The sequence below is a fragment of the Pelodiscus sinensis genome, chromosome 5 (assembly GCF_052426305.1).
Source record: "Pelodiscus sinensis isolate ZL-2025 chromosome 5, ASM5242630v1, whole genome shotgun sequence".
NCBI lineage: Eukaryota > Metazoa > Chordata > Testudines > Trionychidae > Pelodiscus > Pelodiscus sinensis.
This window is the reverse complement of record NC_143056.1, coordinates 65709598-65766771: the sequence shown is the minus strand read 5'-3', so window position 1 is coordinate 65766771 and position 57174 is coordinate 65709598. Positions and strand designations below refer to the sequence as shown.

At 42.0% G+C, this 57174-nt stretch overlaps 1 protein-coding gene across 4 annotated transcripts; it reads right to left on the bottom strand.

Moving 5' to 3' along the window:
• Nucleotides 1–5187: 5187 nt before the first annotated feature.
• Nucleotides 5188–56833, bottom strand: CAPN3 (calpain 3). Of its 4 annotated transcripts, XM_006130355.5 has the most exons (24): nucleotides 56200–56833; nucleotides 46810–46879; nucleotides 43023–43141; nucleotides 41783–41916; nucleotides 41171–41339; nucleotides 39372–39512; nucleotides 37482–37565; nucleotides 37157–37242; nucleotides 35338–35415; nucleotides 30075–30235; nucleotides 28524–28693; nucleotides 27463–27474; nucleotides 24235–24443; nucleotides 23514–23550; nucleotides 22061–22078; nucleotides 20655–20768; nucleotides 17123–17200; nucleotides 15434–15491; nucleotides 14407–14471; nucleotides 13084–13152; nucleotides 10946–11024; nucleotides 7112–7228; nucleotides 5847–5905; nucleotides 5188–5236 (listed from the first exon to the last, which is right to left on the bottom strand). In XM_006130355.5, exons 1-24 carry the CDS (start codon nucleotides 56488–56490, stop codon nucleotides 5210–5212), a joined length of 2445 nt encoding a protein of 814 aa, XP_006130417.2. In that variant the 5' UTR covers nucleotides 56491–56833; the 3' UTR covers nucleotides 5188–5209. The 4 variants fall into 4 exon arrangements, with proteins under 4 accessions (XP_006130417.2, XP_006130420.2, XP_014432630.1 ...); XM_006130358.5 differs by lacking the exons at nucleotides 20655–20768; nucleotides 22061–22078; XM_014577144.4 differs by lacking the exons at nucleotides 27463–27474; nucleotides 28524–28693; nucleotides 30075–30235; ... (7 more) ...; nucleotides 46810–46879; nucleotides 56200–56833 and adding an exon at nucleotides 27306–27449.
• Between the last annotated feature and the right edge of the window lie 341 nt (nucleotides 56834–57174).

Sequence of the window (57174 nt, the reverse complement as noted above, 5' to 3'; positions counted from 1 at the left end):
AAACAATCATTTTGTCATTTTGAAGCATGAAAACTTAAGAGTTGAGCAAAAACTGCATTAAAAAGATCCAAACAAACCAGTGTTTGAATGCCATGGTAGAGGTGTATTGGCTAAATGATACGGAGAAATCATTCATTCCCAGACTGACTTAAAGAAGACACTAAATTGGAATAAAACGCATTCCCACAATGTGCACATCATTTTGCTCCTGTGTATTGTGGTACTGTTTTGAGATTCCAGCAATATCAAGTCAGCATATGGTCCAATAAAAAGAGTGACAGCATGAAATGTGCCTGGTTTAATATCTAGTTATTTAGAGCTTCTAATTTCTTAGGAGTAATTCTAAGGAATAAATTGCCTGAATGGCACATCTCAGAATTATTTTTGTAATTTAAAATATTTGTCAATGTTTAAGAATAGCCGAAATGTAGCTATTTTTTTTCTGGAACTTCTGTAATGATTGGATGCACACTACATTTTGAACATAACAATGGCCATACTGGATCAGACCAATGGCCCAGCTAGCCCAGTATCCTGTCATATGACAGTGGCCAATAGCAGGTGCCTCAGAGAGAGGCACCTGTGGGGAGGGATAGCTCAGTGGCTTAAGCATTGGCCTGCTAAACCCAGGGTTTTGAGCTCAATCTTTGAGGGGGGCCAGTTAGGGATCTGAGGTAAATCTCTCAGTGATGGTACTCGGTCCTGCAGTGAGGGGCAGAGGACTGGACTGGATGACCTCTTGAGGTCCCTTCCAGTTCTGTGATATGTATACCTCATATTTATTAACAGAACACACAATCAAGTGGTTGCTCATTTCCCTTCTTCTGACAAATAGAGGTTAGGGACATCATCCCTGCCCATCCTGGCTAATAGCCATTGATGGATCTATCCTCCACAAATATATCTAGTTCTTTTTTTAACCTTGTTATAGCCGTGGTCTTCATAACATCTTCTGGCAAGGAGTTCCACAAGTTGACTATACCTTGTGTGGGGAAAAAATACTTCATTTGTTTTAAACCTGTTGCTTTATTAATTTTATTTGGTGACCCTCTAGTTCTTGTGTTATGAGAAGGACTACATGGTATTTCGTTATCTATTTTCTCTACACCAGTCATGATTTTATAGACTTCAATCATATCCCCCTGTAATCATCTCTTATCCAAACTGTTCCAGTCTTACTAATCTTTCCTCATAGAGAAGACATTCCATACCCATATAATTTTTGATACACTGGAAAAGTTTAAAAAAGGGCATCTTTTTTGAGATGGAGCAACCACATCTACACACAATATTCAAGATTCAGGCATACCATGGAGTTATATAAAGGCAGTATTATCTATGTCTTAATTATTTAGCCCTTTCCTAATGACTTGCCACAATATGGCCACATTTTTGACTGTTGCTGCACATTGAGTGATATTTTCAGAGAACTGTCCACAATGACTTCAAGATCTTTCTTAAATGGTAACAGCTAATACAAACCCTATCATTTATATATACAGTCAGGATTGTTTTCCAATGTACATTACTTTCCACTTACTGACATTCAATTTAATTTGTCATTTTGTTGCTCAGCAATCCAATGTTGAGAGATCTTTTTGTAGCTGTTTGTAGTCTGCCTGGGACTTAACTATTTTGAGTAGTTTTGTATCATCTACAAATTTTACCACCATGTTGTTTATCCTTTTTTCTAGATCATTTACAAATATGTTGAATAGGATGTTGGAACAAACCCCTGGGGAACACCACTATTTCACCTTTCTCCATTCTGAAAACTGACCATTTATACCTACCCAGTGTTTCCTGGTTTTTAAGCAGTTACTGATCCATGAGATGACTTTCCCTCTTATCCCATGACAGCTTATTTTGCTTAAGAACCTTTGATGAGGGAGCTTGTCAAAGGTTTTCTGAAAATCTAAGTACACTATAACCATTGGATCCCTCTTGTCCACATGCTTGTTGACCCCCAACAAAGAATTCTAGTAGATTGTTAAAGCCTGATTACTCTTTACAGAAATCATGCTGACTCATCCCCAAAAAATTATATTCATGCGTGTCTGACAATACTGTTCTTTATTATAGTTTCAACTGGCTTGCTCAGTACTGAAGTCAGGCTTATCGGCTGGGATCACTTCTGGAGGTTTGGGAACCTCCCTCATCTTAGCCAGGAAGATGATGCAAAGAATTCATTCTACGCAATGGCCTTAATATCTTTCAATTCTCTTTTTGTATCTCACTTATCCAGTGGCTCGACTGGCTGTTTAATAGGCTTCATGCTTCTGCTATACTTAAAGTTTGCTATTACATTTTAAGTCTTTGGCTAAGTGTTCTTCAAATGCCTTTTTGGTCTTCTCAGTTATGTTTTTAGACGTTGTCAGAGTTGATGCTCCTTTCTATTTTCCTTAATAGGATTAACTTCCACGTTTTAAGAATGTCTTTTTGGCATTCTATCTTTAATCTCATTTTTTGTTTGTCCCTTTTTAAAAATTAGGTGCTACATTTTGGGGCTAAATATTACAATTTTGTGGTAGCTTTCTTCTGCACCCAACAGATGATTTCTCCATGAATACTGGTACCATACCACATAAACAGAGGCTGTAATCATGACTAAAACTGATGTCATTAGTTTGAATTTCTTCTCTGTCCTCTAGCTACTTGTTCTGGAGACTTTATATGTTGATTCTAATTTACAAATGCCTGTAAGTTAGAGGGAAATCAATATGAAACCCCAACCTCTCTGCCATATAAATAGCCTCAAGGCATCCTATGTACAGGAGCATAATTAAATACTTTCCAATATTTTATTTTGCCTCATGTTTCCTACAAAAAGACAAAGGATCAAACCACAAGCACAAGTATTTATTTATTAGACTGAATTGCACCAAATTCCATTTTCTGGAATTAGTCACATTAAATGAAGCTAGGAACCTCTTAATTTACAAATGGACTTGGAATCACCTTGCAAGATAAATCCACTTCTACCATGTGTGTGTTGTAGGTTCCAAAGTAATAGTTTTTCTTTCTAAAACTCCATATTAAGCATGCTGTCAATCACATAAGCTTGCCACTTTGCACATAGCTAATTCTCATGTTTTGGTGTCTCATTGCTTTGCAGAATGAAGTCTGAGGCTAGTCTGGTAAATTTGCCTTTCTCTCTGGTTAACTTAAACCCACAAGCCAATGTAATTGGGAGGAAAACCTCAAGACAACAGAGTAAACTGATAAGTAATTGACACATTGCTATTTTTAAAAAGAGCTTCAAATCATGGAAGCTGCTTTCCATCTAACAACTCAGCTTTGGATCTGTACTAGTTTATAGACCAGCCTTAATCTCAGCACTAACACATTAAATCAGTAGGAGGCACAAACAGTTGATACAGTCGAGTTGTTCCAGATTAATAATAGTATGTCTGATAAAATACACTGTGAGTGACTTGTAAGAACAAAAGCTGAGATAGTAAAAGATCAGAAGTTGCTTGTATTAAAGTGCAGTTTTTGTAAGCTTAAAAACTGAAGGATACAGTTTCCATGTGAGATGGAAGCTAAGCAAACTTGCAATTAGCACTGTCAGTAGAACTGAATCCAGTAACTTTCTCAGTCCCTTTAGGACAGGTTTATAACAATATACCTGTAGTAGAATGGTGTATGTTTTCTAGATAGTCATGAGGCAGCTTAGTATCCAAATATCAAGACATTTACAGGTCAGATTATCAGAAGAGGCTAAGGGAGATAATTACCCCGTTCCTATTGAAAATGGAGAGAAGTTAAATTTCCAAGGGTTGGCAATAAGTGACCTGCAGGCCAGATGTGGTTCACCAAGGCTAGCCCCCAGCAGGCTGACAGATGCTTATTTACCTGAGCCTTTGCAGGTACGGCCGCTTCCAGCTCCAGGTGGCCAGGTTCGTTGTTCCTGGCCAATGGAAGCTGTGGGAAGTGGTGTTCCTGCCTGTGCTGCTTCTCCCAGCTCCATTGGCTGGGAATGGCACACCATGGCTAATGGTAGCTGCTAGGTGCTGTGCCTACAGATGCTCAAGTAAACAAACCACCTGGCAGCCTGCCAGAGGCTAACCCTGATGAACCGTGTCTGGCCCAAAAGCTGCTTATTGCCAACCCATGAGTTAAACTCACTTTTTTTTGTTGGTGCCTCATTTCATTGTTTTGTTTTCAATCCCACAGCACACTCTTGTAGGCACACAAGATGCAGCTAAACTTTTAAAAAAAAGTGAGGGCGAGGAGAATTAGCTACCATGGGTTAAAATAGCAGAGACAAAGCAATGCACTCCTCAAAACATGAGTACAGGCTCTGGCGAAAAAGCCCCCGCTGTCAGCAGAAATGCAGCAGAGCTGTGGCTACACTTTACTTTCACTTTCGACACTGAGCCTGATCGGCACAGCGTTGGAACATGAATATGCAAATGAAGCCCAGGATATTTAAATCCCGGGCTCATTTGCTCTTCTGAAGTGCTTGATTTGCATCCCTCTGTCGGCAGAGGGATGCAGTCCAGAGACAGCCATAGCCATAATGTCTTATCACTTATGTTATTGTACAAGATCAACACCAGCCCATGAGACCTAATATGAAAAATACTTGATGGTTCATCACATGAAAAAACACATGTCAATGTGATCTATAGTTGAGTACATTGTTGTGAAGATGCAGCACTAACAACACTGAAACCAGGATTAGAACAGAGGAACGGAAGAGTGAGAAGATGGCGGTTGTGCCTACTAGTAACAACTTAGGTACAGACCTAGCCCCACAAAGACTATCCATTGATCTAGAATTACTAGTCCTACACAGATGGGGAAAATATTTTCCAGATGCTGGCATGGTATTGGAAAGGCATGTGCTTTGTATGAGGAGTAACTGAGGGTATCTTCACCATGCTGAAAATGCTTAAATTTGGTCATCAATAAGTTAACTTTGTTGCAAAAGCAAAATATCAGGGAGGGATTAATATATTAGTTTTCAGATAGTGACCTCCAGTTAGCACTCTGCTAAATGATATTGCGCCTTCCTGGAGTTCAGTAGGAAGATGCACATTGCCTTGAGTAACAATGATTCCTCGCTCTGTGGCTCTTATCAGGGGAGGCAGCTGCGTTGAGAAGTCCTTCATATTCTGAGGTGAATGTGCCTGGTTGCTTCCAACAGAAATCCTGAGCGTAGTGGGCATTGTTCATGCACAAGGGGAGGGAGGCCAGGTGGATTTTAAGCATACATGGTGAGTTGCAGCCACTGAAGGAAGAGAGAAAGTTATGTAGCAATAGAAGTGATTTCAACATGACTGGAAAAATGGTAAACAATTGTTATTCTCATCATTCACGCAACAGAACACTGAGAATGGCTAACTGCTAACACTAGGTGTCACAGCATTTTGAGCAGTGGCAATAGTGTGAATTTTGTCCTGGGCCACTTTCTCAAATCCCTATCCTACTGCAAAGTGTCAGGGGCTCCTCCATTCCTACCCACGGCAAATGCACCTTCTGTTTGTTTATTTTTTTAATCTTACCCACAAGCCTTACATGGAGTAAAAGTATTGGAAGCTTACTTTTACAGTAGGTAAAGGGCTACGTTCAGTCTGCTGCCATCTGAGTAATTACAGGTCGTTTAGATATTTCAAGACAGAAGCTTGGACTATGAAACTATGCCTTCAGATAAGTTTTTATCAGCCCCTATAGCAATAGCATATTCTCTAGCAGACTTGATCCGTATTTTACCATTTGGACAATAATGTGTGTTTAACTCTGACAAGATTCCCTTAAGAATATGGATGATGAGGAGTTAAAACAAAATGTATCAGCCTGACCATAGACCAAAGAAAAAATACACAGATAAAATTATTTACCTCCAAGACATTGAGTTTAATTATACCATCTCCATCTTTATCAAAGGCATGGAATGCTCCTAAGGGAAGACAAATTAGTGCACAATCACTATGGATAAATTAAAGGCCATCCTATATATAACAAAGCAAACTACAGGCACGATCTGTTGTACAGAATTGTGGTAATAGTTATTCAGCTGGCCACCTTGTTGTGTCTGCCTGTTCTGTTGTTCCTCAGCTAGAGTCAGTAAGGCACTGTTACTTATTTTCTTTTGGATGTAGAAGCTGTACTTGTCATGTCACATAACCCTTGAGGCCATGTGTGAAATGATTACAACAACACATTCACCCATGGCCACCTCACATATAACTCCATAATCACATCCTTCAGATGAAAAATGGAGATAATATATCAACTTGACAACAGATTCAAAGTGTCGGAACAGTGAGGAAAACAACATTCATAGATGAGGGTCCTCTTGTCTTTAGTAGCTGGATTTATACACAGCCAGTTAGGTAGGAGCAAGGATACATGGGATTGAGAGGAAGACTGTACCCAAATAATATACACATCTGGAAAGAAAGAAAAGTGCAGGTGCTGAAAAACTCCGCTCCCTATGACTAATGATATTAAAGCAGCTGCATTTCACTCTAGTTGTAGCTACCAAATACCGGTCAGTGGCAGCCTTATTTATGGAATATCTTATATTCATTAGTGTTCTAGTAATGTAAAACCGTCCCTGCTATGAAAGAGCTTACAGAGTATGAGACTCGTAGCTTAAACTAGGGCAAAGTACTACAGAACAGATGAAGTTCATTATGGAAATGATAGCTAATTTTCATACTGATCACTACTATTAAACTTTTTGGCTGTGTCTATTCCTTATTTTAAGAGGAATAAGGGATCTTTCGGAAAAGGCTTTATTTTCCGAAAGATCCGTGTCTAGACTGGCGCTTTTTTCCGGCAAAGCTCCGAGCCGGAAAAAAGCAGCAGCCATGTTTATGCAAATGAAGCGGGGGGGATTTAAATCCCCGCTTCATTTGCAATTGCGATGTGTCTAATTTGCATCCCTTTTACAGAAAAGGGATGCAGTCTAGACACAACCTTTCAGTGGTGCTTTAGAGCAGTTTTTGCTTGGGACTGACCATGTGTAGAGCCCTGCATATTGATATCAACATCCTCAAAAATGAGTCGCTGGCAGATTTGCAGGGCTCTAACCAGGTGCTCCTGTGTGACAGAGGACTAGCACAAGAAGAAGCGCAGTAAAAATTGGACAGCCACTTACTGAACATTCCTTCCAGTCGCACAAAGCAGCAGATAAAGCTGTCAAACTCAATGTTCATGTTTTTGTCAGCATAGCGCATTGTAATGATGTCATAGAGCTGTTTGTTCAGGGAGAATCCTGGGAAGGAAGAGAAACAGAAGACAGCTGTGCAGTAGCTCTTGGCACAGTTCTGGTACCAGACTGCCCCTCAGCAAAAGTTTGGCATGTAGTCATCATTTCCTGGGCCTAACCATACACCAAAGACCCATGCTGAGTGACATGAGAAAAATAGAAGTGCAGGAAGCTTTGTCGTGTCACCTTACTCTTGAAAGGAAACATTTTGAAATTACAGTTTTACAGTGGCTAAAAGTGTGCTTATTACATCCACTTATAGCTATGAACAAAAGGTCCTTGCCCCGAAAGAGTTTTGGATCTGGGCTGGAGTAACACAAACTCAGACTTGGATCGGTGAGGAAAATAGGTGTTAGAACAAATAAAACTGTACAGTGGCAGAGTGCTGGGATGTCAGAGAGGGGCTACAGGCTCTGACAGAGCAAGCAATGAGGGGATCTGGCTGTGGGCAGGGGCTCCAGGTTTGGATAGGAGCATGGGAGGAGCATGAAGACGCTGGCTAGGAGCGTGGGCTCTGGTCCATAAATGAGGGATGCAAAAGGGGGATCTGGGATGGATCAGCAGTTTGGGGTGTAGAAGAAGGTGCAAGGTGCAGACTCTGTGGGAGCAGTTTGGGTGAAAGAGGGAGTTCAGGGCTGGGGCAGAAGGTTTGGGTTCAGGAGGGGGTGAGGGTTTTGAGATGGGGGTACATGGCCAGGGCTGAATTCAGCACAGTTTGGGGCTGCGTCTCTCCCCTGGCCCCATCTGTACCTGCACACATTCCCCCCTGGGTCTCTCCACGGCCCACCTGCTGCCCCCAAGCAGTGTTCCCTATAGGCTAAATGCTTGGGCAGGCACCCAGGCGAGATTCAAATGCCACCCAGATGATTATCAGAGCACCCACAGCCAGCAACATGTGTTTCTACTAGTGGTGCACATGTCTCAGTGCACCTAATATTTATTCTGTATGTGGATAGACAAAATTAGAGGGAACACTGCCCCGAGCAAGTTCAAATGGCTCAGGTGCCCCCTCTGCCATCACGGGCAGCAGAACAGGGCTAACGTGGCTTCCGGTGCACTCTGGCTCCACACACGGCTGCCAGCATGTCCGTGCGGATCTGGAGGTGGAGCTATCTGATCACATGCTTCCTTGCCCCGTGCACCCCTGCAGCCAATGGGAGCTACAGACGTGGTGCCAGTAGGCAGCAGTGCAGGGAGACTCCCTATCCTCCCCCCAGGTCCAAGAGACTGTGAGAGGGGGTGTCCCATGTAAGTGCCACACAAGTCACCCTCTGCATTCACTCCCAGAGCATGTACCCCTACCCTTTCCTTCCCCCAATCCCTCTCCAGCCTCCAAACTCCCTTCTAAGGCTTGCACCCCTCATCCCATCCTACACTGTCACACCACCCCAGCCCAGAGTCTGCACCCAGCATCTAGACTCCATTCTAGAGCCTGCCGCCTAGACCCTCTCCCCCACTCAGGGTCTCTCATCCCTTCCTGCACCCAAACTCCCTCCCAGAGCCTGCACCCCTCACCTCATCCAGTACCTCAATCCCCTGCCCCAGCCCAGAGCCTGCACCCAGCACCCACACTCCCTCCCAGAGCTTTAGGCGGATGCAGAGGGAAGGGAGCTTCAGTGGGTGAGTGGTGTGGGTGCTGGCATTCTGTATACCACCAAAATGTCTGCAAACCTGCCCTCCAAACATGAGCCCTCAACTGCCTGAGCTAAATGAGCCAGATTTCTTAGTTGTGCTTGCAACCAGCTCACTTTTCTGTGACCCAGACCCCACTAAGCAGGACAGAGAGCACACTGAGTGGGTGTGGGTTACAGGCAGTGTATTTTTGTTAAATAAAAAAAAAAAAGTTGCCGGTACTCCAGGGGAAAAGTTGTTGAGCTCTGGCAGAAGTGCTGGTACTGTGTGCCGGGCAGTACCATCTCAAAAAAAGCACTGGTTACAGGAGTGACCAGGCTTCACTTACTAAGGCCAGGCAGCATTGATAAGTGCAGCAAAAGGCTAATGGGCAGACAATCTCCTCACTTGATATAAAGCAGACGAGAAATGCTGAGTTCCCCACTAACATTTCCCTACCTCACAGGGGCAGGGCTACCAAATGCCACCCTGTTCCACCTAGCTCCTGTGCTCAGCTGGGCTGTGAGTGAGCTGTAGGCAGAGAGCGACTATAGTTCCTCCTTGTCACCAGGGGCCACTGTGGCTAGAAACAGCTAGGTGACCTCTCTAGTCTGTCAGTGTCTTGGCCAGCCAGGAGGGAACCCCCAGCCCAGGCCCTGAGAGAAGGGGGAAGAGACCGGCAACAATAACAGCAGGAGCAGGTAGGCATGTGAAGGGAGGAGGGGGACAGAGAGGATAAGAGGACAGAATGTGGGGATGGGGTGAAGAGGACAAAATGAGGCAGTAATGGGGAGAGACTGAATAAGGGCAGCTGCCCCATCCCACCCATGACAAACCTCCCTGGCTACTCCAGGTTCACTCGGTCAGCGGCCCAGGAACGACCCTACATTGGCTCAGAAATGCCCACTGCTACTTCTTGCCTCCTTTCCCCCCCGCTGGCAAAGTGTGCTGGGAACAGGCCCCTGCCTCCCGCACACCTCCTGCCCTAATTAGCAGGCTCCCTGGGGAAAAACAAGTAACTTCCCACTAAATGCCACACACGGAGCTGCACAAAAGTTGATAGCTGTCCTGGGAGATTGTTGAATGTCTGTAAAGCTCCTTGAGGAAGGTTCAATCTTCAAAACACAAAGTGTTTTGCTTGCAGTGTGGACATGTGAAAATTTGTCTAGAGCAACAGCCCAGTATCCAGGTTTGTCTAAAGAGTATTCCTTTAAAAGGCTGCAGTGCACTTCTGATTTTTACTGCATGGGTACAGGAAGGGTAGGAACAAGAGGAGAGTGACAGAGTGGATTTAGATCTGTGGTCACCAACCAGTAGCTTGGGATCTACTGGTAGATCTTGGAGCCTCTGACAGGTGATCCTGACTGGTTGGCCTAAAGGCTACCAAGCACAGCACTTCAGCTGTCCCTCCTCTCACTGCTATGCACCTCCTGCCCTTTGCCTTGGAGCTGCCTCCCTCCTACGCCCCAGGAGCCTTCTGCTTGCTGTTCAGAACAGGGAAGGAAGAGGAGGGGATGCTGATGCCAGGGTGCCCCCTCTCTCACCCTGTATCTTCAAAAAACAGAGTGGGGGCATAATAGGGAGTTTGCTGGCTGCTTTTGAGAGTTGGCAGGGGCAGGGGTGAGCCTGCCTTAGCCCCAGTGCACCACCACTCAGGAGACACCCGACGTAAGCAGTGTCCAGCTGGACCCAGCTCTGAACCCCTACCCCAGTCATGAACCCCCTCCTACACTCCAGGTCTCTGTCCTAGCCCTGAGACCCCTGGATCCAAACTCTCTTACAGAGCCTGTACCCTGAATCCCCCCCTGCACCCCAACTCCCTGCCCCAGGCTCAGCTCAGAGATCCTTTCACATTCCAAATCCCTTAGCCCTCCAGAGCCTGCACCCCAACCCCTGGGCCTTGCCTGGTGAAAGGGAGGGAGGATGGAGTGAGCAGGAGCAGGGCCTCGGAGAAGAGGTATGAAGGAGGCAGGGAAAGGGTATTGGGGCTTGAGGTAGTGTTTGAGTTGCATTTAAAATAAAAAAGTGATCTTGTGCTTAAAAAGGTTGGAGACCACTGATTTAGATGAACCCTCTGTCCAGAAATACAGGGCACTGAATACTATGCCATACCTGCATCTTTGACTGCATTACGCATCTCATAACTGTTAATGGTGCCAGAATGATCTGTGTCATAATGCTTGAAAATTTTCTGGAAAAGAAAAAGTAAATCTCAGGAATAAAGTTTGGTCATTTTGTATAAAAACCATGATGCTGCTAGGGGAAGCAGCTAAGATTTTCAACCTCACTCTTTAGTATCTGGATTTCAAAGACTAGACAAATTCCATACAGAGTAGCAGTGGCTAGTTGAAGAATGATGACTATCTATGAAAATTGTGTGTTTCCCTCCCACACACATTGAGGCAAGTACATGTAAAGAATGGTGATTCTGCAGTGCAGTTGCAAGGGGTGCTGCACTACTGTAGTGGCTATCCTTCAGATGAGATGTACCACAGGTTTTCTTTCCTATGTCTGTTGACTGTCCAGTGAGAAACTGAAGATCCTGGGCCATTTACTGAAAGAAGTTGGAAATAATCCCAATGTCCTGATTAAAAGACCCTTTCTCTATTTAAATCAGGCTGTCATTCCAAAGTCTCAGTGTGAGTCATTTCAAAGCCTGCCTGAAGTAGTGTTGAGCTCTGGGGTCCTTCCTGGCTGACTGCTCCAGCCCTGCAGCCCTAGGACTGAAACAGAAAATGTCATGGAATCCTCTGGAAGTCCCAGACTGACTTCCATGACATAATCACACCTTCACTGTAAGGAGGTCATGGCAATCACAGTTTCTGGCTTTCTCGAACCTCTATAGTTCTGCAGCTGTTGGTGTATTGATCCCAGGGCCCAGCTGAACAGTTGGGGGCGAGGGCGGCCTGGGGCCAGGTGCTGGAGTGGTCCTGGGGCCAGCCACGCTGACTGTTGCCTCCCTCACCCTTCAGTGGGGATGTAAAATCCTGTTTAATCAGTTAACCAGTTAAACGTAACATTTAACTGGTTAACCAGGATCCTGCGGATAGGAGGCTGCTCCAGCCCGACTGTGTGCGCTGCACCATGGCCTACTCCAGCCAGGCTGGGCAGAGCCCACTGTTGCTCCAGCCCAGTTGGGTCCGCCACACCGCAGGCTGCTCCCGCCAGGCTGGGCCGAGCCTGCTATGGTTAGGTGTGCTGCTCAGGCCAGTGCGGGCTGCCTGCACCACCAGCTGGGCTGGGCCCACTGCACTGCAACACAGGTGGGGAGGGGGCTGATCCAGCCATGCCGGGCTGCTGGTTAACCGGTCACATCCCTCCCCCATCCTGCTAGCACCTGTGCACTGGCAGGACTCTAGGCTGCCGCTCTTGGGAGCAGCGGCAGGGCGCCGGAGTCCCTCAGAGCACCTAAAATTTAATTAGGGGTATTTATAGTACAAGTCGTGAACAGCAGGACACAGGCTATGAATTTTTGTTCTTTACCTATAACATGTCCATGACTTTTACTAAAAATACCCATGACTAAATCTTAGCCTTAATTATAATTAAATATCCATCTCTTTTGCATTTTCTATCCATGATACTTTTGAGGTGTAACCACAGTCTTTTCCCTTTGTTTCTTTTCCCTACCTCTATATTTAGAAAAAAAAAAGCCCTTTAATTGGTGGGTTGGGTACTGTTTGGGACCATTTGATTTCTGTGTATTCTTGTTTTGCCAGATTGTATACAGCGTTGGGGATGATCACATTCTTTTTAATGATTGGTATTGCACTTTTGTTTATTATATCAGTGGTTCTCAACCAGGCATACACATACTAGGGATACTCAGAGGTCTTCCACAGGGTACATAAACTCATCTAGATGTTCACCTAGTTTTATAACAGGCTATATAAAAAGCACTATACTTGGAAATGTAAGTAAATTTTTTATATTCCAACCAATTTATTTTACAATTATATAATACAAATGAGAAAGGGAGCAATTTTTCAATAATAATTTGCTGTGAGTTTTATATTTTTGTGTCTAATTTCTAAGCAAGTAGTTTTTAAGTGACATGAAACTCGGTGTCTGCAAGACAAATCAGACTCCTGAAAGTGGAACTGCAGTCTGGAAAGTTGAGAACACTGTATTATAATTGAGTAGATATTTTGTGGGATTCAGAAAGAAAACTGTTTTGGTGAGATAGTTATGTGAACATCACCTGTACGGAAGAAGTATAGAGTAAGAAAAGTATAAGAAGCTCTGAATACCTGCCAGCTTTTCAGCTTATTCCAGAGATGTTGAAACTCTTGGAAATTTATCTTCCCTGAACCATCTGTCTGTGATGTGAGAGTTCAGGTAAAAAAAAAGTTTTAAGGGAAAATTATCAAGACTCAGACCATAGTCCACTTCAAGAAGATATAAAATCCTATTCAGGATTTCCCTTATTATTATAAGCGTGTAAACAATGCTGAAAAGTACTTTATGAATACTTTGGTTTATGCTGAACTGCATTTAATTCCATGCTCATTAAGCACTGTCACTAGGCACAGAGCTCCTGCAGTTGGTAGGAAAGGAGCTCCTTCTTGGAGATATTTTAAATGTAAATGTGGAAATTTACATCCGTTTTGAATTTGTCAGCTAAATTTCATCCTGAAGAATAAAGCTCCTTCTGTTTGTTCTCTCTTAAAAAAAAAAATCCACAAAAGCAACCTAAGAAATTCTATACAACACTCTATGCCAGGGGTTCCCAACCTGGGCTACGAGTACCATCAGGGGGTACGAGAAGCTTGTCAAGTGGGTATGGGGAATATTTGGTAAATAACTAGATTATCCTAATTGAAATATTCCACAAGTAGTAGTGTCAGTGAAAAAAGTTGTGGATTCTAGAATCTAGAATTTATTTCCTTTCATATTGAATAGGGGGTACGGGAAGGTTTACTAAAAGCCAAGGAGGTACGGGGACCGAAAAAGGTTGAGAACCCCTGCTCTATGCACTCAGGTTACATTGGCAAATTTCACTTTGTTCTCTTAAGTGTGTGCATTGCAACCTTCTTCAATTACTTGGTCACATCTTATATATCAGATTCATTACATTATACAATTTTTCTACCTAAAATGATTGTGTCATCTTATGGTACTGTATATTATAGTGCATGCTCTGAGACTTTAAAAAACTTTTATATAAAAAGCACACAGTAAAATGTACTTAATTTATTCCAAATTAAAAATAACAGAGAAATAGTGAAATTTTGCTCTGTAAACAATAGCTACATTAGATATGATTTTTGAAGAAAATGTCTATATGCTTCAGGACAAAAGCTAACTAACTGAAATGCTAGGAAGAGTCGGAAGAAATGCCCGTAATGATGCAGTTATTCCATAATTGTCCACTCTGGAGTTTGTTCTGCTTTTAACTGAAGCAAGTTGTACTGGCCACTGTCAGAGAGCAGGAATGTACAGAATAGTATTATTCTGACCATAAATATTATTCTGCTTCCATAATTAACAAAGCTGTATTGGAGGTGCTTCTGCAGCAAGTAGTGCAAGAAACCTAGCATATCAAATAATCATCTATGATTTGAGAAGGATACATCCATTAAGGCAATCATGCTGCGGCAGGACTCCAGTGCAAACCCTTCTGTCTTCAGGTCTTTGTCTGAAAGGAATGATCCCAAATGAAAAAATTGTACAGGTCAGCACGTACCTCCTTCTATCTGCTGTGTCTTCATTCAAGGCATAAACCACCTCCCACACTCTTGAAGAAATATGCGTGAGAGAAATTGACAGGTACTCAGGGCTATTACTGTTCCAAATTAGAGCTGAAATTTCTTGACTGTATATAGGCTTCAGAGGTCCTCACAACAAATTTTATAATGGCTGCAGAGTGTGGCCACCAGTTTTTGCTTGTGGCCACTCTGAAGATTTTTCCTTAAATACTTACATAACTTTAGCTACCTATACATGTCCCAATAATTGTAACATAGAAATATCACTTTTCACAGCAAGCTTACTCAGCCCTGGCAAACCTGGGGACAAATTAAGCCCTGGAGGGGTAGGTAGATATGGAAGCAGTAGCACTTTGGGAGGGCAGGAGGTGGTCCTGTCATTGTATGGCTGGGGAACAGAGCTTGAATCCCGCCACCCACCACTGACGGATTGAAGCCTGATCCTACTGACTCTGGGAAGGTGGGGAACTCACTGATTGTCTGCTCCTCCGGGTTTTGTGTCTCCAGAGATGGGTATGACCCAGCCACTGCTGGCAGGCCTAGGGAAGGGAGCTGCTGCTTTGCCCCTCCCCATCACAGGCCAGGAAAGAAAAGTCCTAGTGGCCACATTTGAGAAATGCTGGGCTAGCTGACCCCACACAGTGGTTTGAGTGAACTAAGTAACACAGTACCATTGTGAGAACTCAGTTCTAGACTAAATGGAAAGTTCAGTCTGCTGGAGGCCCAGCTGGAAACTTTATTACAATGATGCTAGGAAATTCTTAAGCCATAACCCTTAACTGACATTAAAATGGGAAATCAGTATGAAGATGACACTCCAGGCAATGTCAGGGTATAGAGCTCCTTGCTCAAAAATATTAAAAAACTGAGGTAGAAAAAATCTCAAACTCACGTTTTTTCAGAACATTATTCAGAACACTTCTGAGTTCATCAGCACTGATCTCCATGTCCTGGATCGAAAGGTGCAGAGAATGCCACAAATTATAATAGTCAGTACAGAGCAGAAAGGGTTGCAGGCATGGTTTTTTAAAGTTTCTAAGTTTTTTTCTTTCTTGGTGATTTTAGATGCTGCAATACCCTGGCAGCAGAGAAAGAAGTGTAGATTTACCCAAAGTACAAATACTAGCCCAAATCTTTGTCTGGATTATTGGCCACATTATTAGTAAAATGTTAATAATAATAAAGCTGGGGTAGCTGGCCATTGGAAGATTAAAAGATTAAAGGACAACTTAAAGGATCCTCCTACATCAGAGCTATTAATGAACAGGGAAACAAAGAGAAAAACAATTCATTGGGCCTGATTGTCACTTTACTTTTACAAGTCTAAAATAAAAAGTAACTTTATGGAAGTCAGTGGCACTACACTGGTGTAAATCACTGTACGAAAAAAACATCAAGGCCAATAACATTGTGTAAACTGGCCAGAGAAACAACTGACATCCTTCCAGCAAGAACTGTTTTAATGTGATTTGCTGGAAAGATGCTTTGCCAGCTAGTTTAGACTGGGGTCATGTTGTCTAAAACTGCTCTAGCCTTGAGTCATAGTGAGTTCAAACCTCGTAAAATATAGGGCAGATGCCTTAATGCTGGGATAGGCTGTGTGTACATGCACACAGATGTAGTCTGTTTTTTCCCTCCTAATTTTCTGTTTTGTCATCATTTGACTCTATTTAAAAAAACAGTACTATAGGAATGAAAATGATACATTTAGTGAAAAAACATTTACAATTACTCCTCTTCCCCTGTAAGTTCTAGAACTTCTGCCTTTTTAGGGTTATTTTTCTTTCAGGTAGAAATATATCATTTCATTTTTCTGAACGTTTAAAGTCAGTTTCATTCTGGTGAATTGCAGAGACTGATTGCTTAGCTACAGAACAGATGCAGAATCAGAAGTGGCAGTAGGGCTTATTTTTTATAACCCTGCTCTAGACAACCCATCTGTAGGGGTAAAAGACGGTGTGGTTTATTTTGTGCTCATTCAAACTGTCACCTCATTGCTGAGATTCAGAACCAAACAGAGCCAATTAAATGGTCTTGTCCTCTGGGAACTACCTTTAACCCACCATCTCATTTCATACTGGCTATTGAACAGTCATTAGAGTTAAACAGTTGTAAGTTCATCTCAAGAACAACTTGGGTCAAATCTGAACCAATCAGTTAAAGATGAAAGGTTTTCTATCCTATTATAGACTGCCAAGCACTGCAGTTGTTTGACCATTTTCTATTTTTAATTTCCACAATTAAGCACCCAGTGAAAATATTGTATTTGTTACCTGCTTATACGTGTTAAGTGAAGTGCATCAAGAAACTCCAAGAAGTAGCAATGAAGCACAAAGCCATCTTTAAATAAAGCCCCTTCTTACTTGGCAAAAAGCCTAAACACTGCCAAGATATGGTTCCCACGTTACACTTAGGCCTCAGGGCTTCAGTGCATTACTATACTGTGATTTGCTTTGAATTGGCTTGAACCTTGCTGGAGATCTGGAGTTTCAAGTGTGTTTCGAATCTGCAGGACTGTTGTTTCCACAGTTGAGGTTAGTCTATTGTGAGAGGTAGAGACTTGGACTGTTTGTGTACTCACATCTCCAGCAATCTGCTGGAATATATTCCTGAACTGCTCCTCTTCTTCACTGTCCTTGTCAGATTTTGTTGGAGTGGGCTGCAAAGACACAAATGTAAAGGATGAAGGGCAGGCGTGAGGTCCCTTGAGAAAGAGAAGGGGATCTGGGGGCTGGAGTGAGCACTTACTTGAGGAAACTCTTAATGAATTTGGAATGACATTTCAACTCCCTTTTCCCTCCACCAACAGAACAGAACTTTTTCTGTTTCAGTTTCGTTCCTTTAGGAACTGCTCTGGAGAACAGAATGCCCTACAGCAAGGAACTGCTGTGGTGCTTGTTCCATTTCCCTGGTAGCCTTTGCAGAGCTGACTGGACTATAAGGTCTTCCAAAGAAAGGTGTGCTAGTACCATATACATTACAGATAAATATCTACCAGTCATTCAATCCATTCACCTGGGCCAAGTTGATTCTTTCTACAGCGTATTTTATAGTGCTTTGCCCAGTCTGGTTTGAAGCATAGCAAGAGACAGGCCTTCCCTTCAGGAGGCCATTCCATGGCTTAAGAGGGCTATTACAATTTTTTTCTAATGACTAGTGCATTTCAAAATGTTTAAAAATGTCTCCTAATAACCATCATGCAAGTTTACTAGCTTAACTTCATCCCATTATTCTTGATTATCCCTTTAAGCAATTACTCTCACTCCTTTATGTTTACTTTCAAATATTTTATTTTGCCTCATATAAAGGAGGTGTGTAGAGCAGAGGCAACATAGATCCCTGACCCCTATCTTTGTATGGATTGTACTGAGCACGCTCAGTAACAACTGCTAAAGCTGGCTGCCTCTCTACAATCAACAGGCACAAATGGTCTCTGATTTGGAGTGTGCATGTTGAAGGAGATCTTCTCTTGGGTGGAATGCAATTTGCTCTGTTAAGTTCTGGTAATGAAAATGCCCCTTTACCTATCTACTGGCTAGAGGAATTGCAAAGATGGTTCACAGCAATGTAATGCATAGATTGTAGATTTCCTCCTGCAGCAGCCTTTTCCACAAGGCAGAATATCCCATGAGGTAGAACTCCTTTTTTTTTCTTCACATACAAACAAGTCTGAGCATTACCAAGAGCAAATTACTCAAATGTCCTTAAAAAGGAAGGCCCACATTTTAGATATAATTTTGTCTGCTCTTGAGTTATGCTAATTATATAGCAAATTAAAACAAGAGTTTCCTGTTCTACATGTGTTAAAAACAAAAGAAAGATATCAGTTGGCTACTAGTCAACCACAGGCATTCCCTGACAAACCCACAGCAAAACAGCCACCTTTTCCATGTAGAGAAACCAAAATCCTGACTTTGAACAAACCCTAACTTTGGTTCAGTACTTGAGCATCCATGCATATGTGCTTTTCTAACACTTTATGGAGACTGAAATTAGAGTAATTCTCTAGGGCTACGTCTACACTGGCACCCTTTTCCAGAAATGCTTAAAACAGAACAGTTTTCCGTTTTAAGTATTTCTGGAAAAAGCGCTTTGGAGTAGCGATTTATTTTGAAATAAGTGCTATGTGGACAGCGCCACATTTCGAAACAAGCCATTTCAAAATTGACTCAGACGAAATTGCGTAGCTTATTTCAAGCTACGAGTGCAGCGTAGACACACTCTAACAGTCCAAGAAAGGAAAAGGAAATATATGTATAACTGGTTCTATTCAATCTTTTCCCATCTATCCCCAGTACAGTCTTGGTGAAATTCACTTTTTCAGTACATAAAATCCTATCGTAAAACCCATATGCTTCATCTGTCCAGTGGAAAGTTATAAGCACAACCCAAGTCTTCTCTTGCTTCAACCTTTCTTGGATTTCTGGTTATTAGTTTGACAAGGCCTATGAGAATGCAAACAAGACTTTCTTCTAATTATGAAAGTAAATCGCAGAGGAGCCTATTGTGTTGGAAGTAATGAAACTACAAAGGAGAACAGTTGACAGAATTTTCTATTGATGCCGCTAATACATTAGAGCTGGAAAGGGAAAAAGAGGGGAAAATATAGATTTTATTTTGAAATTTCTTTGAACTTTTTAATAAATATTTATCCTCAGTTTATTCTTAGAATTAGCCCAATTTAGAACCCAATCATTCTGGAAAAACTACAGCCTTGGATGACCTGACTGCACATTGGTAATCCCTCCCAACTTTGCAATCAGATGGTGTGGTCCTGTGGGATAGCTAGAACTAAACTGCATTGTATTATATTACTGAACTGTATTGGAACCTGTAAAGTCTGTTTTGGAGTTGTAGTTTAAAACAGTGTTTTTAATTCTATAATGCAACTTCATATATCAGAAGAAAACTGTATTGTAACTGAGTTCCCACCATCACAGTCGGAGCTAGAGCCTATGGCTGGAATTCTCCTCGCAATAACTATTTAAATATGGTTATTATTAGCAACATTCTAGCCTCTTTTTGTGACCATTGTGGAAAAGATTGTAAAAGATTATAAAACCATGCCAGAGAATAGTTTGGGTAGCATACTTTTCAGGAAAATAATTCTGCAACATAGTAAGCAGGTAAATGGTACTCAGACCTTGCTAGTGGCAATTCTGTTCAGACCCTGCTAGCACACACTACATATAAATCATACTAGAGAAAATTCAGGTCTTTACAGGGCTCTACCATGATTATAACACAATCTTATCCCTTCTGTATAATATATAATGGAGTTAGAGCACTACTGTATTATAAATACAATATTGATACAATCACAGTAGAAATTGTAATGTAGAGAGGGCTTGGTAATCAACAAGAATCTCTTAAAATTTACATGAGTTGTTTTTCTATACACGGCCTGTACAATAGGTGCAGTTATAGGGTGATGGATCAGGAATTGATTGAATTACTTTCCTAATAGTAAAAATGTTACCATTTGAAGTCTAGATCGGGGCAATAAATAGGCAGACTGCAAGCCAAATCCAGACCACCAAACACTTCTAAAGGAGTATTAAATTCTTGTATTTACTTATTTATTATTATTATTTGTTATTATTATTTCAGTATGAAAAATGTTTACTTAGAGTCTGGACCTTGACTATATCTTGACCACGAAATTTGGATCTTGCCAAAAAGTAGTTGACTACCGTTGGTCTAAATCATCACAAAAGATGTTTATGATCAAGCTAATCTCCAACATAGGCATATAATAATTGAAGGGATGATGTCATCCCTCTCAAATACAGTATGTCCACATCTACTTGAGTGAGAGTTCGAATGCAGTGTAGCTGTAGTCATGCCAGTCCCAGGCTATCAGAGAGACAAGATAGATGAGGTTATATCTTTCATTGGACCAACTTTCTCTCACAACAGAAAGTCCAACAAAAGATATTACCTCATCTCTCTGAAATTTCCAAATCAGACAAAATTAACATCTTATCAAATCGTATCAGCTTTAAAAGAGCTTCTCTCATCTCATAATTCTCAGTTTTCTTGCCCCCATCCAGCCACTTTCCCATGCTAGCCAGACCAAGCCCCATTTTCTTCATGCCAACTAGTACAGAAACCTCATTGCTTTTCTTTTTCTCATCTCTGCTCGTTTTTTTCTTCTCCTTGTCAGATATGTCATCAACTTTCAACTCCTTATTGCTGTTTGCTCTGTCAGAAACAAAGATGATTGGCTAGAGAGAGGAGGAAGAAGGAAAAAGGAAAAGAGGAGTGGAAGTTACATAATAGAGGTGGGCAAAGTATTTGAGAAAATCCATTCTGTGACCATGCTCATGCAGCAACAGCTTCCCTCAGAAGGGGCCAGGCACCAAGTGTAGTAACTGCTAAGAGTGCACAAAAGGTGGCTCTGAAGCTACCATCTCATCATGCTAAAAAGTGATACTCATGCTCTTAATACTCCTTGTGAAAAAATAGGCATTTTTTGTACAGAAAAGCCATTTATACATAAACATTCCCTTGTTTTAGGAGTAAAAAGGATGCCATCCAGATTCTTATTGTACTGTAACAGCCCTCGCACAGAAAGGTGCTAACACCACAATAGCAGTGAAGGCTACCTGTCGCACAATAACTGTCTGCCATGCAGAAAATGAGCTGTGTTTTTAGTAGAGTAACTTTTTTACGTGTAAAGTGCATGTTTAGGATTCTTTCCCAATACTGATTTGTGAGGCATTCAAGCACAGAATACAACTGCTTTCTTTTCATTAATGTTTTCAAAGACAGAAAAGATTGCTCTACTGTTGCCAGACATGCCATGTATTGTTATGTGCTCACCTGACCCTGAATGTTTTATTGACTACAAGCATAAATGGTAATTTGGAAATAACAGTCCAAACAGTAGTTTACTGAATTAATCCTTATAACTTGTTTCAAGTGGGTTATGTTTGCATCCCCCAAACTGAAAAATGGCACAATCCTCATAGTACTACCTTATTTCAAGGTGGAGGCTACTAAGTGTGTTATAAGGGATGGGCAGGATGGTGGTTTACTGGAGAAGGGATTGCAGCTGGGTTAGTTGGTGGGAGGTTGGGGAGCAGGAATTTGTGGCAGGAGGAGTGGCAGCATTGGACAGTGGAAAGACATTTGTCTGGAACAGGGATGTGTTGTTTTAGGACCTGGAGCTGGAAGTGAAGGAGAGGGTCTGTGGAGTGGTGGAGTAACAGGTCAGAAACAAGACTCCATTCCATGTGCTGCTGCATATACCTTCAGCTGACACTGAAAACAATGATCAGCAAGAGGATCAGGCCTAAAGGGATGGAAGGTTTCAGAGAGTGAGCTGAGTACGCTATCCTGCAAAGCTCCCACATGCAGATAACTCACTCTGACACTGGAAAAAAGTCCAAGCCTCTGTAATACCATCAGGCATTTAAAAGGAGCACTCATTACAGCAACACTACCTCACAATAACTGCATGCTTGTTACCCTACTCAGCCCAACATTTTTCAGCTCTATTGAAGCAGAGACCCACCTTGTCTTTTTTCTTTTTCTGAACCAAAAAAAAAAGTGTTATTGGTAGATGTAGTTGTAGATTTAATACAAATTTTGTAAAGTTAGATAGGCAATGTCATTCTTGCTCTCTCTCATTTATTCTGTCCATTTAGCTACATTCATCCATCACTCACATTAGAGCTCTGTGGAGTAAAATATAGGAAGGCTGGGATTGCTATACCAGATCAGTTCAGTAGGTTTATCCACCGCGCTGCCCTGCCTGAATTGAGAAACTTCCACCTCAGCTCTGAATGTTCCACTTATTACAGCAAGCAGGTTACTGGAGATTGATACATCCATGTCCGCAAACCAACATCAAGATGTTAAGTGTATTTTAATCTTTAAAGAGTTCGTTTAATGTTACAGCAAATGAAAGGGTGACAGTGGGCAAGGGTCAATAAAATTATGTTCCGAGTTGGACAGAGTACCCATCATTCCTTCCATTTTATTCTCTCAGTCCCTTTCTGCCCCCTTCTGAATATATTGCAGATAGCCCAAATAAAAGAGTTATTAGTTCGTGGATGTAATTGATATTCATTAAAATCATTGCTACCATTTGGATACATTTGCAGAATACTGGTACTTATCATCACACACCTATTAAAAAGGTGACACAAAGAAACATCATTCTGACTTTAACAGATGAGAAATCTCTTTCACATTAAATACCCTACAGCACAATTTAGGCTTTCTACAATAAACTAGCACACTCAATTCACAGATAAGAGGTTTTCTGCAAGGACTTTACTGTATGTTCCGTTACACTGCAAAATGAAGTTGGTGAGGGCAGATGTAATGGTGAAATTTTCAGGGCTGGTTAGTGCCTAAAACACTAATCTTCCATTGCTGAAAGTAGCTTTCAGGTCTGGCATGAAGTCATAATCATATAATGTAGTCTGTATCATAAGGGCACCATACATAAAACATAAGAACGGCCATACTGTATCAGACCCATGGTCCATCTAGCCCAATATCCTATTTCTCTGACAGATGCTTCATAGGGAATTAACAAAAACAGAGCAATGATTGATTGATCCATCTCCTTTCATCCAGTCCCATCTTCTAGCAGTCAGAGGTTTAGGTGCGCCCACGCATGACGTTGTGTCCCTGAGCATCTTGGCTAAAAAGCCATTGATGGATCTGTTCTCCATTTACTTACTTAATTCTTTTTCAAACTCAGTTATACTTTTAGGCTTTGCAACAACCTGTGGCAATTAGTTCCACATGATGACTGTGGGGCTAAATAATGAGAGTTAATGGGAATGATGTTAAGGGGATCACGAGAGGTGCCTGCTCTTGTCCTCTTGTTTCTTATTTTCTTAGACATGAAACTCTTTCCTACTTTCACACATAGCAGGAACCAGGGGTAGTGACTGTATGACATCAGACAGTAAAGCAGTGCATGCAAAAAACTGAAAGCAAAATATACTTACAGAAGGACGTTCTACTTCTATCTTGTTTTCAACTTCCCTAGAAAGAGGAAAAATTGTTTGAAGCAAAGAAGAAAAGGGCAATCCTCCTACCCGGTTTGTTTCTATAGTTGGTTTAGAGACAGCCATTTGAATTTTCAAAAGAGAACATGAGTTAGGGTTCAAACTGGCTTCTCCTTCTTCAGTGACAAAGCCCAGGCACAGCCCTTTGTTAACAAACTGAGCTGTGTACCCACATATCGCCTATGAGAGTGCCACTGTTTGGCATACATCCTGCTAGCTCAGAGGTGGGCAGTGCCAAGTGAGTTTTGTCATCTGGGGAAAACAAAACAAGCTAATTAGCTCTGAGCAAAGGGAATCCAGCTACCAAGTTTACTCATCTGTGGAGGAAGATAGGATCACCCAGGGAGGGTAACTTATTGGGAGAGTGTGAGATGGATGATAGAATAATTGCTTAATTCCACAGTGTTTCTCTCATGGCCAAAGTTAGATCCAGCTCTCAAATGCAGATAGGAAAAAGCTATCCTTCTCCCAAAGCTTAAAAAACTGCTTCTTTTTCCATAAGAGACCTAGAAGCCCATATCCCAAATAGAGAAGAACACAGAGAGACAGAGAGGGTGCAATCGCGTACATAATGGAATATGCGTGTTTGTGAGGGGTGGTGGTGGAAGGGGCATGTGAGTCATCATCATCTTCTTTTGTGTCAAATAGCCCTTAAACTTACTCTGAAAGGTTTCTTTTTTCTGAGAAGACTCTCAGGATGAACTCCCCCTCCTGGTGAGGTTCATATGTCGATGGGATGATGACATACTCACTGGGAGGCAGCCGGAAGCGTTCGGAGACTTCTCGTATGTTTATATATGACTTACTTCTAGCTTTGGAGGCATTGTAAAGGAAAAAATCCTTTTGTAAATGCTGCTTGTTACCATGCATCTGTAAACAAAAAATCAAACATCTTGTCTTCAGCAAGATCTTACATAGCTCCCAGGTAGAACGAGCATAGATAGCATGTGACCATGGCAGAAAATGCCTATGAAATTAAAACTTCTCTGAGAAATACAAGGGACAGGAGACTTGATGGCTCAGGGTGCTGGTATCAGGTATAGAGCCTTTCACTGTAAGTCACCAACTAACTGGAAGCTGTTAGCATTTGATGGCTGCTGGATGGACAACTTGAAATGAGTGGGTTATCTTGAACGTATCCACATAACAAGGTATCCACATAACAAATGGCATTAACTGTTATCGTTCTTGGAATTATCAGCACAGAGGCTAGGATTGAATAAGTCAGGAGAATAAACTACCCTTTTAACCTCTACAGATTGTCCCACCAGAAAGGGTATTTGGCACACTGACACTGCTGCATATATTCTCTGGGTAAATTGAAGATTTCATTTTCCAGAGCTGTCAGTTGGGGGTCTTTTACCAGCACTAAATTCAATTTAATAATAATAAAATCTAATTTAAATTAAAAGAATTCTCACATTATTTGTGAGAATTTCCAATAACTTTTGCTAAATTCTTTTGCAATGCTATTGTGCTGATACAGGGATCAGATCCAAAAGGGTCTGGCTATTTTACAGGATCAGTGTTTTTGTCTCCAGGGCTGTGTCTAGACTACATGCCTCTGTCGGCAGAGGCATGTAGATTAGACAGATCAGCAAAGGCAAATGAAGCCGCGATTTAAATGATCGCGGCTTCATTTACATTTACATGGCTGCCGCGCTGAGCCGACAAACAGCTGATCAGCTGTTTGTCGGCTCGTGCGCTAGTCTGGACGTTCCCCCTGTCGACATCAAAGCCCTTTGTCGGCAGCCCCGTTATTCCTCGTGGAATGAGGTTTACCGGGGCTGCCGACAAAGGGCTTTGATGTCGACAGGGGGAACGTCCAGACTAGCGCGCGAGCCGACAAACAGCTGATCAGCTGTTTGTCGGCTCAGCGCGGCAGCCATGTAAATGTAAATGAAGCCGCGATCATTTAAATTGCGGCTTCATTTGCCTTTGCTGAACAAACAAATCTACATGCCTCTGCTGACAGAGGCATGTAGTTTAGACGTACCCCTGGTGTTTTCAGTCTCCAAGTAAGATATCAGTTTCTCTGTGTGAATGCTGCTAGCAAAACGTCTATCTCCAAGGTTGTACACACTGAAACAATGTTACTTCCAGTATTCCTGCAAGGCTGCAGGCTAATATAGCCTGTACTTCGAGCTGAATAGCAGGAAAATCTACTGCTGAATGACTCTTCCCTCATCAGCAAGTGCCAGGATGTCAATAGATGAAAACATGATAGGATTTAGAATGGAGGAGCCAAGGTTTTACAGCCCAATTAACAAGAAAAGTAGAGAGAGAGAGAGATTTGTTAAAAACAAGGCTGATTATGTTACACATAATATAAAATTAAGACACTGCCCTTGGTGTTGGGCATGGTGGAAGGTGCAAAACGACCTAGCATCCGTAACATCCTGGTGGGCAAAATGGAAAGTCTGCACCAGATAAATAAAAACTTCAATTTTTAATGTAATTAACTATGAAAATAATACAGACAGTGTAAATGGCCGTGTCTCTAACTTGAAATCTAACAACCATGATTTGAGGATGTCAGTAATTCAGACACAGGGTTAGGGGGTGTTTTTTACAGGAGTGGTTCAAAATGGGATCCTGAAATTTCATTCCTCCCTTGGTGCAATTGTTCTAGGCTCAAATTTCCTTTGTAATTAGAAGGACTGGGAACATAAAGCTTTTAAAATGAAAGCATAGGCTTTTTCTATATTAGCACTTTTGACGGCAAAATTTTGGTCAGTCAGGAGTGTAAAAATACTACATCCCCCAATTGACATAATTTTCACTGACAAAAGCACCACTGTGAACAGCTGTATGTTGGTGGGGTGGATTAATTATGCCGGTGAGAGAGCTCTCTCCTGCCGACATAAAGCAGCTATGCTGAAGACCTTACAGAGGTGCAGCTGCAGTCATGTAGCAGTGCTGCTGTAAGGTCTGTAGTGTAGACATATCCCTAGATTCCAGAAGATAATTCTGCAGCAAGGAGTGAATTCTGGAACTCTATAGCAAGCTCCATACTGAAGATTACATAGGAATCAGACTGAAAAAGACATGGGTGGGATTCATACATAGGAGTAGCTGTGTTAGTCTGTAACTTTAAAAACAATGAGCAGTCCTGTGGCACCTTAGAAACTAACAAATGTATTAGGTCATGAGCTTTTATGGGTAAAACCCACTTCATCAGATGTATTGGAGTGGAAATTACACAGTGTGGGATATATATAACAGCACAAGTAGTTATCTGTCAATTGTAGGACCAGTGTTAATGAAGCTAATTAAGTCAGGCTACATGTATCTGATTCATAGCATTTGGTGTGGAAATGCAAATATCAAAGTCAGGGAAATTGCTTTTGTAGTGCATTAGCCAGTTAAGATGTTTATTCAAGCCTAATTTGATAGTGTTGAACTTGTAAATGAACTCCATTTCAGCTGTGTCCCTTTGTAATTGGGTGACAAAATTATTTTGTAGAATAAGGGCTACCTTTAAACCCATTACTGAATGTCCAGACAGGTTAAAATGTTCCCCAACAGGTTTAAGTGTGTTACCATTCCTGATGTTTGATTTGTGTCCATTTATCCTTTGGCACAGAGATTGTCCGGTTTGGTCATATACATGGTAGAGGGACACCGCTGGCACTTGGAGGTATATGTCACATAATAGATTAATATTGAGGAAAGGGGAAAGGAAAGAAATGAATATAAAACAAGAAATAAAAAGAGAAAATGTGAACTCACAATGTAGCTAATTGATACTCAAAGTAGAAAGGGTAAGACTGTCACTTGTGCTAAAACACTGAAAACAAGCCCAACTGGCTTATGTAGACAGGCACAACATTTATGTTATCTGAGAACTTTACACCAAGTTTCAATTCTTCTTCCATTCAGCTCATACCTCTTTTGGCACCTTAGAGAGAAATATAGGAGAGACACTGTTAGGGATGAAGTGAAAGTTGATTTCTTTGCTTTATCTAGATTTATAAGAACACATTAAAAAATTCTTGTTCTAGTTTCTAAGTATGCTGCCATCAATTACGCTTCTTCAAATCACATAAACATTTTTAACCAATCTCAGTCCTTTACTTAGAAAGAACTTCCTTTCAAACTCTTTTGGGTCCCCTAAAAAGTAAATCAAGCTTTACACTAAAACCTGGCTTTTGGAGGTACTGAGCAACACCATTTCCTGTTGACATCAACAGGAAATGAAATTGCTCAATACCTTTGAAAATTAGGCCATGTACTTTAATTTCACCATGTCCTTTCAGTGATTCTCGTCACCATTAAAGGGTAATACCACTGGTGATGCAGCATTTGCTTTTGATGGGCACAAACCCCTTAACCAAAGAGAAGTTCCAGATGCTACTAAAAAGTAAGGTGGGGAAGTCAGTAATGGGGATTGGAAAAGGTGATCTAGATAAAGTGACACAAGGCAAATCCTTAGCTGTAAATTAATATGTATTTAAACGAATGGAGAGACCTGAATTTCCCTACTCCCTTCATTCCATCCACCCTAGAAAAGTTTTTTTTCAGGTGCCACATTCTCTCTCCAGCCACTGAATAGTAAAAGCTACCACTCATTTCTTCACTATTGCTATCAGACTGCTTAGCCTCATTTACTGATAGGCATTACTGATACAATTTCTGGTTTGGTTTAAACCAGTCTTTGCCATGAAAGGCCTGCTACAGACCTACCAGTAAATATTAGACAATTCTATATCTCTATTTTGTTGCAGCTTCTCCGCTTACCACAGGGATAGTATTTTTTTAAAGTAGTGGAAATAAACTTCTTGCTGGAATTCTTGAAAGTGTTGTGTTTAAAAGCAAAATCTACAATTTATGGTGACATTATACAATTAGCTACTGTCCATGGAGGATATGTGCTGTTGGGCTGCAATTTGGGATCAGCTGAACTGTGTGGCACTGGTGCAATGAATGGCAACCTGGTAATAATGGTACCTCATAAATGGCGAAGCCAATAGTGAGGAGGTTGGCTCCGAGTTTGCGCTCTTTTCTCCTGTTTTTCTGCATCAGTGCAACCAGGAAGCTGCAGACAACCTCATTATCTTCAGGATCGTCATCCTCTTCCAGGAGCTTCAAGCGATACTGAGGATTGGTCCAAAATGTATCTGCAAAACCCCAGGCCCCACCCCTAATCAATATATAACTTCAAATCTTTAAGATGATATTTACTGGGTAAGGCAGAACCTGTTTTATCTTCTGTTTATCATCTATTTCACTCCTGTTTTGCAGTTCTTGTCAGACAGGTAAAAAATTTAGTTTTTTGTTTATTTAAACACATTCCTTGTGCAGATGTTGATTTCTGAAAGCAAGAATGGATGTTGGCCTATAAAAGTGACTCTCACCATATGACTCCTATATGGGCTTATATTCTTATTTTATATAGTTACTGATTTTTGTGCTGCAGAGTTTGGTTTACGTTGTGTAGCCATTCTACTGTATTCCATACAGCAGGGCTTCCCAACCTGTTTGAAAGAAGACCCCTCTTTCCAGTAGGAATTATTACAGATACCCCAGTCATCAAGTCTTTTTCATCTTAGTACATTATAGCTTTATATTAGGATTTTTTTTTTTTTTTGGAATACAATGCCAAAGTCTAATTGCCAAGATTTCCCACCTCTCCAATATGTGTCTTGTTTAACTTGTGGATTGAAAGCCTAGATTTGCAGTAAGATGAACTAAAAAAAGAAGAATCTGGTGCACTTTTGCTGTTCTTTCTCCATTTCCATGCAAAGACAAATCTGGTGTTAACCTTTGCTGGCACAGAAAAGAATTGACTTCATGGCTCATTTCACATTCTAATGAAGATAAGATTGGCACTGCCCTATTCCAGAGCATCTGCCCCTTCCCAACAAACAACCTGCAAGGCAAATCAGAGTATCTTACATTTATAGTAATTAGAAAATTTTGTATCTTTAGTCCCCTACTGATTTATAAATGATGCATTGTAAAACTGAAACCAACACTAATTCAGAAACACTACCACATCTTTATAACACAGGGATCACTTCAGCCAGCACTGAAATGCAGCTACCCCATGTGAAATGCAACAGTTGTTTTACAGCAACATTGCAAATGTGTACAATTCAGGGCAAGAAGCCAAGAAGAATATTACATCTCACTGCATCACCTGTGGAAATTGAAGTTGGGAGATTGTAAATATCTACAATAAAATTAGGCAAGCACCCAGCAGTTAACATCTGTTCTCTCACAACATGGAATATTTGAACAACACGTTGTTAGGGCCTTTTGGGTTTACACCTCTTTTGGTAAATGGTACTTGCAGGAGCAAAGTGTTCCTTAACACCATACTGTGGTGTTACCTCAGTACAGACTCAGGAAAGTGCCAACTACCATGTTTTTCAGAATCTAGATTTTTGTTGTTGACAAAGTGCTGATTAAACTGCTGCATGATTCAGCATAACCTGTGAAATCTGACATGTCTGCTGGCTAAGGGAGTTTGATTCTACTAGACGAGATTTTATTTACCTGGATAATTACGACAACCTCCTCCAGAGCAGCCTCTCACCCAACGCCCTTCATTGACTGAAACAGTCCAAGTGTGGAGCTTATCAGCCTCCAGAGTATCAGGTGTGATGTTACAGATCTCAAGCTTGGTGAAGTACCTCATGAAATCTTCAAATGACATCCTGAAAAGCAGGGAAAGGAACAGAGAAAACAAAGTATATCCAAAGAATAGGGGTAGACAGATAAAAAACTTGGACTCTGGGTTCACATTGAAAATGGATCCTTTTATCTCCACCCCAAAAATTCAATAATACAAAAATCACATGTAAAAGATTAAGTTTATAAAGATTAAAAATCATCTTAGTTTTTATGCCCACTTCCTTGTGCATCACTTTGACACTGTGCATGCAATAGACACTCTGTCATTCCTGTTAATAGGGAAACTTGGCAGTCCTCCTTTTTACTTGCTGGCTCCCTAAAATGCTGTATATATGGAAAATCCAACTGAATTTCCTCATCCTCTTTAAAGCCCTAAAGGAGGGCTTTAAACTAGGTTCGATGGGGACAGGTGAGCAAAGCCCACGGGTAAGTGGAGAACATGGAGACCTGGGAGACGTGTTGGAAATGGGAGGGAGCGTGGGCTATAATGGCAGAAAGAAAGACGGGTCAGGGCAAAACTGGGAGGCAAGGTCAAATCAGTATCTTAGATGCCTATATACAAATGCCAGAAGTATGGGTAATAAGCAGGAAGAACTAGAAGTGCTAATAAATAAGTACAATTATGACATTGTTGGCATCACAGTAACTTGGGATAATACACATGATTGGAATGTTGGGATGGAGGGATACAGCTTGCTCAGGAAGGATAGACATGGAAAAAAGGAGGAGGTGTTGCCTTATATATTAAAAATGAACACACTTGGGCTACGTCTACACTGGCATGATTTTCCGGAAATGCTTTTAACGGAAAAGTTTTCCGTTAAAAGCATTTCCGGAAAATTGCATCTAGATTGGCAGGACGCTTTTCTGCAAAAGCACTTTTTGCAGAAAAGCGTCTGTGGCCAATCTAGACGCACTTTTCCGCAAAAAAGCCCCGATCGCCATTTTCGCGATCGGGGCTTTTTTGCAGAAAAGAAATCTCTGCTGTCTACACTGGCCCTTTTGCGCAAGTCTTTCGGAAAAAGACTTTTGCCCGAATGGGAGCAGCATAGTATTTCCACAAAAGCACTGACAATCTTACATGAGATCGTCAGTGCTTTTGCGGAAATTCAAGCGGCCAGTGTAGACAGCTGGCAAGTTTTTCCGCAAAAGCAGATGATTTTGCGGAAAAACTTGCCAGTCTAGACACAGCCCTGTAGTGAGGTGGAGATGGACATAGGAGACGGAAGTGTTGAGAGTCTCTGGGTTAGGCTAAAATGAGTTAAAAACAAGGGTGATGTCATGCTAGGAGTCTACTACAGGCCACCTACCTAGGTGGAAGAAGTGGATGAAGCTTTTTTTAAACAACTAACAATATCATCCAAAGCCCAAGATTTGGTGGTGATGGGGGACTTCAACTATCCAGATATATGTTGGGAAAATAACACAGCAACACACAGACTATCCAATAAGTTCTTGGACTGCATTGGAGACAACTTTTTATTTCAGAAGGATGAAAAAGCTACCAGGGAGAAAGCTGTTCTAGATTTGATCCTAACAAATAGGGAGGAACTGGTTGAGAATTTGAAAGTGGAAGGCAGCTTGGGTGAAAGTGATCATGAAATCATAGAGTTCACAATTCTAAGAAAGGGTAGAAGGGAGAACAGCAAAATAGAGACAATGGATTTCAGGAAGGCAGATTTTGGTAAGCTCAGAGAGCTGATAGGTAAGGTCCCATGGGAATCAAGACTGAGGAGAAAAACAATGGAGGAGAGTTGGCAGTTTTTCAAAGGGACATTATTAAGGGCCCAAAAGCAAGCTATTCCACTGTGTCAGAAAGATAGAAAATATGGCAAAAGACCGCCTTGGCTTAACCATGAGATCTTGCATGATCTAAAAATAAAAAAGGAGTCATATAAAAAATGGAAAGTAGGACAAATTACAAAGCATGAATATAGGCAAATAACACAGGAATGCAGGGGCAAGATTAGAAAGGCAAAGGCAAAAATGAGTTCAAACTAGCTATAGGAATAAAGGAAAACAAAAAGACTTTTTATAAATACATTAGAAGCAAGAGGAAGACCAAGGACAGGGTAGGCCCACTGCTCAGTCAGGAGGGAGAAGCAGTAACAGGAAACTTGGAAATGGCAGAGATGCTTAATGACTTCTTTGTTTCGGTCTTCACCGAGAAGTCTGTAGGAACGCCTAACATAGTGAATGCTGATGGGAAGGGGGTAGGTTTAGAAGATAAAATAAAAAAAGAACAAGTTAAAAATCACCTAGAAAAGTTAGATGCCTAGATGTATAACAAGTGGGGTTCCGCAGGGGTCTGTTTTGGGACTGGCTCTGTTCAATATCTTCATCAACGATTTAGATAGTGGCATAGAAAGTATGCTTATTAAGTTTGCAGATGATACCAAGCTGGGAGGAGTTGTGACTGCTCTGGAGGGATAGGGTCATAATTCAAAATGATCTGGACAAAGTGGAGAAATGGTCTGAGATAAACAGGATGAAGTTTAATAAAGACAAATGCAAAGTGCTCCACTTAGGAAGGAACAATCAGTTTCACACATACAGAATGGGAAGCGACTATCTAAGAAGGAGTATGGCAGAAAGGGATCTAGGGGTTATAGTGGACCACAAGCTGAATATGAGTCAGCAGTGTGATGCTATTGCAAAAAAAGCAAACATGATTCTGGGATGCATTAACAGGTATGTTGTGAGCAAGACACGAGAAGTCATTCTTCTGCTCTACTCTGCGCTGGTTAGGCCTCAGTTGGAGTATTGTGTCCAGTTCTGGGCATCGCATTTCAAGAAAGATGTGGAGAAATTGGAGAGGGTCCAGAGAAGAGCAACAAGAATGATTAAAGGTCTAGAGAACATGACCTATGAAGGAAGGCTGAAAGAATTGGGTTTGTTTAGTTTAGAAAAGAGAAGATTGAGGGGGGACATGATAGCAGTTTTCAGGTATCTAAAAGGGTGTCATAAGGAGGACATAGAACACTTGTTTATCTTGGCCTCTGAGGATAGGACAAGAAGCAATGGGCTTAAACTGCAGCAAGGGAGGTTTAGGTTGGACATTAGGAAAAAGTTCCTAACTGTCAGGGTGGTCAAACACTGGACTCAATTGCCCAGAGAGGTTGTGGAATCTCCATCTCTGGAGATATTTAAGAGTAGGTTAGATAAATGTCTATCAGGGATGGTTTAGACAGTATTTGGTCCTGCCATGAGGGCAGGGGACTGGATTCAATGACCTCTCGAGGTCCCTTCCAGTCCTAGTATTCTATGAGTCTATGATTCTCCCTCTGCTGGAAGGACAAGACCAGGCTGGCCTGTATGTTGACAGAATGACTGTGTAGGAATCAATAGCATGAGTTCAAGTAGTCAATTGCATTATAAATCTAAGGGTATCCTAGACTGATAGAACACAAGTGGTGTGAAAAAACACTAAGAATGTACTGTACAGTAAAATGGTCAGACAATTTTAATATGACCTTTCTATTGCTAACAAGATTTTCTGTATAGTCTGGGAATATTATTTTAGTTCCTAGACAAAGCTACTATGGAAGTGATACAAGCACCAATGCTGTAGTTTGGTTTGATTTCACTCTGGAAGGTTGTGCTTCTATAGCCTGCTTGATATTTAAGGGATGCTTCAGTATTTTGACATTCAGTTTGTTTTTTAACTACAGTTATCAAGTTTGAGTACTTGACTGTGTGGAACTTTGAAAAATGTAATGTTGATATCTATGTCTAATAGGGATGTTAACAAGTGTGCAATTCATTAATTGTATAGTCGACAAAAATTTTGTGGATTACATGATTAATTGATAAGGGATAGCTCTGCTCCTGCCAGGTCCAGCAACTACCCCTGCACTTGTACTGCTGAGCCAAAGCAGGGGTTGATGACGGTCTCTGTACTGACAGCTGACAACGCAGGCAGGCTGGTTCAATCGCGGCTTGTGCCAGGACCCGGCATCAACCCCTGTTACAGCTCTGCACTACAAGCTAAGGATGTTAAATTGCAGTTAATTGACTAGTCAAGTAGTCGATGGAATTTCCATTGACTAGTCGATAGGCACTTCTGCGTTCCTCCTTTGAAATGTACAAGAGCCCCTACTGACTTCGAGCTGCACACGGGTGCCTGTTTTGAAATGTACAAGAGTCCCCAGCGGGGAATCTTGTGCATTTCAAAGCCATGGAGCCTGGGGTCAGCTGTTCTGCATGCCACACGGAACCCAGGATCAGCTGGAGCGGCACTTCCCCGTAACCCAGGGTCAGCTGGAGCGTGGGGGAGCTTTGTATTTCAAATGGGCAGCACTGTGAAGCCTGAGATCAGCTGGGGACTCTCCTTCTGACTCCAGGTTCCACACGGCATTTCCCCACAACCCGTGGAACGAGGTGTACAGATAGATCGGAATGGCTACGTAGTTCGAACTATCTAGCCCGTGCCGCGTGTAGCCGCGCGGCACGGGGTTCGCACTAGCCGGCTTTTAAAAATGGCGGAGCCGGCTTTATGCTAATGAAGCCCGGGAAATTCAAATCCCGGGCTTCATTAGCAAGTTCGGTATGCATACATTACCCCGCTAGTTCGAACTAGCGGGGTAGTGTAGACATACCCTCATTTATTTATTTATTTGCATGGATACCTAAAAAAAATCCCACACAAATTAAATCACTCATTTTTTTTCTTCTGAAGATACAATAGATTTGTGCTACTCAGTTTTTTCATCATATGACGCTCACTTTGAATATATCTCCCATGTCAGCTACATGCTACACCTACACTTGTAGCTGGGAATATGAATTCCAGTTTGAGTAGATGCACTCATGCCAGCACTTGTTTATATTGGAACTTGAAATTTGGCAGCTGGGGAAAGGGTTTGTCACCCTGCTGTCAGTGGCGTACATTTTTTACAGTTCTCTGGAAAAACAAACACATTTGGCCAAATTGTAAGTTTCTAAAAAAAATCTCAGTTTGCACATGCTCATCAGAGCACTGGTAGTAAGAATGTCTGTGCAACCTTAACTTGTGGAGTGATGGTTCTTTCTGGAATTTCTAGGAGCTCTCACATGTACCCAGTGAAGCACAGACATAGAAAAACTTCTGGGGAAACAACATCTGAGATGGAAGGTGTGTCCTCACCAGAACTCCCCATCCTCTTCAATATTGTGCTGTAGTCGGATTTTCTCTGCTTTGTCAATTAAGGTCCATTCATCTGAACTGCAAAAGAATAAACCAGAATCTCTTGCATTTTGCAACACATAGTTATTCAAGAAATTGCTAATACTTAATGTAAGCCCTCCGGTGTACAATGCCAACAGCTGGGACAAAAATTTCCTAATTCCTAATCGTCTTACAGCGATGAATGGTAGGTTTTTGTTGTTATATCTTAAACATCCCAGACAGTCTCCCTCTTCCTGCCTCCTTTAATGCTGATATGAGAAACAAGTTTGATTCAATTCTCTTATTCTGTGCTGTCGACTTTACCACAATCACCACCTTTCCACCATCCCCACAGGCAAGGAAGTGTACAAACACCTCAGGCTTTAGTTTCTATTGTATGTTTCTAGCTCTCAGCAATCCGCCCTACTGTAGCTCTTTGATTAGGTAAGCGATGGAAAGGGATGCAAGCTCCAGCCCTATTTTAAGATCAGTTGAGGCTCCTATTTGCCAACCTCCATGAGAAATCTTTCCTTCTTCCTCACACACTTGCTCTCAGAGCCTCTCTCCTCCTGCTATTCTGTTCATTCCTGACTGGCACATGAACCACCATTCTGGGAGGCCAGATCCCAGCCCTGCTCTTTCTGCTCGAGGCCCTGTCTTTCACCCTTCCATCTGCCAGAGCCAAGGCTTCCACTGCAGCTGCTGGCCCCTCTGCCCAAGAGTGGCCCTGGCTTGGCCTCCTAAGCGTCCCTAGCCCCAGAGCACTGGGCATGTGGCACCACCTGCCCCCAAGTCCTGGGCCATTGGGTGGCCCACCTTAGACCCAGCCTCAGGTTCCTTTGGGGAAGGGGAGCAGCCTGGTTTGGAACCACAGGGGAAGAGTGGGAAGCAGAAGGCAGCCTTGGAATGAAGCATGGGTGGGGTCACCCATGGCCTTTTGCATCCCCTGGCCTGTGATACCCATCACCCATGAATGCATTAGCAGACTCTCTCTCATTCCAGGTCCCAGTCTTGTCTATGTCTGCAAGAGAACTCAACAGGCAGGAGAATCTATTAGCTGAACCATTAAGCCAGGGTCTTTTCTCTCCCTTTGTCATCAAGAGTCCTCTTCCCTGAGTAGCTATTGTATTTTCTTACAATTCTGTCCTGCCTAAAGTAATCCCCCAACTAAGCACTCAGTGCAGCCTTCAGAAAAATAGATACTTTCCTATTGCAAGTACAGGTGTCAGTACTAGTGCACGGACAACACACACACTGGCTGTGTCTAAACTGGCCAGCTTTTCTGGAAAATCAGCCGCTTTTCCGGAAAAACTTGCCAGCTGTCTACAGTGGCCGCTTGAATTTCTGCAAAAGTACTGACAATCTCATGTAAGATTGTCAGTGTTCTTGCAGAAATAGTATGCCGCTTCCGTTCGAGCAAAAGTCCTTTTGGGCAAATCTTTCGCGCAAAAGGGCCAGTGTAGACAGCTCAGATTTGTTTTCTGCAAAAAAAGCCCCGATCGCAAAAATGGCGATCGGGGCTTTTTTGCAGAAAAGTGCGTCTAGATTGGCATGGACGCTTTTCCGCAAAAAGTGCTTTTGCGGAAAAGCGTCTGTGCCAATCTAGACGCTCTGTTCCGAAAATGCTTTTAATGGAAAACTTTTCTGTTAAAAGCATTTCCAGAAAATCATGCCAGTCTAGACACAGCCACCTTGTTTTAGGTCGTAGGACACAATCATAGAACAAGCACAATGCATTTAAAATGACATGACATTTAAAACCACACGTTATAGATTCCTATGTTTGCTTTTCACCTACCGGTCGCTCCAGGCTCCTTTCCATTCCACCTGTCCCCACGGGTTCCTCAGCCGCACTAGCTTTATTTTTCCTGCTTTAAATGATGTCTTGTTAAAAAAGAAAACATGATTGTATGCATTTAGTGCATTATTAACACTCCTCTGCCCCTCCCAGCCAATAACTTAATGAGTTTCTACCTCTCCTTTTTCAAGGAACCTTTTGTTTATTTTAATGCTTATTTTGCTCACAAAAACTTATGTCTCCATGTTTTGACAGTACCATATATTAGCACTGTCCTAAACAATGGCTTGTTCCTATCTATAGGGAAGAATAAATCCATATGTACCTCTTCCACTGCAGTAACTGAATAGGCATGTCCTTTGACTAGTCCACAAGTCATGCGTGTCTCAAACTGCATTGGGACTATAGTCTGTAAAAGATGGAATAAAAACAGTATGAAGCACATAACCGACCCATTCCTGTATTCAAGGCAGCAATGTTCCCTCTTCACTGCTCTAAGTCAACAAACATGTCCCTTGGAAATTAGGACAATACCCATTTGCTTCTCTGTCATAGGATCATAGATTTTAGCATGGGAAGAGACCCATAAGTCACAGAATTAATCTAACTGCATGGTTAAGTTATAGTCTGACCCTAAGAGAAGCTGTACGAGATACAGCCCAGTGTACCAAAGGATGTGGTGGATTATCCATCACCTGAAGTCTTCAAGATTGGATGTCTTTCTTAAAAAATGTTGTAGTTCAGCCATAAAATATGAACTTAATAGAAGAATTACTGAATAAAATTCTTTTGGCCTAGTTGATTGATGTAATTCCTTATACACTCAAAAGTCAATGCATTTATGAAACATAATAAACTGATTTTTTAAAATTATCTAATACACAGGTTAAAGAAAGAATTTCCATATAACTTGGCATAATGCTTATATTATCCAAAGGTACATAGTTTGATTTTAAAAGTCATAAAAATACACATAGTACATAATCTTCATTATCCATCCTTAAGGTCTAGACAGTGGCACTTTTTTGGGATACTTCCAGTAAACCAAAATAGCATTTTCTGCATCTTAACAGCATGCCTGTTATTTCGAAATAGCTTTCAAAATAACGGTTGCACTATTTCAACGTCCCTGTAAGGATAAAGGGATGTTTTGGAATAGCTCTCTCTTTTCAAATTAGTTCGAAATAAGCTACACAATTTGCATAGCTCAAATTATATAGCTTATTTTGAGCTAAGGATGCAGTGTAGATGCACCCTAAGTGTTGTATAATTAACAAAGGTTAAACAATGACATAGTACTGTTACTGGAAGAGAGAAGTTGAGTCCTTACTTCCTGACACTTTTAGTTGTTGCTTCTCTAGTGGTAGCAAATTGTATATATGAGTTCTGTGACAGCTGCTAATCTAGGGCAGGTTTACACTACCATGGTAAGTCAATCAGAGTTACACTACTTCAAGTTACGTGAATAATGTAACCAAACTCAATGTAGCTTAGGTTGACTAACCACGGTATAGACACCATACCACACTGTGTCAACAGTAGACACTTTCCTGCCAACTTACTTTACTCTTCTAAGGGAGCTGGAGTACCAGAGAGCACTCTGCCATTGACTTAGCAGGTCTTCACTAGACCTGCTAAATGGAAACTGCTGCATCAATCACAGCAATGCCAAACTACCAATAAGTGTGGATATGATCAATGTCTTGTGTAAGTTCAGGCTTGCCAATGGTGGTGGGGGAGCGGGGGCGAGGTCAACTGCCTCTTGGCCCAGTGATTCAAAGAGGCCCAGAGCTCTGGGCCATTTTAAAGCACCATCTGAACCCTGCGTGGTGTACTCTGGGTGGCACTGAGTGTTGCTTGGGGGAGGCTAGTCACCAGCCCAGCCCCTTCTGCCTAAGGCCTTGCCCCTTCCAGGAGTACAAAGACACACACCTCCCTCACTGCCTTGCCCAAGGGCCCAGCATATATGTCGGCCCCCCCTGTGTGAGGTATACGTATCATCAGATCTTGAAAGGCTTAAAATCATTTAGTATCTAAGCACACACAGATCCCCAACACTTTTTAGAACATTTTTTTTTAATCTTCAACTGATCTTCAATGCAATGTGTTAAGGGTTTCAAAACATGGTTGCTGTGATGTCCTCCCTGTAACTATACCAGTTAGAAGAGCTGTGAGACAGGGGACAGAAGATCAGCATCGCTTGAGGCATACAAACCCAGGCTGGCCTTTCATCTACGTTTTGGAACTCTAGAGCCGGGTCAATCTGTGGCATGCTATTCACATTCTTCACCATTCGGGCGATTAATTCCCCAAGATCACTTTGAGGAGCACTCCCATATGAAAAGCCCATATTGTCCTGGTACAGAAAATGAGAGAAGAAAGTGTTACATGGAAAGTGAATTAGTGAAGGAAGAGAGGAGGAGAAAAAAAAACTTAAATAAAAGAAAGAAAAATGAGAAAGGGATGGAAGATGATAAGCTTAAGTAGAGAATTTCCATTTTCCCACATTACATGCCAGAGGAGCTGCTCTTTTATCTTAACAAAGGATTAAACAATGACACAAGAGCAGCAGTGCTACTATTGTAGCTCTGAAGTCCTAAACTCTTATTGAAATGAACTGTGTCTCTAACTATTATGACAGCTCTGCACAGAGGTAAAAGAGAAATGGGAGATTTGTGGTTAAAGGGCACTTAGCTCTACTTCACAAAAATCATACACTGCCCCCCATCCCCAACTTGAAGAGGTTCCACCTCAGTGAGGACACCTCCTTCCAGAAAGACAGGGCAGTGTCCCATCTGATTACCTGCCTTTGTGTGACACTGTGTCGCTATGAAATTATGTCACATTATGAAGTGAAGTCATATCCAGAAATGATTATGTGAGGCAATGTGGAAGTGTGGTGCAATACAACATCAGGTGAAAGTTCTGAGAAGGGTCTCCAGAAGATGATTCAGAACTCAAGCCCACTGAAATGTGGACATTTCCCTCTTTTTTCCTGTTGTAACCTCTGGAACTAATGGTTCTGAAAAAGCAGAACTTCATTAGGTAGTCAGGAATCTTGCAGAAAAAGCCAAGTAGACGTATACAGAGTGAGTAATTAATTAATTAGTTAATTTCCCCTCTATATTTGGATGTACTTAGCTTTTAATTGTAATTATTTCATGTGTACGTTTTGTCCATTTATTTTTGTCCTTTTTTGCATCATTTTTCTGGCACATTAATCAATACCAGTGGCAGTGCATTAATATGACTCCCTCAGTTGCATGTGTTTCCTCTGGCATCAGGGCCAGGATATAGATTTGATCTTTGTAGGCTTCAAGAAAATTAAAGACTCAGAAATTCTGTGCTGATTAATCTTGCTTTAAAATTCCATAGCACTCTGCTTCTCCCGCAAAGCGGTATACAACAGCAGTGTGTTCTAAAGGATCGAGCACTGGACAGGACTCAAGAGTCCTGGATTCTATTTCCAACTAAGCCACTGGCCTACTAAGTGACCTTGGGCAAGTCACTCCCACTCCCCCCACTTGTGCCTTAGTTTCCCATCTCTAAAATGAGGATGATGATACTGGCCTCTTTTGTAAAACACTTTGAAATTTAGAGATGCAACGGGCAAACAGAGGCATGGGGGTTAAGTGACTTGCTTCAAGACACACAGCTGGGCCCTCCTGCAAGCCCTTCTGCATCTGTGGAACCCACTGAAGTCAGTGGGGTTCTGTGTGTAGAGGAGCAGAGCAACTCACAGGATCAGGGCCTGAAGTCCTAAAGTTGGGAAAAGAACTGATGACTGCTAGCTCACAATCCCTTGCTCAACTTTTCCAAAGAGCCAGTCATCAGTAATGTAATAGAAACTCTCACCTTTCCTGGTGGAGTTTCTCAGACCTAACAGAGATTCTTTTGCCTTAGAAATAGATTTGCACTATGTCCGTTTAGCAAAGCACTTGAAAAAGACGTTTGTGACTGACCCCTGACTTAGAGACCCCACTCCTTTACAGTTGCAATATACAAGGGACTTACATCAATGGAGCAGGCCATGAGTGATCCTCTGTCACTGGCATGTTTCATGATTTTGTATATATCTTTCGGTGCATCTTTTATCTCATAGAACTCAGTCACTCCACCTGTGAAATCTTCCATAGCCTCTGTAGTATTGCCTCCTTTCAACGCCTCATAAGATCCGTGGAGTCTTGGAACAGTGAAAAAAAAAGTTATACCAGAAACAATCTTGCCTTGGTTCTATTTCATCATTTTGATAAAGGTCATGTTGAAAATGTTAATTTATGTCACTCATATCTACAAAAATAAGATGTTTGGGGTTTTTTAAGAACTAAGTGCTGACATCTGGTTAAGCAGCAGGCCAAACTCTGAAAACTGCTCTACACAGCTTATTACACTCTGCCCCAAGTCTAAGCCACTAGAAAACCATGGGAAAATGTTGTCTGCATGTACAGATTTTTTCAAAGAGGGGCTTGTGCAAGAGACATCCAACAACATTTCTGCATTATGGCTTGTCTCTATAACGACTTGGAAGAGAATTGTGTGAACTCTTGCATACAGACACACCATCACCGCCCCACAGAGAGTGTAAGGCTATTGGAGACACATTGCAATTCTAAAGCATTCCTTTACTTTGCATAAGCCTTTTCCAGCAGAGCACTCCAGAATTCATTGCGCTGGGAGGATTTGGTGAAGACCAGCTGGTTGTTATATGTTGGTAAAAAGTCGTCAACAACAACGTCCACCCAGTCTCCATAGCGCCAGAACTGAAGAAAAGCATACAGAAAAATATATTAGTGAGTATGGTAGGAGGGAAATCTGTCTTGAGATTTAGAAGAGCCATGAATTTAGTCTATTTCCTAAACATTTTTGGAGGTCTCTGCATTCGAGATCTGCTTTCCAGAAATGCTGACTACCAATAGCCCTAATTTATGTCAGTGGGAACTGTGGGTGCTCGGCCTTGGTGTTAGAAGACTAAAAGACATAATAGTTAGACAAGCAAAAATTCAAAGTGAGAGTCCCCTTCTTACACCAGGCCCTTTGAGCTGCCCACCCAAAATGTCCATCTTAATCCACACCATTCTCTCTTTAACCCCCTCCTTCCTACCCTAATTTCTGAAGTGTCTACCTCCTCCTTCCCCTGGAGTCTGATTCTTCCCTGACTGGCAGCAATGGCTTCTGTGCAGCCCTGTAACTGCCAAACCCTGCCAGGATTGGTGGGTTGGGCTTTCTGCCACGTGGTGGACCTTGTGCTACACTGGCCCTTGTGTTGTGATAGAATAGAGAACGCAGTTTCCAGTAGTCCCTCCACACTTTCCCAGGAATCACACATCCATCCAGATTACAAACAGCTGGTGAAGGGGAAGAGGTTGAGAAGAGACATTGTAAAACTGCAATGACACCTGCAAGTGTGATAGATGGACCGAGTTCGCTCCTGCAACACACACAGCCCTGCATGGAGTCTTTTCAGAAACAGGGTTACAGGTAACATTGATCATTTTCTATCAGTGTATAATCAATCCTTTTACAATATGACCTCAATAGAGATCAGCTGTTTGAGGGACTAAAAATAGGTCCCCTTTCCAGTCAACAGTTTATCTATAGTCCATGCAGTGGGCAGCCTGGGTCAGCTGAGCAGTCATAGGGAACACCTGTTGCTCTCTCTTACTGATGGGGCATATTAATTTGCAAATATTTCTATGGTGACTTAATGCTCCTCAATTACTATGTCAGGTTGGTTGTTCTGTGATTCTCCTAGAATAATCTGGCATGTGGGAATTTACTTCCTACATCTCCCCCCTTGTTACTTGCACTGGCATGGGACAGATGAGACAAAGCGAATACCTTCTTCTTGCTTGTGGACTGGACTCACCTGGAAGTGAAAGATCCCAGCATAGTTTTTTATGAAGGTCTGATCGTGAGGTATGACTCGGCAGAGCAGCTTTTCATTCAATGTCAGGCAAGCAATGGCAGCCAGGAACCAGCAGTCACCTGTAAACAAGCAAAAGACAAAATGAAGGCTCAAAGGCATTAGGGCAAACAAGTGGTCCAACTCCTCCGGTCACAAAAAGGTTGGTGTGTATTGTGATGTATTTTAGTACATGTACAGCACATGAATATTATTGTATTATGGAGGTTAGCACCAATCAGGGTTGGATATTCCACGTGCTAAACACACTACAAACATATGATCCCTGCTACAAAGGACAGAGAGCACCCTGAGTTTGTATCATTTACACTTTCATCTGGCTTGCTTAGAATTTATTACATAAATTCACAAATGGTTAGGGTCCAGTACTCCTCTGTTATGCGTGTGGCTGCTCTAGCCTGCAATGCTCCAACTCAGGACTGCCAGATCACAAAGTGCTCCAGCCACACCCTGTTGCACCTAGAATGCCTGCGGGACCAGGCTGGGGAGCACGAGCAGGTGCAATACAGCTCTCTAGGTTGGCTTTACAACAACTGGGAATTCACGGTCCAAACTGAATTCCCAGCTAAGGTAAAGACAGTCTTCCATGCTGAGAAAGAGGGCAGAGGATCTATCCCTCAGCCTGACTTTGGTGCATTTGTGGCTCTGTTTTATGTTCTAATTTTCCATTCTCAGGGCAACATTCCAGTTCTGATTAGGCTGTTATTGTGAGATTTGCTGCTTTATCATACTGAAAAAAATTCTTCTAATTTCAGTCCTGTGTCTGTGTTTGCATTACTCTATTCTTATGGCTTTTTTTAATAGATACATTTTAAAATAATAAACTAAACTTTATGCTGAGATATATTACCTCAATGGTGACTATTTTCAAACTATTTGTGAGTACAGTCCCTAGCACAGTGGATCCTAATATTTGATTAAATACTTCAGCAATACTGTAATATAAACTAGAATGCCAAGTAAATTCATACACACACACACAATCTCCATTCTTTCATGCTGCACACACTCCTTTAACAAACTCTCTAGCCTAAGGCACCAGGCTGCTATGTTTTTTCCTTTTCTTCTTCAAAACTTAACTCTTCCAGCCAGCCTCCAAAGTCTAACCCCTCAGACCATTACATTTAAAGAAAATACACACTCATAGAGGGAACCATCCTGTAAGCAGGGACGTTAGATAGCGGGTAATAGAATAGTTGACTAACAGCATAAATCTTAGCGGTTAGTTGACTATTCTGTAGTCCCTGGGGGATGGGCTGGCAGCCAGAGCAATCCGGCCCCACTCTCGGGGAGCCTCTGCCACTCCATGTTGCTGCCTGTTTATCAGACGCAGCAGTGTGGGGTTCCAGGCGGGAGCCAGTCTGTGAGGGGAGCCAGTTTAAAAACCAGCTCCCCTCATGGACTGGTTGCCTGCTGCCCTGTGCTGCTGCTTCTGTTACAGAGGCAGCAATGTGGGGTGGCAGCAGTCCTTGTCCACGGGGGTCTGAGCTCCCCACGGACAGAGGCTGCAACAGCAGCTTGGACCCCCTGCAGATAGGGGCTGCTGCCGGGGACTAGCCTCTGTCTGTGGCAGGCCCAGACTCGCCATGGACAGAGGCTGCTCTATGGGAGGTGCAAAGCAGCCTCTGCTGCCAAGCAGCCTCTGTCCATGGTGAGCCTGGGCCTGCCATGGTCAGAGGCTGCTTCGTGGCAACCTCCCCTATCCCCCTCCCAATAGAGGCAGCAGCACAGGGGAAGGGCAGGCAGCACCATTAAGCCATGAAGCCAGGTGCTTCCCCAAGCACCAGCTCCTGCTCTTCCCCCCTTGCTGCCTGATACAGAGGCAGCAAGAGGGGTGGGGAATGCAAGTATTTGACTAGATTAACCTATAAACCTAGGTTTATCAGTTAATCATCTCCTCAACTACTTGTTCAGATCCCTGCTTGTAACCCCTATACATACTATGTTGTCTGTGTAAACTGTAAGGTCCTTGCAGGGTAGGGATTTTTTTTAAAATGGTCCTGTTGAGGACTAAGCATACTATCAATATGTAAAAATAACAGCTGTCTGTTATTGTTGAAAACATAGTAATAAAACATATATTAGGTTAATTTCATCCTCTCTGGAGCAACTCCCCTGGAGTCCTGCAGAATAATAGGGGATTATTTAGTATAATGGACTGATGGGTTATTACATCACCAACAATTTAAAACAAGCAAACAGTGTTGATCTTATGCATTTATCAAAACTGTAGAGTCACAGCTGTCAGGATTTGGAAATGCACAAAGCATTGGCTTCTGCTTTTGCTGAATTGAGTCGGTGGCCTTGTGGAAAGGAAAACATTGAGCACTTGAAACAATGTCTGTTGGGAGCTGGGATGCAGGGGAGAGGTAGGATCACCTGGCTGTTACCTTTATCTGTGATGTATGAAATGATGAAGAGGTGAGGAAGAAACTGAAGCACTTCAAAGAGAAAAATGCACCTGAAACTTCCTCATTCTTATGCTTCCTTTTTTACCCTAATGGTGATTTGCAGTGTGGACATGGGTATTTGAGGACTTTTTCCTGCTTCCTCATTAACAGGGAGGGAAAGAGAAAGCTGATGACTATTGTGTATTGAATTATGTTACTCCAGGACTATACCATAACATACATTGGTATAACTTTGTGCAGGCATTGCTCAGAGGAGTAAAAAATCCACACCCTGAGTGATGCGGTTATACTGACCTAACCCTGGTGTAGACGGGGGTGGATGAGAGCGCCGCTTCATTAGCATAAAAATGGCTGCCGCTTTGCCGGAAAATAAAGCCTTTTCCAAAAGATCCCTTATCCCAGAGGCTTTATTTTCTGCAAGATCAGCGTCTAGACTGGTGCTTTTTTCCGGCAAAGCTCCATGCTGAAAAAAAGCGGCAGCCATTTTTATGCTAATGAAGCAGGGGAGATTTAAATCCCCGCTTCATTAGCAATTGCGATATGTCTAATTTACATCCCTTTTATGAAAAAGGGATGTAGTCTAGACGTAGCCCTGCTGTATAGCTAGCATTCTGTATATTTATAACTGACATAACTAGCGTTTTCTCTGTCAAAATGCAACTGTTCTTTGCTCTAGGTATATGGTGACTGCCTCCGACTATAAACCATACACACAGCTGGTCTATGCTGAAACTTCCTGTTGCTGTTGCTTTATCTTCCCTTTTTGCCTTATCTTCCCTTTTTCCACATCCCGGCTCGTTCATTTCATCTACTTGTGCTACCTCTTGTCTTGCAGACTATAAGTTCTTCGCAGCAGGGACTGTCCTTTAGCGTGCATCTGTATTGTGCTTAGCTCAGTGGAACTGTGGCATACTTACTGCAAATAAAAAAATAAAAAATCTGACCGAATAAACTGTTAAATAAGACTCTTCCTCATCTGTTCAGCCTCTCACTACAGACAGTTGCTTCACTTAGACTTTGTCTCCTTAACTCACTCTGTTCTTGAAAGCCTGGAAGAAAAGAGGCCTTGCAAAATGCTGCCCTCCAATAAACTTAACAATACAAATAGCAAAGCACATGTACACTCAGCAGCTTCTCTCTCACAGTCCTCATCTGCAACCCTACAGGACAAGGTGGCTTGGTTAAGAAGAGCTATGGCAAGGAAACATAAATGTTTTAAACTCCTGCCGAGCAAGTACAAACTAAAGCTAAACAGTGATGCAGTTATCTGGGACTACAGAAGAAATCCAAAACGTAATACAGAAGACAAAATGGCATACCTAATTCTCCTTGACAAATATCTGTTCGGTTGGCTCCACCAATTATAAAGCGAGGGTTCTCACAGATTTCCTGTAAGATACAAACATAGGTATGAGCAGAGAGACATGCGCTTTATGATGTCTGCATAGTAATCCTGGTGCCAGCACTAGAACCTGCTGTTTCTACAACTAAGGGGTGGGGAGTAATGTCAGGGCCTGCAGCTGTGATGCTGCAACACAGAGTGCTGTCCTGGGGCAAGTGACTGCCCAGGATATGTCTGAAAAAATTAGGAAGAACAGCGCTTGCGCTAGAGGGGGTTTTTGTGCAAAAAGGAGCCATCTACACGGCTCGTTTTTGCGCAAAAGCCTCTTGCGCAAAAGCGGCTGCTCATTACTTATGCAAATGAAGCGCGGCAATATTCCACAGTAAAACACATTTGTCAGCAACACAATCCGTCAACTGGATCCTCCTTTCCCTGGTTGAAGTCAAGCTTCACTCCTGCCATCCTGCCTTCGTCTCTCTCCAGCTTGTGCTGCTCCTTCGGTTCAAAGCTGCAATGACAGCCCACAAATGACAGCTCCTCACCCATTTGCCACACACCCAGGCTACGTCTATACTGTAGCCTTCTTACGGAAAAGCATATGCAAATGAAGCAGCTGTGTGTGTGTGTGTGTGTGTGTGTCTTTGTGCATACTGTGTGAGGAGATGCTGCAGGGATGAGAGACAGTGTGTGTGACAGGACACAAAAGCGTGTGTGTGATTAGGGTTACCAGATGGCTTAAAAAAAATACCGGACACACTTGATCTCAGGTGGGGGGGGGGGAGGGGAATGGCCAGGAGGGAAGTGGGGCTGGCTGGGAGGGGGTCGGGGAAAGTGGGGCTGGCTGGGAGATATGGGGGGGGGGGGGGGAGAAAACTGTCCAGCAGGAAGCAGGGCTGGCCGGGAAGGAACCGGCCGCAGGAAAGCAGGGATGGCCGGTCGGAGGGAGCGGGGGTGGCCCGGGCCTGGCCTGGGCACACGCAGATCCCAGGGTGCTGCCTGTCATGTGCACGGTCCCAGAGGAGCACAAGCGAGTCCGGCCCCGGGGATTCCATCCCGCCCTCCACTCCCCTCCCCTCCCCTCCACTGCGTAGTTGCATACTGTCTGGCTGGTGGACACGCTCACGCAGCATGACTCATGCAGTGTGAGCACGTCTACCAACCAGGCAGTACGCAACTACATATTGATACATATTGATACTCATAATAATAAAATAATAATACATATTGATACTCATAATAATAAAACTTACCTATTAGAAAATACCGGACAGGTAGGAATAAGAGATCCTCCGGAAAAGGACTTTATTCCGGAGGATCGCGCCAGTCTAGACGCTTTTTTTCCGGCTTTTCCCCAAGCCGGAAAAAAAGCGGCGGACATGTTTATTTAAATCCGCGGGGGATATTTAAATCCCCCGCAGATTTCCCTATCCTGACTTACCTGATTTGCATCCCTTTTCCGGAAATTGTGGCCAGTGTAGACGTAGCCTTAGACTTTTGGAGATTCTGGTAGTTTCCAGTCATTTCAATCTATTAGCAGGGTTTGCCCTCCACCACAACACAGGTCAAAAGTCCATGTTCATGGCTTGGATTACAATGAAGATCTCTTAGTCAGTTTAAACCCAGCTTTTTATGCCAAAAGCCCTTTCTTTGTCTCATTAGGCCTCTAGGACCCAGGCTGAACCAGTTTCTCCAATTCTGTGTAGGGGCGCTATTTCTCTGGAGTTGCTTACCCATTCCAGGAGTGTCAGTTCTGACTGATTTTAGTTCCTGGTTTATGAAAATAGATAACTTTTTACAAGGATGATACAATAGGATCACAAAGATATAGATAACCTCCCCAAAGATCCTGCCTGAGTTTGCAATACCTGTCACACATGTCCATTACATTTCACAGATAGCCTTTTGCATTGCAGTACTGCCTTGGAAAGTCCTCTTAATAAGCTTTAATGACTCAGCAAAAACAGACTATGATAACTGGGTATGTAAAAGTACAATACTGCAAGGGAGTCTTCCTGTCAGTGCTAATGTATCAGAATAGGCTTGTAGAAGGCCCCCTTTTCAATCTTTCACTGTAATGTAATGAAGTTCATTTCTCATATTTGAATGCTATTGTACTCTCTTTAGTAATTTCACATTGTTGTGTAATTTAAAGGGGAGCCTTTAGTAAGCTCATTCTGCAATCAGATGCCCAGCCCTCCCTAATGGCACATTACAGTATACCATAAAGAGACTTAGCAAAGTCCGCGTGATATATCAGAGTAATCATCCTAAAATCATGTGAGGTACTGGAATGCAATCCCTTTAGCATCGTCCTTGTATGATGGGTTATAGTGCAATTCTCTCTGCACACTTGTGGCATGGTGAATAGCAATGTAATTCCATCGGTGCTTTCAAGGCATATCATATTTTAATGTGATTCCTTGGGTATACTGGTGGCATAATGTATTGCTATGGGGTCCTCTCTGCAATCCCATGATAGAGTTAATATCTTGTACTGTGATAATCTGTGCTCCCTTGTGGTACAATTAGTATTTATTAAATGTCCTTTGTTATTGACTAGAGGCCTCAGTTCCACTGTGTACAAGACCTCAGGCACTTTACAAGCATATAGCAAAGCAATGATCTCTGTCTTGAAGAGTTTACAATCTAAGTAATGTATTTGTAAGAAGCCGGCATATTCTGAGATTCTGCATAGGAATGAAGGGCTCTTCTGTTGAAATCCCTATTGTCAGATGACTTAACCCTGCATAGAGATTCAAATGTATTTTTGCTGAGTCACTTCAAGTTTAGACAGGCAGCATGGTTTAGTAGGCTGATCTGAAAGCTGGAAATCAGGAATTCCTGATCTTTAATCCCATCTCTGCCACTAGTTTATTGTACAGCGTTGGGCCAGTCATTCAGCTAGATTGTGCCTCAGTTTCCCTTTCCTGTAAAATAAGGATAATACTTACCTACCTTCCAAGTGTGTTATGAGAATTAATTAGTTAATGATCATAAAGACTCCAACCACACAAAATATATTAACTGGACTGTTATGTTATAATGTATAAGGTAAAGTACTAATTTTAGAGCACACATTGCTATACAGTTTATTTTCTCCAGATAGGTCTCAGGTTCCTTTGGCAGGTTTTGTATAGTCTCTTCAAGACCTTGGGCCAGATTCTCAGTCCCAGTTCTATTCCTGATCAGTGCGGAGGGGATTTTATGTGGCTGCAGCTGGCCAGTTGATAGGAATACTTGGTTGGCGTAAAGTCACTGGAGCCAGCTTCTCTCTGAATCCTCCCAGGCAGAGAGAGAGAGAGAGAGAGAGAGAGAGAGTGAGTGAGTGTGTGTGCGCGCACGCGCATGCATGGGAGACTGGGGTGGGGAAGTGAGGAGGTGTGAAGGGGTGCAGATGGGATGGAGCATAGCTCTCCAATTCTCAGCCAGCATATGGTCACTTAAGGAAGCAGAGCTAGACATTTTAAATTAGAACAACCCATCCCCTAAATACAGTAGACTTCCGATAATCCGGAACCTATGGGACCTAGGTGGTGCCGGATTATCAAATATGCCAGACGATCAGGAGGTACTATAAACTGGTTATATATATACTGTATATATTATATACTGTATATAAAGTGTTCTTAACCCTTTTTATTATACATACTGTATACAGTATACTGTAATGTTTTAGTTTTTTTAAGCCTTTTTTACCCTTTTTGCTCAGTTCAGCTGCTGCCGCTGTTACCTTGTGACTCATTTTTTGCCAAAGCTTACTCAATAGGCTCTTGCCATTTTGATGCCGGACTATCAGGTGTGCCGGACTACTGGATGCCAGACTATTGGAGTTTTACTGTACTCTAATTTGCGTTAGGATCAGGACAGCATGAGAATCAGAGAGCTGAAATCAGCTCCCTTAGGGTCTTGATCCAGTTCTGCACAAAATAGAAAAGAGAAGGGCAATAGAGAATCTGATCCTTGAGTTTGCCCTCATACAGTTTCAATTAAATGATTTAATCTTATGCAATAATTATGAGGTATTAATTACGTAGAATTTATATAAACAAGTTTAAAGTATAGTTTGAATATAAACACTGTGTGAGACCCTGCAATCCTCTACTCAGGCAAAACTTTCATAGACGTCAACTGAATTTTGCCTGAGTAAAGTCCGTGTATATTCAGCTCATGTTATGGCAGTCGCTAGCAGACTGGAATCACATGCTTCTGTTCACCCTATCCCTCTGACAAGGTTCACAGCTGCTCTATGTGGCAGTCTATCCTCCTGAGAGTAATCCAAAGACCAGTCCCCATGCATTCACAGCACAGGCCAATTATTTAAGAGGTGGAGGAGGAAGGTCAGATTTATTTATGTTGATGGTGGTTCCTGTGGCTTCAGGGACAGATATCTGAGAGCAGATAGGTTCCTAGACTGTGAACCCCCTTCTCTGTCACAATAACTATCCCACTGCAACATGGAGAAACTCAGCCTCAAATTGCAGGACTATATTCCCAGCATAAGTGGAGAGTTACCAAAATTCTTAGCGTTCCGCACTTGCAAGATAGGGCTATATTCAGCTAGAAGATTGAGCTCAGGGCTGAAAGTCAGGAAGCCTACAACCTATTTCTGTTTCTATCACTGACTCACTGTGGGACCTTGGGTTAGTCACTTAACCTCTAACCCTCAGATTACCCATCTGGAGAACAGAGCTAATAATGTGCTTTGTAAAGCACTTTCAGATCTGCAGAAGAGAAATGCTAATTAGGTTTAGAGCAGTGGTTCTCAACCAGGGGCACACATACACCTGGGGGTACACAGATCTTCCAGGGTGCATTGTCAGCTGATCTAGATAGTTGCTAACATAACTAGACTACGTAAAAAGCACTAGCCATGTCAGTATAAATTAAAGTTTCATATGATGATTTGTTTACACTGCACTATATTCTACACACAGGCATGTAAGTACATTATTTATATTCCAATTGATTTATAAAAAGTGAGCAATTTTTCAGTAATAATGTGCTGTGACACATTTGTACTATTATGTCTGATTTTGGAAGCAAGTAATTTTTAAGTGAGATGAAATTTGGGGGTACACGAGACAGATCAGACTGCTGCAAGGGTAGTCTGGAAAGGTTGAGAGTCACTGGTACACTATTATTATTTATTTTTAATATTATAGACACAGTAGTGTTTGCAATAATACTTGACTCTTATATAGCAGCTTCCATTAAAGAATTTCAAAGATTAGCATAATAATTAGTAGAAAAAATAACATAATTGTAAATAATATTTTTATTCCCATCCTATTGAGGGAGAAGCTGAGACAAAAAGAGGTTAATTGATTTTCTTTGGGAAACTCCGCAAGTTAGTGGTAGTGAAGAATAGAACCCATACCTTCTAGTCTTGTGCTTTAATCTATGGACCTAGCTCCATTTAACATGTACTTTTTATTCCTTCTGGGAAAACACTGCATATCTAAGATACATGTGGTAGTCAGAGAAAGGCAGCAGAGTTAAAGGTGGCCTTGGAATGGTCTCTCACTACTTGCAAACTGCCTGGCATTTTTCATTTTGTTCTGTTTTTAAACTACAGTTTTCAAATTACCTGAGTCTTAAACAGTTTTTAAAATAACTACATTGTTCTAAGACTAGTGTTCTAAATTCATCTAGTTACAATCTTAAACTCTATTTTAACAAAGGTTCCTCCTCCTACCCCCATCATTTAAGTAAGAATGGAAGATGTCAATATCTTTATGAAATGGATTATATGGATATGTACCTCTGCAATTTAGCCTTGAATGTTTGGCAGTTTGATGTTTTAATCCTTTAGCATAATACCCTTGACCCCAGCATCATATTAAGTTGTCTTTATGGTCCTATTATTAGTATATTACTGCCATTCCAGTCCGTAACATTATCAGACAAGTTCTTCTTCTCCTAGCAGAGAAGAAGCACATTTGAGCTGCAGTTCTAAATGCCAGGGAAGGAAAGTCTTGGGTCAATCTGCAGACTGCAGTAACAAATACAAGAAACTCTAGCTTCAGTTTATGGGAGGAGGAGCAGGAATGAATTATAAGAGAAGCTGCTGATGTATCTGCTTCTGAAATTCATAGAGAGAGAGAGAGAGAGAGTGTATCTTCTAACTATAATACACTACAATATTTTGCATTTATGTGCACTTTTCAAAATCTCAAAGCATTTTATAAAGATGGGTCTTCTACTTTTTACAGATAAGGAAACAGGCATAGGGCAGGTAAGGCATAATTATTCAGAAACTATTAACTAATTTTAAAGTTCCTTATCTATAGATACCTAGCTTGAGACAAAGATGACCTGATTTTCAGAGGTACTCAGCACCCACATCTGCAATTTACAGCTCTGCCTGCTCAGCAGCTCCAATGAGCTTCAAGTTGGGCATCCAAACATTGTCACTCCAAATGAAAGGACACAGTTGAGAATTTGGGCCTTCCTGACTGGCCCAGCATCAGACAGCCCAGCAGAGTACCAGAGCCAGGATCAGAATGCAGATCTCCTGACTGCCAATGCCCTACTCTCACCTCTAGTCTATGCTGCCTCCTTTATACAAATTAAAATTTGCATTGAAACAGTTTGGAAAATAATTTAGGGTCTGACATTTAGATGTGTAGGTTGCATTTCTGTGTACTGTGCAACCCTGGGCACATTGTTGTCACATAATCATTAAAAAGCTCTCATATTCCATCAAAGATTTTTCTCCAAGGTGGATTGAAGATCACTGGGATAGGGGCCCAAAAATCTGAGGTGTCCTAGAAACCAAAGGTTTAATCCTCCATTTTGTGTAGTCATTTACACCTGTGCAACATGAGTGTTAAATGCTGCCCTTTTCAGTGTATCACTTTCATTTAATTACACACCTTTACTCAGTTCTCCTCTCATATCCACTGACTATGCCTGTGGAAGTATGAGAAAGTAGTGCTCTTGCCAGTCAATTCAACTGCTGCTTCACTTAAATCAGTGGTTTTCAAACTATGGGTTGCGACCCAGTACTGGTTCATAGAATGTCAAGCACTGGGTCTCATTGCTTCAGGGTGATCAGTGAGGGTATGTCTACACAGCAGTGTTATTTCGGAATAATATCAGTAACTGACATTATTCTGAAACAACATAGTCCTTGTCTACACAACAGGCAATTATTTCAACATAATGTCAAAATAATGTCGAGCTGGAGGACTTATTACTCTAACTCCTGTAACCCTCATTTTACAAGGAGTAAAGGAAGTCAGAGGAAGAGTGATCCTTCTCGGACTTCCCGCTCTATAGACAGTGGCAAAAGTCAAATTACTTAAGCTACGCAATTGATGTAGCTCAAGTTGTGAAGCTTATTTTGTCTTTAGTCCTGCTGTATGGATGTGCCCTGAGGATGCTAAGGCGGGCTTCCTGCCTGTCCTGGTACCTCAGACTGCACTGCACCCCAGAAGCAGCCAGCAGTAGGCCCAGCTCCTAGGTGGGGACAGAAGAGTGCATAGGACTCTGTGCACTTGCCCCTGCCCCAGACACTAGCTCTGCAGTGCCACTGATTAAAACCTGCTGCTGACTGCTTCTGGGGTGCAGCATGGTCTGTGGTGTCAGGCGAGGCAGGAAGCTGCCTAAGCCCCTCCTACCCCAGCACTGATTCACACCCAAAGCTGAAACTCTCATCCTCAACCCCCTCTCTGGAGCCCACACGCTACTCAAATTATGTAGGGTCACGGGCATCAACAATTTTCTACAATTGGGTCATGAGAAAAAAAGTTTGAAAACCACTGACTTAAATGATAGCCAGTTAGGTCTATGGAAACCTTGGGGCAATAGATAGGTCAAACCACATCAGAAATGTTTTTAACTAACTGCACTATAAATTCTCCTTCTAATTTTGATTGAACTGTCTTGCATTTTTATTATTGGTTCTGTCTCGTTCTGTCATTACGTAGAGACACAAACTTCATGATGTTACTTGAGATGTAAATCAAAGCAGCTTTTATCCCAGACTGTGTGGATCACTCTCGCACAAAATATCATCACAGTCTCAGGAGTGAAAGTAATTTAATTTCTTACAGGTACGGTCCTATTGCAGCCTGGGTCCCTGCCAGCTCTTTTAACAGCTCCCTGCTGGCTTTTGCCACAGCTAAGCCAGCTCTTGCTCAAACGGCGCACCCATTTACTTTCACCTCTGCGGAGACTAAATATCTTCCTGCCCTTCATTTTCTCACTCTATGGAGAAATAACTGTAATAGAACTTTATAGTCATTTTCTGGTTCTATGATATCCATACTGCAAGGCCACTGGCCTTTTAGCTTTATACTGTATCATCAGCTCAATCAATGTTTCATTATGGAACAGAAGTATAGGATAATGCTGCACATATGTAAAATGAATCCTATAATAATCGAGATGGGATAAAGGCAAGATCCTCAAAATGTGGCCCTCACAAATAGAGAGGCCCAGCTGGAACAGTGACAGACAGCAGCCCAAAATACAGCTGGTCAGGTGGCCCTTGGGAGAGTTGGGTTGCCTCACTTGGAAGGAATATTAGGAGTGAGAGGAAAAACAAGAGTCCATCTAGGTTTGGTTGGGATTCAGCACTTTGCGGGGAGAATTCACTCTGAGGGGAAGGCTGGGTAGGGAGAAGTCTGTCAGGAAGGTCAGAAATATTGGTGAATTTGGGACCTTGTAAACATGAATCCACCATCGTAATTATTATAACCCACCAATTTATAGCACACAGATGATAGGATACTGAGCTTTGCATTTAGGAAAAAGTGATACTGGAAATCACTGATGAGATAATAAAATAAAAGAAAGTCATCCAGATTCTGCTGTCACATGCATGCAACTGTTGTGACTTAACTGTGGCAACATAGGTATAACTCAGAACTGTACTCCCAAAGGTACTTGTGGAAATGAAAAGATCTGCCCAAGGGGCAGTTTGTGGTGCAGTAATATTAAGAAACTCACCAGTAAATTACAGTAGTATTAAAAAATAAATAAATCTTTACCGGCCCAAGTCTGTGTGTTGGAGAAAGAGGAGAGGTTTAATTTTTTTTTGGCTTTGTGTCTTCGGATGAGACATTTCCCAACAAATTACAACAAATAAGGGTCAGTTAAAATACATTCAAAAAATAGAAAGTTCCAAATAAACAATCCAAGGTTTTATTGATTTTCAGGTCAACTTGTTTTTTTCCCTATCTTACTTCCCTATCCCCACAGATCCTAGACAGTAAATTTCCCAATCCTAGAAAACAATTTGAGAAATATGTTTCCAGGGTATATGTTTCCCCAAGTGAATGTGCTCAGCATAGATAACTGCATTGATTATATTTATAATTAGAAAAAGGCTTTCAGTGTTTTAATTAGACAAATTACTCACTGGGGGTCTTTTCCACTCAAACTTGACGGGGAGCTTCTGGTTGTAGAAGAGGGAGCTCTCATTAGGTGGGAAATCAGGATCCTCATAAAGAATCTTCTTCTCTAGGCATTTCTTGTGAAGTTCTTCAAAGGTCTTTTCCTTCACTCTAATAATGGGTTGGTTGCGACTGATGATAGCAGAATAGATTCCCCCAGAGCCTCCTCCTGTTTCAGCTGTTGTGCTAATGTTGGTGCTGGGAACTGACCCAGCTTCTGTCTGTTGAGCCACCACAGCATTTATGGCCGACGGCATGGAAATTCAATTTAAAGAAAATTAAAAAATTAAGGAGGAAAAAAAAAAGGAAGCTCTTGGACGGAAACTACAGAAAAGAGGAAGTCACTGCATAAACAGATTAGCAGCTCTCTCCTTTGTCTGCAAGTGTCCAAGTTACTTTATCACTTTTAATGTATCATGGAATAGTGCAATTTATACATCATCCTGACCTTCTTGCTGTGGTAATTTTATCAGAATTCAAAATTTCTTCCTCGATAGGAAGTAAGAGAGATCGTTGAGTAACTTTCTGTCCGGTGTTGGTATACCTACAGCACGCGTGTGAGAGTGTGTGCCTGTGTTCTGTAGAGGTTTCGACAAGGAAACTAAAAATAAACATGGGGAGAGAGAAGGGGTGAGAGAAAGGGAATGAGTGTCAATTTGATATGCAGTTTCTTCCTATTCTGGGCTTGTTCTCAGAGACGGTAGGGCTGATTCTTGATGTCATGTAGCTTTTTTTTTTTTTTAAATTGCAAAAAATATTTAAACTGCACATTACACTTACATATTGGCTTTAAGCTGCATTTTATAGCATGTTTTTTATCATTAAGATGGGTCCTGATGTAATAAAGATTTATGCATATATTTAGCTTTACTCATTGGTTCTGTCTTCTTTGCAAAAAGGGAGTGTCTTTATACTGAGATGGTCAACTCAACTTAACGTCC

What these genes read in the sequence shown, in the direction of transcription:
- CAPN3 (XM_006130355.5), bottom strand. Translation starts at nt 56,490, where the DNA reads ATGCCGTCGGCCATAAATGCTGTGGTGGCTCAACAGACAGAAGCTGGG. An exon ending in TTGAGTGGAAAAGACCCCCA is followed by an intron (nt 46,880 to 56,199) that starts GTGAGTAATTTG and finishes TGTATCTTACAG; the next exon opens with GAAATCTGTGAGAACCCTCG. An exon ending in CAGTTACTGCAGTGGAAGAG is followed by an intron (nt 37,243 to 37,481) that starts GTACATATGGAT and finishes TTTTTTAACAAG; the next exon opens with ACATCATTTAAAGCAGGAAA.